Raw genomic sequence first — 69409 nt, 5'->3', positions numbered from 1 at the left:
GTTCCTAAATTTGGAGGCAATTAAATCATTTGAAGAAAAGTACAACGCTTTTTTAATTTAAAGGCACGTTTCGGCCGTTACAACAGCCATCGCCATTAACGAAATAAGTAATAAAGTTGAATTTGAGACAAATATATAACATATATATTTTACTTATAACTTGTTTTCGTCAATGTGAAGCACAAAACCCAAAATTTAACCGTGAAGCCTGGACATGTGTGATTCTTTTTTCTTGATGAGGTCAAAAAACAATTGTCAATAAATCAAAAAAGTGTGGGATAATTATATATCGTTAACGTTTGGAACCATTCTCAAAGAACCAATGAGTAGATTGGAAACGTTACACAGTTAGGGTTGTTGCAATGAAATAAATAAAGCAACGTGTTGGTAAACGTAATAGTGGTTATTATTTTGTTCTCGTAGTAAATCACGGCTCAAATATAACAAAAATGCGGGCAACAGAATTCTGCTTGCAAAAGCTAAACCAAAAACATGGGAAATGACAGAGCCATTCAGTTGATGTTATACGTACCATTAGCATTTTGTTTTCCATTTCAAGCAAGTTGCCAGGATTGGAATGAATCACTACCTATGGATCATTTCTTTGTGAACCCCAGAATTGCAAACAGTTTTAGGGCAAAAATATCAGGAGAAATTATATCAGGCATGTCTAACTCCGGGAGCTGAACGGATGCGAATGACTCAGACTGGTATGACTTCGGATCTGCAGTCTCCATACAAGTAACTTCTGTTTACATGAAACCACTCAGAACAATCAGAGTTTTTATTGTATTAGAGTCATCAGATAGTGATAAGCATATGTTAATAAGGCAAAAAGTGTAAACAAAGATTCGCCTATACTTTCACACCATGCCACACTCATGGCTAATACGACAGATTGGCTGGAACGTCCTAATCGAGAAAACGGTACCTTTTTAAAAAGTGAAAATGAAATTCCGTTTCTCCTGGAAATTTTTCACTTGGAAGACTCATTTTTTTTGTTTTTATTGTTGTTGTTGTTGTTGTTTTGTAAATGGTAAGCAACCGCAAACTTGCCCTAACCTGTCTGACAGGTACCGCCCCATGTGAGGTCATACCTGTGTCATTTAATCAGGGCTTTTTTACAACGTTTAGAATTTTGGCCGAGTGATACATAGTACGTGTACATGAAGGCCGCGAATTTTTGCGCCAGAGAGGAGGAATATCTGAAACACTTCCACGAGCCGCGCTTGTAAAGGTCCCATGAAGAAGCACCTCGTCAATTATCCGCGTGTCACACGTTGTAGCTTGACAAGTAAAGAAATGTCTTTCATGGAAGGGTAGATTGGCAACTTGAAACGTTCCGCCATTTTCAGGGCAATCTGTTAAGCTAGCCTGGAGACGTGAATACGCTGATTCTTATGCCCTAGGCAGACGAAATTTAATTTCTAGTTCTAGTCTATTTCTTATCTATCCTTATCCTACATTTTTAAACCAGATGGGTTGATTTCCTCATTAGGTGGGTGTGCATATAAGGTTAGTGTTGAATAAAAGTTATCAAGATGCTGATGAATGCAGATGTTACGTTCGTGACAGTTTTTGTTTCCGGTTTTTGTCATTTGGCACACCATATTGAACATAAAGTTAAGAGAAATTTTTACTGTCTTTCAGGTAGGGATCTTGGTGGAACTTAACAGGAATACTCCAAGCGATTATATATTTTTTTCTCTTTGTGCATGGTTCCTTTTATGGTTTAACTCCTCTTGACAGCAAACTCGCTTTGCAAATAAAACATCCTTACTGGGTTTATAAAGAAATTTTATTGCTCCTTCTCTAAAGAAATAAAACAACTTTACATAAGATGTTGATAACACAGAGGCATATTTTCTGCATGGGATGTGATATACCAAAAATAATTCCTTCAGCTTTTAATAGCACCTAAATTTCCTATCCAATTAAATGAAGAGAATTAAACTGCTATTAATTTCACATGCCTTTTTGTTTTTAAATGGTTTTGTTTCGTAACTCCCCAATTTTGGTAACCAAGTCGCCATACCTCCCCCTGCCCCCTCAACATCCCCCTTCGCCAATAATAGTAATCTTAGTGCTGCACAGTGTAGTCTGATAAAGGAGAGTAGGGTGTATATCCTTTCAAAACAAAGGGTCAGTTTTCTCACATACAAGCAAGAAAATGCGTATTATTGAATTTACTTCAAAATTGGATGTCATTAGTGTTATTGTCAACATGACCTGTTGTTACACTAACAGAGCTTTTTTAAAAACTCTCATGATCAATGCCTTTTCTGTGACCTAGTAAAATTTGTTTCTTTCTTGATCTAACCCATTTTCGGGTTAGGTGTTCTCTTTTCCGGTATCAGGCGTTATCAACCAATAAACTTCCTTTTTATTTATTTCAACAGGGTAAATCATCGCCTGAAAATTTCGAATATAGTTGGTGAAAACCTCACGTTTTCTACGGCAAAATGACAGCTCAAAATTTCGTAACACGAGAAAACTAAAAAAAAAATCAGGTATCATTTTTGAAAGCCAACAGCAGCTCGCAAATTTGGGAAATAATATTCCATCCCCTCAACCTTTCTGTAACAAATTTTCAGCTTAAGCATTCGAACAGATCAAACCCCATTAGCTGGCACAAATATGTCTTCAAAAGGGCACAAAACAATTCGAGCAACAGACAAGACACAATTTTTAATATTTTTCTTTAATGTTCTCATTGGGTGATATTGACTACCCGCCTAAAAGGGTTTATTTACGAAGACCTATATGTACTACATTCAAACAGCTTATGCTTTCAGCAAGGCTATACACGAACAACACACTAAGCTATTTAAAAAATATAGTTACTTTATTAGGAAACTCATACACACTCCCCAGCGGTTTCCTGAATTCTTCTGGGCTAAAAGGTAAAAAAAAATGCGATTGTAAAGGATTTGTTCATTAATACATATTAATAATTCAGCGCGGAAAACAACACACGCATGTTGGACTTTTTCTTCCTGCTCGTCTGGTAGATTGTCTATCTTCAACATGTTACTCATCTGTAACTGAACGGGTCAGCTTATAATTTAGACGGGCAATTCGCCTGATTTTATCAGCCTTCTTGTATGTCTATTTACATGTATCTCAGGACAATTTATCCCTCTAAGAGCAAGGACTCTGCAACAACAGTGTCCAATCTCTTACCCAGAGTCCTCAGGCTCTTTGACCAGCGGTTATTAGCCAGGAAAGACTCTGGAGAATTCGGGATTACGTTTTGATTGGCTGCATCATAACGGCTTGCATTGTTTTACCGCAGAAATCCTGCGTTAATGAAATTGGAGTTCCCCAGTCTCTCTCCTGGTGACCAAGCGCTGACCAAAAAAACCTGAGGATTGTGGGTACGAAATTGCCAAGTGCCTTGTTCACACTTAGAGGGATAATTTTTCGGACGGATTATTACTGCAGAGAAGTTATCATGCGAAAGCAGTCATTGAAGAGAGCAAAGGTAGGGAAAAGCATGAAGATAGTCTACAACTGGGCGAGTCTTGCCTCGCTTACAATCCTTCTTTCAATTTGGCGATGTCCGACCTTGCTCTCTAGAAGTTCAATGCCTGGAATAGAGCGTTTTTCAATTGAGTGTCGAAAATGATTTCGCGTTTTCTTAGGTTTTGCTCAGTATCACGCTCTGTGATTTGTAAGAAAAACTTGCGTCACTTTTTCAACCAATGAGAAGCAAAACCAAACCAATCATTCCTTACTCGCACGCGTTTTCCCGCGCTTGGTGTCGGTTACAAGCATTTGCATCGAATTCCGATTAGTTCATTGCACTGTTCACGTGTTTTGTGACTGGCCATGGAAATTGCTTTGTTTTTCGTTTTACGACACTCAATCGAAAAACGCTCTAACTTAACATTTTAAGGCCTAAAAGTGATCAGCATCAAATGTATCCTTGTAATATCAATGCTTTTTCAACCCCTGAGGTCATGAGAATTAAGGATATGATCACCCAAGGTGAATTTTCTTGATATTTTAATAACGTCTCCCCAGTACTTTTATAAGAAAAGTATGGAAACAAGATAGGACAATTTGTTCTTTGATAGAAGGGGTTAAAGGGTTAATGGAATCTTCATTACTACTACTTAGTTTGCGTACAAGTCCAATTAGACGACGAACTCGTCTCAAATGTATTCGGGCTTTCAGCATTGTGTTCCACGAACCACGAGTCTTAAAGCCGAACCGGCCATTTTTACGAAAACACCATTTTACAACATGTTACAACAAGTTCAAAAATTCATGTTATTAAATTTCAATTTGGTAAACCAAATCTTTAAAATTTTAACATCATAACAAGGATGTACGAAAACGCAATTAATGCTTGTTAAAAAAGGGAAATTCTAAAAGCACCTCTCAGTTGATTTTATCATTCGATGAATTTATGACAAAAAAGGGAAAATAAATCTGTGAATTTGTAACCTTTAGTTTACCAAATTCCTGCCAGACGGGAAATCCGTCATGAGACGATTTTTTCATCTCTTATATAAATTCAGCAATGAAATCCCTACTTTTTCTAATCTACCTCCTTGCAAACTTAACTGTTACAACTATTAATTCATAATACACTCTATTATGGACAAACTCGAAGCTGCTCTTTGTGCCTTGCCAGAGCCAGTGCCTATTTTACCTCTATCAATTTGTTTTTCACTTATCATGGAAAACTAAACGTGAACTGGGGCGAGTAAAAAAAGAAGCCACTTTAACTCGCCCCAACCCTCCTTCTGTTTTCTGAAACCGATAATAAAGATGGCGGAGGAACGCATTCCCAGTGTAGTCTGCTGTCGAACAGTACACCAGATATCAATATTTCAATATAAAAATATAAAATATAAGCTGAAATTCAATACCAAAATGGAACCCCACTTTACGGCCATCAAATTGTGAAGCCAATGACACAAGATTGTCGTACGAATGCTGAGCAGTGTATTATGAGATGTTGCTTGTTGAAAACAGGCTATTCAACATGTTGCACTTTGTTAAAGTGATGTATCAAATATATCAACGAGTTGTGCGTTGTTAAACAAAATAGAACCTGGCTCTATTTGGTTCAACAACGTGCACGTGCAATTTTGCTCCTATTGGGAGAACTAAGATTCACTTTCTTTTCTTTCCCGCACGCCTGTGTCACTGACTGAAACATACATCTATCAATGTGCAATGTGTTGAGTGGCCAATGAAAACAATTGTCAATTTATAATGGAGCCAACAAGTCCAGACATCTCTTTAGTTGGGAGATCTCGGATTTCCTATCTTCCGAAAATGCCTGTGTCACAGACTGAAAACATACATGTATCAAGGTGCGACATGTTGAGCGGCGGCTATAACATACATCAGGGAATTCACGATGGACCCAACAAGTTTCGCCATCGCTCAACAATTGTTGAGCAACGCTTGATAATGATGTCCTGGTCTAAGAAAATATATCTGAACCAACGAAGTCAAAAACATTGGAAGTGGAACCCAGTACGGAATGTCATATACTATTCCAAAATGAACACAAATCTCTTGCCTGAAAGAGCACACGCCTTTTCCGTCTTTTATCCCGAGGCATGTGCTCTTGCAGACTATTATAAAACCACGGGAAGAGATGTCGGGGAGGGGAAGGTGTCATTTATATTAGTGACGGGAAGGGGCGAGGCCCATTTGGGGGTTTAATAAGAGATCATGAACTTTTTGGGGTAAGAAATTTTCTGGAGGGCTTTTATTGCTTGGGGAAGGGAGGGTGGAACACATTTTGGCAAGAACTTTTCTAAGGGTTTTTATGCCATCAACATACTTCTGGGGGGAGGGGGGTTGGGTCGCTGGACGTTTTTGGCGTTAGCTTTCAGTTTTCGCCTAATGAGACTTTGTTGTGTCCAACATCCGGGCCTACTAATAAAACCCCTTGCTTGACTTTTATACTCTGAGAACCCTGCTGCCCCTACCCCCCTCACCCCTTCCCTCCCACCTGGGTATAAAATTCCAATCACTCAGAGTGCGAATGGGTAGAGGGAGAAGTCAATATATCTATTGATAATTGATAGCTGGAGAGTTATACGCCAACCGTCAGGAATGTACTTCTTGCTCCAAATTGTCTGTTCTCTGGCCAATCTTGGCTAGACGGTCATGCTCCTGTAAGAAAAGCACAGAGGAATGGAATACGACTTATCCATGTCTGATGTTTACGCAATAGGAGGTCTATCAAAACAAGGCGAAAAAAGGGTTTTCATTTACAAATAGCGGGAAAACTCTCTCGTTCGTTGATTTATCGCCAGTGTATCCAGCATTACGGGATTACAAAGACAGGATGACTTTTCGCCTTGTCACGTATTCTAAGTGCCATTCACACCAGCAAAACATGTTTAAGTAAATCAGGTTTAACACAATGAAAATTGGTATCAGAAATCTGAACCATTGTCTTTGACATAGGATTCAAGTAAACTTTAACTTAAGATTTCATTGGTGTTAAATCGGCAGTCGACAAAAATACGAAAGGAACTTTTATGAAGAAAACAATTTTAAACTGTGTTTAACTAAACAGCTTTTAAACGTGTTTAGCCTTGGTGTGAACGGGACATTAGTTGAGGAAAAGAGGATTTATTGTTGTGTGCGCGCGGTATTGCGGAGTTACGGCAAATAAAAGTATTTGCAAAAATGCATAAAGCTTGGCGCACGAATTTCACTGAGGGAGGTTACGTTCCTGTTATTGAGAGATTTGGCCAAAAAAATACGTTTTGTATGCATACGTTAATGAACTAGAGTGAGATCACATTGGGAAAATATTGGTCGATTTATTTTTTTTTTCTTTCAAAGCTAAACTTGCAAAAACAAAAACAAAACGGACAAACAAAAAACAACAACGAAAACAAAGGACGAGACCAGTATTGTCCCATAAAGACCGAACGAACTATTTCACGAAGGTTTTTTATTATAAAGGCGTTCTCCTTGCTGCTTTCAAGTCCACGTGAAACTTGTTTGCGTTGTTCGTCTGGATAATAAAATGCATCAATCTCATATTAAAACTCCGACTCAATGGTTTGAATAGTTCCTACTTAATAAGCTTAATTTAAAACATTTTTGCTTTGTTTTTGTCAAAATTTGAAACATTTTCTTCTTTCAGACCTACGTTGTAACGCGGGCAGTCCATCTTAGCGGTCCGGATAGGAAAATTCGGACGGCTCAGGGAGCCAATCAGAATGCTCCTTTTCAGAGCGGACCAGTTAGCAGTATGTTTTTATTGTTCTGGGATCGTTCTTCTGCACTACGCACCTGAAAACGCAACACTACAAATTCAATACGCTAAGAAAACAAATTACAGAACAATTCCTGACCAGAAATGAAAGTATTAAATTCATACCACCACTAAACCGTTTAACTACGATTTTTTTTAAAAGCTGAAACATCAATCTGGGAAATATGCTTTTGTAGGCGAAAGGATTATGGCGACCATACTCAGGTTGCGTAGCCGAGATGTCACCGGAAAATAGAACGTTTGGGTGCTTTGGGTGTACCTAGAAGCTCGGCGCACAAAGCCAAAGAGTTTGTTGGCTTTCACAGACTGTTCAGTCACTCGTTCGGTGTTTGTCATTCACACCAAAAGTATTTTCTAATCAATTTAAAAAAAAGGGAAAAGGAAAGGGAAAGAAACATTAAAAAATGTATGTTCTTTAATGTTTCGATGAAAACTTTGAAAAGTTTGCGATACGATTTCTGTTTCTCCGAATTCGCAAATAGCGTTTTTAGCTTAAAAATTAAAATTTGTAGACCCAAATTGTTTTTGGAAGATTTAAGAATTCATTTTAGGACGCCTGTTTACCATCAACCAACCAAGCCAATTTTTGCAGGAGACTTTGACAGTATTTTAGTATCTCGCATCAGCCACCAGTTTTAGCTAAATCTCTTCTGAGCTTGTTAAAAGTCCTTTCATGATTTGAAAAGTTTCGTTCTCCATATTTCTGGAATGTCGAGGAACTAACAACAGTGTATGCATTCCTCATAGTCTTTGTTGTTGTCGGCCTATCGTTATAGATTTTTGCTATCATCTTGTGGTTGTCTAAGGTTTTTGAAAGAAATACCAAGGTCATGAGAAATTATGTCTCCCCTGTTTGTTTACTTCTGAAACTCGGGCGATTGGGGTATTCATGTACGTTATCCAAGGAAAGATGCGAGCGAAGATTTTTTTAGTTGTATAAAATTTTTAATATACCACCTCTTTAATTTTAGGAATATAAATTTTCTGGTCATCTTTTTGGGGGGTGGGGGAGGAGTGAGGGGTTAGGGTTGATTGAGGGAGGGGTAGAAATATTTTTGTACTGTTCCTAGTTAAGGTTGGATGGTGGATAAGGGGTGGGTGGGTGGCAAGGGTATATTTTCACAATCGTCGGTCGTGGTTCAACAGGGGTCTTTTTTTATCCCAAAAGAACTTATTGGGGCTAAAAATTACAGCTCTTCGTCTCTAGATAGCATAACTGATTGACTTACTGGGTTCTGAAGATTACAGTATCAACCAGCGCAATATCGAACAGGCCCATACAGAGATAAGTCAAACGGAGGGGAATAGGTAATCAATGTTAATCACCAAGCCTTGGCTGAAAGACTAAACCAGTGCACTACACGCACAGTATTGCTTAAATATTCTATCCTATCCATGCAACCAAAACTGTGAGTTTGACACAATGAAATGTCTAATATATTGAATGTATTTCTAATATTATGTCACACTCCTAAGATATCTAATTGAGCAGTCCGACATCATTGTGGTATTCCGTGTTCTGCAAGACCTGCATTTTTGAGAAAATATCAGGGGGCGGATTTAGTTGGTGGTGGGAGAGGGAATGCTCTTTATATATATTTGAAAAAGGTTTTCACCGTCTTTCGAATGGTATGAAGCAATCAATCGTTTTAATACATCCTCTTAAAGTCTGTTTACCGAACGTTTGGTCTTTTAGGTTCTCCAAAGGTCACACAAACAATTGCAAACATCCGTAGTGTTACAAAACGATCAACTAAAGTAACAACAGTTGAGATTCAGTTCGTGACCAAGGGTTAAACTACAAAAAGGAACCGCTATTTCTTGCACTGCAATATTTTCAATAACCTAGGCTTGCAATAGTTTGATTCACCCATGTCATGGCGCTATCTGATCCATCACACCATAGTTTCCGCTCAGACTGTCTCCTTTTAAGATGAGGAACCAAAGGGCACCCAGTCGATAGGCAGCTACAACAACAATCACGTCCCCTTCGGTCTCAAGCAATCCACCCTCATACAATGTAGTGTCTCCACTAATAAAACCTCCACCATGAATACACAGCATAACCGCAAACGCTGAGCTGTTGCATTTGCAGGGATGAACACGTTAAGCTGTAGACAGTCCTCACTTATCAGAGGGCGTTTGTTCAGCCGGCCGGTGGGCCTACAATTTGAGGGCAGATCTTGTTAGTTTCGTTTGTTTGTAGCGTTGAAGTCCACTTGTTCGGTGGTCAGCTGGGAATTTAGAATCGTTCCGCCTTGGCAAATGGGATTCCTACGTAGCTTTTAACAGTCTTGTTCCATGGCTGGCAAGTTAGTTATTGACCCACTGACTGGACCATAAGTTGTTTTAACTATTGAAGTGATCGTGGAATATGTGCGCAAAACAAGGAGTGAGTAAACTATCGCTTGAAAATAAAATGTGGTCATCATCTGACGGTGGATCTAAGCTATTATGATTCAGCAAGCTACACTGCACTCCCCGCTTGAATCGGTATGCTTGATGTTGCGTGACTGTTAAGTGACATAACGTGCGTGACGCCTCCAGTAGTTTGGCTACGGAACCAAACTACAATCGTCGCCAAAACTCTTGGGAAGATTCAATGCTATGTTTTACCTTGCCTTCACGTTCCTCCCCTCTCCAGTATCAATCTTGAGTTTCAACTGTGAATCTTTAGGCATTATTCTTGCATTATTTATCGTGGGGAATTCGGATCGAAAAACGAAAACGGAAAAGCAAATAAACATGATTTACCGGGCTTGTTTTTTTAAATTTTTCCACTGAAGAGAAACTGTTTGCAGTTCTTTTGCTTCCTCCAAAATTCGACTCGCTACAGATTAAAGAATGGTACAGACTGTACGTATCTTTATTTCTCCCAGCTCACGAAAAGCAAATACTATGTTGTAGAAAGAAGCAGAGATCGATACAACGTAGAATTACGGTTTAAAGGTTATTATATTTCGGCTGGCCAAATCAGCCTTCTTCAGGTACAATGAAAATTTACATTGGGGCATACGCTTATATAACAAATATAACAAATATAACAAATATAACACATATTTGTTATATAAACGTATGTCCCAATGTAAATTTTCATTATCAGTACCTGAAGAAAGCTGGTTTGGCCAGCCGAAATATGGTAACCTTTAAACCGTAATTCTACGTTGTATCGGTCTCTGCTTCTTTTATCATTTGTATTTGTTAAGCCGATGAGATCAACAATTGATCCAACGTATACCAGCAGAATTATCGTCCACAGTTGTTGCTTAGATATTACTATGTTTTAGAGTTCAGTTCTCCGCATCCGAGTGAATTCCTCCCGAGGGGGTGGGGGGTACTTTACCCATTTTTGGGTATCAGGGTGCCGCTGGGGGTTTGCAACCCTGGCCCTGTTTAGGACGAAATTAACCTTAAATACCCACCCTGTGTAGGACAATGTCCTCTACTTTGAGACCCTATTTAGGACAAAGGACAACATCTAGCTCTTGTGTCACACAAGTGTTTATTGGCATTAAAGGCCCACTGTCACTTACCGGACGTGATGTTCCACGCATTGAAACACAAATACCAATCACAACAGATAAAATAATACACTACCTAGAAGTGATGACGAAAAATCCCAAAATTTCGCATTAGCAGCAGTGAACCATAAGTGGAAACTCAATCGACGTGAAGCATTGCTCGCTAAAATAAATACAGACTAACGTCTCTGATTTCGGATTGCCAAATACTTGACGACAGTCTTGCAACTATACCCTGTCTAGGACGGGTCCAGGGCAGACTTGTTTGAAATTATATACACTGTTCAGGACAGAGAGGCCAAAAACCATACCCTATCCAATGGCACGTCCCCGTATAGCCCATATAAGGGAGTACCCCCCCCGCCGGGTGAGGAGGGTACTTACTTATAGGAGGCTTATGGGGATGTGCCACTGGATAGGGTCGCATTTTCACGACTGGATTGACTATAATGGGGTTGCTTTTTCAATAGAGTTACTAGAATGGGGTCGCACATTTTCGGATTTTTGGGGTAAGAAAATTATATTACGTAGGGATTCAAAATGGTCTCGGTTAAAAAGGTCAGAAAGTTGTTGGTTATTAAATGTAACAATCACCTCGCATTACGTTCTTTTCTTGAAACCAAAGCTTCAATATCAACCAGTTACACATTAGCACAAAACCACTCGTCCAGAACAAAATAGATGCGTAAATAGAAAGTGACTTAGTTGGGATCGCGAAAATTACATTTTTCCAACAGCGACTAAGATGGGGTCTATAACTGGCCACAAAAATGCTTTAATGGGGCAGGGGCTCTGAGAGGCCAGCGGCAGATACACAGCAAAACTGAACCCAAGTATCCCACCCCCCCCCCCCCCCGGGTGAATTCCAAACACCGTAGAACACGGAAACATTCAGTTGAAAGTGTACTGTGTGTATATTTCAATAATTCCGAACTCCAGAGTGAAGAAACAGGACGACAACAACACTAAAGGCAAAATTATCTTCAGGTAAGTTCACGAGACATGTTGATGTCTAATAGTCATTACTGGCGTGTGTGTGTTTAGGTTTTATATCAGTATAATAATAATAACAACCTTATTTATCCACGGAATCCTTATCACTAAAAAGTGGTCTTCTAAAGAGCCGTGCGCATTAAACCTAGTGCTAAAAAGCTAAGGCATTAAAATTAACAAACACAATTGAAAAATCCTATAATAGGTGCTAAAACTAAGTTAGAAAAATTCTAAAATACAATAGCGGAATAGAAACTATTTAAGGTGGCTTACTACAGTTTTTCCGAGACTTAGTAGCGCGCGCTATGATAGCCCGCCACACGTCAGTAATTGTCGCGCGTGCAAAAATGACGCAAGTAACCTCAAGAAGTAACAAAAACCACTTCAGCACTTGAAAGGCGTCAAATCTCTTTGGTATGTGTAGCGATAGTTTCAAAACTCCGTTCAAACATGTAATCAAGCCTAAAGCCGAAAAAATATGGCAAAAAAGTTTGATAAACATTCGGTAAAAGAGCTATAAATTTACTGTACCTTTCTCGCAGGCGATACGTGGCGTTACATGAGCGCGAGCTTAAATAAAGGGCATGCGCAATTCAATTCTCGTCCGAGGTTGTAAAAACCTGTCTTTGATCGAAGATTGCTCGAAAACTTACCGTACAACTTATGATGAAATTTTCACGGTTGATTTGTTCGGGTGAATCACGTTTGGAGCCAAAATTTTTGAAAAATCTGTAAGACAGATTTTGAGCTATTTTTGATTTCACATTCTCTTAGTTTGCACAAAAATTGTCTCACAGATTTTTATTTTACTTTGCATGAATGTTAAATCAGACCCAATTTCTTATTCTTGAAATTTTCAGGTGGGGTCATACGGGTAGAATTTGAGAAAAACGTGACTTAACCTACTAATGCCCAGTCTCTCATTGGGTACTCGGTCGCTCGTTTTGGCTATTTGTTGACGTTTAATTGTTCAAATTTCACATAGAATCGTAAAAGACTTAAGCAAACAGTAAATAGTGAAGGGAAAAACAGCTTGGAACCTTTTTTAAAAGAGTTAAAAGTTGTGCCCTTATACTCCATTAAAACTGTAGTAAACCACCTTAAAGTAGTGGCTTGCTTAGCCTCCGCTGACAGACTGTTCCATGTTACTGCGCCCCTATAACGAAAACTTTTCTTGAGGGCCTCAGTGTTCGGTCGCGGAATAAACAAGTTATGTTGTACACCTCGCAGATTATGTCTATGAATGGTATTAACGCTAGCGAATTTATCAGACAGGTATTCGGGTACGAGGTTATTTACAATTTTTAACATTAAAGATTTCAGTTGTTTTGCACGTCTGTCAGCGAGGCTATTCCATATAAGAGCATTGAGAATCAAGGCCGATCTGTCGTCCCAACTAGACACTGTTATTATGCGTGCAGCCCTGTTTTGTAATTTCTCTTGTTTTTGGCTGAGGCCATTACCGATAGAGCCCCAGACAGCGCTGCAATAATCGAGATGCGGAAGAATCAATGACTTGTAAATCGTGACAAGGGTACTCTGGGGACATATCGATCTTAGCCTCCTCTGGGCAGCAAGTACTTTAGCAACTTTACTGACGACTTCGGAGATGTGAGCCTCCGACGAGAGTGTTTCATCAACCTGAACGCCCGGGCATTTGTAACTATTGTCTCTTTCAATTGAATGCTCATCAAGGCATATGTGAGGTTCACTAGGGAGCAAAGAGACTCTCTGGAACTGGCTTGTGCCTGTAAACAGACATTTAGTCTTGAGGACATTAAGACTTAGACGGTTAGAGTCAACCATTGTTTCAGATTTCCTAGATCGTGAGTCAGGGATGAAAACAGCTCTTCAGGATCTTTGGAGGCAAACGTGAGTGAGATTAGTTTCATCGGCGTACATTCTCACATCTGACAGAAGATTACGTTTACAGTTTGGGAGATCATTTATGTACAGTAAGAATACCAGGGGGCCAAGAATTGAACCTTGAGGCACCCCACAACCAATAAAGTTAGTTTCAGAATTATCGTTGTTTATAACTGTAACTTGAGTACTATCAGAGAGGTAGTCTCAAAAAAGATTGAGACTTGCACCTTTAAACCCATACAGCTTCAATTTTGATAGGAGGATCTCATGGTCAATAGTATCAAATGCCTTTTCTAAGTCAATAAACAATGGCATTTGTCAAACCGTCGTCGATGTTACAATACCAATTATCTGTGATATCAATAAGAGCTGTAAGAGTAGAGTGCATAGGTCTAAAGCCAGACTGAAATTTCGAAAGTAGCTAATTGTCATTTAAATATGCATATACCTGATTAAAGATGGCTTTTTCAAGGAGTTTGGCAATTACATAAAGTACAGAAATTGACCTGTAATTAGCCGGGTCAACCCTCGAGTGAGCTTTGAAAATTGGAGTTACTCTAGCACTCTTCCAGTCTTTGGGAATGATTCCAGTGGAAATAACTAAATTGAAAATATGTGTCAGGGAAGACGCAATAAGTGTAAACGATAACTTTAGGAGGCAAGTTGGAATACCATCGAAGCCATCAGCCTTGCCCACAGGAATATCGTTCACAAGTTTGCGCAATCCATCAATGGTCAGAGTAGTTCAAGCTCGAAGGTGCTGTCACAGGATTCTACAAAATCACGAAAATTGACTCGAGGAGGATTTATGTTAGCCGCTAAGTTAGGGCCAACATCAGTGAAATGCCTGTTAAAAGCGTTGCTTAGCTCATGAGGATCAGTTATCACCGTGTCACCAATAATCAATTTTGACGCTGGTGACGGTTGCGATTCGCTTTATTCTGCCTCTTTCCCATATCAATCTTTTGATTTCACGGGTGAGCCAAGGAGCCTCCGAGTTTCTAACTCTCCTTTTCTTAACAGGTGCATGAAGGTTGGCTACTGCTAAAATTGATTGTTTCCACATCTCCCATGCTCTAGTAGGATTATCAATTTGCTCTATTATGTCCCAAGGAATCAGCGCTATGTCATTCATAAAGTCATCGGGCACAAAATTTTTATATTGTCTCCATTCAATTATTAGCGGGAGCGACCTAGGGCATGTTAATTTTCTAGAGACATAGATTAAGTTGTGATCGCTGCAACCAATCTGAGACACACCTGATGTAACAAATTTGTCTGGCTCATTGGTATGAAATAAGTCGACAAGTGATTTGGAACTTGATGTAGCGCGAGAAGGCTCCCTGATCAATTGAGCACATTGATACGATTCACCGAGTTCAATAAGGTGTCTAGCCTCATTAGCTGGGGTAATTGCCATCATGTCACAGTTGATATCACCTAGTATATTTGATTCAAGATTTTCCGCTTCAATCTTTCTCAGAAGGACCTCGAACCTATCAAATATCTCAATTGGTGAGTTCGGAGGTCTGTACCAGTTTGAAAGAAGAAATGGCTTAGCCTTGGGTTTTTGATTACTCTCTAGTTTTTTTCATTACTCTCTAGTAATCATGTGAAATTTATGGTAAAATGATAGAAAATAACGCGATTTTACCTCAACGTTTTTGCTCGACTTCGCAAGGGAGTCCCGTGGCTTGTTATGTGCCCGACTTCAGAAGATCACTGCACGCACAGCAAAATAGACGACGCCGAGTTCAAGGAATTTTAATATGAAGGTTACCCGCGGTGTAATCTAATTTTATTCTTACAGCTAATAAACTTAACCCTTACAATACAAAATATCCCATAATACACAGCTGTGGTAAAAAGAAAGGAAACAAACTCATCCTCACCAATAAACCTAACCCTGACAATAGTCCATAAAGCAAAAAAAAAAAAAAAAAAAAAAAAAAAAACCAATAAATTATATTGCACTGGAGATGAGCCGACTATGAAGTTGTATATATCGAGCTGTATGAAATGCTAATGCTTGCACTCGCACCGATGTATATTGATCAAGTTAGGGCTAGGGTTTGTAGCGTTCACTGAAGTCGCCAATAGGTGGATATGCAACATTTGAAGTACTATATGGCCAGCATTTTTAAAAGTCTGCTAAGGCAGTAGATCAGCGATTCCCAGGAATTACTTTGCACGAACTAGGCTGAAGCGGAAACGTTGTTGTTTTAGAGTCCAGTTCTCCGCATCCGAGTGAATTCCATAGAACACGTAGAACACGGAAACATTCAGTTGAAAGTGTACTGTGTGTATATTTCAATAATGCCGAACTCCAGAGTGAAGAAACAGGACGACAACAACACTAAAGGCAAAATTATCTTCAGTTCACGAGACATGTTAATGTCTAAATGAACGATTATGTAGTCATTAGTCAGTGGCGTGTTTGTTTTTAGGTTTTATATCAGTATTGCATTACTCTCTATTAATCATGTCGAATTTATGGTAAAATGGTAGAAAATAACGCGATTTTACCTTAACGTTTTTGCTCGACTTCGCAAGGGAGTCCCGTGGCATGTTATGTGCACGACTTCAGAAGATCACTGCACGCAGAGCAAAGTAGACGACAGCGAGCTCAAGGAATATTAATATGAGGGTGATCCGCGGTGCTATATTAAATTTATTCGTTTACTTTCAATCTTTGTTTTTTATGGACTATTGTCACGGTTAGGTTTATTGGTGAGGATGTTTTTATTTTATTTTATTATTTTTTTTTTCATTTCTTTTATCGAAGCTGTGTTTAATGGGCTTTTTTGTATTGTCAGGGTTAGGTTTATTAGCTGTGAGGAAGAAATTATATTACACCGGAGATGAGCCGACTATGAAGTTGTATATATCGATGGTATGAAATGCTATAAATGCTTGCACTCGCACCGATGGTATATTGATCTAGTTAGGTCTAGGGTTTGTAGCGTTCACTGAAGTCGCAAATACGTGGATGTGCAACATTTGAAATACAATGTAGAAAAATTATAAAAGCCTGCTAAGGCAGATGGACCATCGATCCGCCGGAATTAATAAGATATTGCAGGTCACGCGAACTAGGCTGAATCGGAACGTTGTTGTTGTTGAATTTTCTTATCATTTCTTCGCAACGATAATTAATTAGCTATCGACTTACCAAGTTGTATCGCACTCACTATTTTCAAAACTTTAGAAAATTCATTGTCTAGCCAGGAAAACATTCGTTCGAGAGTCAGCCTTTTTGAAAAAATAATGATGCCGATTGTTGACCACCACGCTTATTTGAACAATAGTTGCGTGACTTTTTAATCTATAATCAACATGTCTTGTTATGTGCATTTAAAATCCATCGTAAGAAAGCAGCGAATCACATACAGCAAGCACATCGAAAAACAAATACTTTAAGTGCTGAATCGTTAAACAGGAGCCGAAAAGGGCGCTTCTTTGGCAGTCATTAAGAAATTGTTATGGGTTGCGTGAAGTGCGATGTTCGTAGTGATTTAATTGATTACTAGATGCGAAGAGCTGTCATCTTGCTCTGTCTTAAATATTTAAACACGCTGGTCAATACTGGTGCAAATAATATTAAAATTTATAATATATTATGTAGCGCAAAGTGATGATTAAGTGCGCAGAGGACCGTGAACGAAATCCGTAGAAGTTAGTGACAGCTCTAATCAGCCAAAAATAGAAACGAAGACAATAAGGAAGGCTGCAGCCATGTGGAACTGACTAACGCGATAGCCGGCTTAAATTCAAACGCTTGCCAATCGGTCATTTCCACAACGCCTGACAATGGCTTAACAAGTAAGAATCTGAAATATCATGTCGCTGTCGCATATCGAATGCTGTTCCTTTTCTCACTTGCATACTCATCAAGAGTTTTTTGCGTAGCAAATAGCGAAATTGTAAGGTTTGTATGAGGAAAAAAGGGATCTAGTGTCTTAGGGAGTGTTCATTATTTATAGGGAGGAGGGCTGGCAAATGGGAGGGGGGCAAGCGAAGTTTACTTCCCTATTTGGGGGAGGGGGGTCAGAAAGGTTTTACTCTGGATCTGGGGAAGAGGGGGGGGGGGGGAGGACAAAAAAGTTTGAAGGTTGATATCATTAGTTTTGGGTTTTTTTAAATTCTTCAAAACGGCATGACATTTAATGTACTTGTACCACAGTAAATCAAACCATAATCTCACTCCAATAGTTTACACAGCAAATGGGTTCCATTCAATGGATTTGCTAGTTAGATATGTTTGGATTTCACTGGCTGCACCAACAGATAGGCCGCCCTCAGAAATAAGTTAATCTATGCCTTTCACTAGAACGGTTGGGTGAATACTGTCAGTGTTTTGCAGACAGATCATGTCATCTGACAGTGGCAATATAACTTCTTCTGCACTTTGCCCAGTTAAGGACTCCACAACTGCAGCTTGGCACAGTCTTTTTTCTCTTTCCTTTCCTCTGTTTTGCCTTTCTCTTGGCCTCTTTCCGCCTCCTACTCACTGCATTTTTTTTAAGTGTCTGCCAGTTGTACAAACACCCTCTTTAGCTGCCTTGTGGTATTTTCCAGACTAGTGATTACACTCTGTATCACTCCAACCTTTACATTAACATACGTAATAGTTTCTTCCACTTCTAGCGTAGCAAGCAAAAGGCAGGCGAGTAAAGCGCTAAGTGGAGGATGAGAGTATGGTTTGATAATAGATGCACCATTGGGAGGGGAGGTGGTGAAAAACGTTTACATGTTCTAGCTGGGATGGGGGGAGTTATTCTTCATCACAGAGGGGGGGGGGGGGGGAAGTTCCAAGCGTTCCGTTTCCCCATTTGCCAGCCCCCCCCCCCTCCCCCCCTCCCCATAAATAATGAACACACCCTTGTAGGGGTATCCACCGATGTAGCGGTCGACATCTCGGAAGACTCTCGGTCGATTTATCGAGCAGGTAGCGGTCGAGTTTCCGTCGAGTATCAGTCAAGTATTGGCCATGTATCGACTGATGTGTAAGCGACAGTCGGCCGCTTCACGCTATCGATGTTAGGTCGTTACTTCGCCTGCAGATCACCGACATATCACCGAGAGACCACCGACAAATCATCGAAAGTTGATCGACGTCGGATGTTGTTTCTTACAAGGGGTGTTGACCGAAGCAGCCGACACCGCGATACACGAGTAACGATGAAAGACACCAAAAGTCAATTTAAAAATAAGGGAAGAAGGGAGAAAATTAATTACGTAATTAACCAGAGCTGACCATGTGACTGGGAAGTATCTGTCAAGTCTCAGCGTTCGCAATTATACAATGGATGAATAATATAGTACACCCAAACTCTCAAGTGACGTAAGACAACGAAAGCAAAAGGTGCATTCCTTAGTAAACCAATAGTGTCCGAGGCAAGATAAAGTGAAAAGTAAGTAAGTGAATGAATGATTTAGTAACAAATGCAAAAAGAAACACGCCCAGAATCATACGTCTGGACTTACAATTTCATAAAGCTAACTACTATAAAAAAAGAACTAATCACAAACTATTGACAAACCTGCAAAGACATATAAAATTGAAAAGGCATCTATTCACAAAACAGCGTTTATGACGTTCAGTTATGACACGTGGCAGCCTTTTCCTAAGTCTTCTTGATTTCTGGGCTGGAAGCAGTTCATGAAGGGGATGAGTATTATCAGCAGTTATCTTATCCCATAGTATCTTTGATAGTAATTAGATCAGTTATAGGTGTATATGTGCTGGTATAGGCATAACGTAGAGCCCGCTTGCAAAACCTATCAATTTGGGAAAAATATTTACTATAGTGGGCACAAGCCCACACCTCAATCGCATAGGTGAAAAGGGACATTACCAGGCTGTCAAACAGTAGTGTGAGCTCTTGTAGTGAGTAGCCGTAGTATTTACAAACTCTAAGAATGCAAAGTCTAGAACTCGGTTTGCTTAGCATATTTTCTAATTGAGTGTCCCAATTACATGGATATTCATTGACTCTAACTCCTAACAGCTTTAGTTCACTGTTCCTAGCTATTCCATCAATGGACTCTGGGAGGGGCATCCTGGTTTCACATTCATTATATATCCCAAGGTATACCCCCAACACCAGATCATGGATCAAGGCGAAGTGAAGAATTATTTTTAAACAACAATGACTCGCATTTTCGGCCGATATTTGAGTCCAAGAAGATGGACAAGGCTATCAATAATTCTCTGGTTTGTTTTGATGGCTGCCATTGCCAGTCTCCACCTTGCTGTGTTACCATCTGTCAGTGGGGGATATAACGACGAATGCTTCCTACCTGATGAGAAGCAACAAATGCTTAGAATCATGGTGCAGAATATTTCCCGGGCGTTTGACAAGTTTGGTGTTGTGTACTGGCTTGACTATGGTAAGTTTTAGTCCATGCTTTGGAAGGGAAGTGGAAGAATGTCCCCAGAGGTGGAAGAATGGATTTGGAAAATTACTTTATAATAATTATTAACAATAACACTCTTATAATCACAAGCTGCTCATGGCGTTTTACGAAACAAAATGAAACAAAGGAAAAAAAAATTGAAATACAAGGTTGAAAACTAGGAAGAGACTATTCTTGGGACTGTTTTAAGGTGGATTTCGACTGTCGCGTAATACTATATGCCTGGTAATCAAATGATAGCTGTAGTTTTCACATATCTTTCACATACATCTATTCCAATTAACGTCGTGGGATCAAAGTATAAGGCTATAAAGATTCTTTGTTTTTTTTTTGTTTTTATGAATAAGTTTATCAAAATCAGCTGTGCCTCGTCCGTCCAGTGAAGATATTCGATGGTGACCCATTTGGATGAAAGAAATGTTAGGTTAGCCTCTTTGAAGATACCTTAAAGCTTTAAGCTTTGATCTGACTACGCCAATTGAAAAAGCTGTATGTAGCTCATCAACATTCAAATCCTAGCAGTGATCAGATAATATTTTATTAAAAAAAAAAAGCGTTCTCTGGTTAAAATTTAGAAAAGGTTAAAAAGAGCTTTTGATTGCCAGTCTGCAATCTTTGACAAGTGATGAATAAAAAGCGCGAACATGAAATATATACCAGAAAAAGTGTGAAAAAGCAAAATTATAATACAAACAATAAAAATTCTTAGGGGGAATATAATGTTAAACTGAAGTTCGTAGTAAAAGTTTAGCATTTTATTTCCACTAAGAATTTCTATGGTCTTTATTATAATCTTGCTTTTCACACTTTTTGCAGTATACATTTCATGTTCGCGCTTTTTACTCATCACTTGTCAAAGTTTGCAGACTGTCAATCAAAAGCTCTTTTTAACCTTTTCTAAATTTTAACCAGAGAACGCTTTGGAAAAAAAAAAAATATCTGTTACCCTGGTTACTCGTCCATTTTTAAAAGTATTCAGGATGTTTGTCACACGAACCTAAGAGCTGAACTCGAGGCTACTGCAGCCGGAATTTAAGTCTGGTCACATAACAAAACATAATAGCAAAACAACATCACAACAAAACAAACAAAAACAAATACACACAAAGTGATTAACATGTTTGCCGTGCAGGAGTTCGAGGAGGACATTAAGAAATTTATCTTGTCGTTAAACTTTTTAAAGCTGGTCTGACGTTAGCCGGTAGACTATTCAACAAACGAGCTCCACTGCAGGAGAAGTTGCGTTTTATAAAAATCCGTGCGGAGCTTAGTCAGACCAAATTTGTTTCCTTTGTTTCTGAGCTCATAATCAGTGCTGAATGGCCTGAACAAGTCTTGCTAGTTCTCTGGGGTTTGACTTTTTGGTTTTACTCGTCTGGTGCATGATATAAAGGCCATCCCACGCAAGTCTGTTACGGAGCTTGGAGGCACTTGTGTAGAATTCAGACCTACAGTAGTTATAATCCTAACAGCTCGATTGTGTAGTTTAACTTGTCGGCCAAGTCGTTACTTAGACCCTCCCACACAGGAGAGAAGTAGTTGAAATGCGGTTTAATAAGAACTCGATGTAGCAGTATGGTCTTTTCTTCAGAAATGAATGGCCTGAACCCTCTTAACAGCTCCTATATCAGAAGTAATAATTTTAGCAATCTCATCCATATGTTTAGACCATGATAAATTCTAGTCAATGAAGGTCCCCACCTATCTCGTCAGAGCGGTACTTGAATCCGGCTGGGACCTCTGAATTTTAAATATGGTGCCTTAACCACTACGCTACACTACAAAAGAGCCGAGAGTTCAGAATGGAAGGACTCGCTTTCTAATTAAAAAAAAAAAAAAAAGCGGGGAAGCGGTCAAGATTTAACCCTCGGAAATATCTCATCAGCAGAGCACGTGACCGATAAATTTTGTGTAGGATAAAACGTTACGTTGGCAATTCATTTTACTTGAAGGAAATGGATTAGGGTATCTAAGGCTTCTCTCTGAATCCAATGGATCTAGCAATACGGGCAAAGGGATCAAGTCGGTGTCGAGAACAGCGATCGCAGTTACCAGTTTTTAGTCGGTCGTGCCTCGATACCACAGTCTAGTCGTTATGCAAAGAATCTGAAGTTTGGCTGCCCCCTCATCGCTAGCGATCACCGACGGTCATGGAAGTTAGAAAAAGCTATCAAGGTGTCATCTTCGAACGTAGGGAAACAAGGCTATACAACTTTCTTCGGTGTATTCCATCGCGTTGTCACTAAATCGCACGTTTCGCATTTTTACGTGATCGTCTTTTGTAGTGATCTTATGTGGAAACCATGAGCTATTTATTTTCGTTTAACTAATGACGTTTGTTTACGTTTGTCCTAATTAGGTTTTAACTGGTCAAACAGACGGATAAACTTAGCGACGCAAAAGCTGACCTCATTGCTTAGCCTCGGGAGTAGGTCTCTTCAACTTTACAAAGCGGGAAGAATTAATAACCCATTTTTTTTCCTTTTACTTTCTAATTTCAGGGACATTGCTCGGTGCTTATCGCTCGGGTGATATTATTCCTCACGATCATGACGCAGATATTTCGTTTCTCTTGAGTTCAAACCCTTCACAAGCCTTCCGTGAATTAGCTGTGTCTGGTATCAATGCAAATGGACTAGCGGCGACATATGAGAAAGTGTCTCTTGACTTCGTTAGGTGGAAAGCTCAGAACAGAACAGCTGGTGAGAAAGCGGAAGTAATGCTTCAAAAATTTTACCCAGCTTCCATAAGGGACAATTATCTGGTGAGATGGCATCACACATTGGAGACCTTTCCACTGTCGTGGGCTCTACCCACTGCGAGAATAAACTTCCACGGAGTCGATATCGCTATTCCTAATTCGCCGAAGCGGTTACTAGCATTCAGATATCCGTGGACTTACAGAACGTTCGGATTCCAGTTCCCCTATAAGTGGAAGTGTTGGATGCCCTGTTTGTTAAGATCAAGCAATGGGTGCTAAAATTGAAGCGTATACCTCTGGCTAACAACGAGCAGTGGTTATCGATTTAACGTTAGTGGCTGTTCTCCTAGCGGACATTTTTCAATTGCAGGTCGTTGCAACTGAAGGTGGCCGGATGGAGCAACAGTTGCCTTTTGGTGGCTTCGTACCCTGTCCTCAACCCTATGCCACGATTTGTCTACCGTAGAACGATCGTTTTAGTTCTTCACTCCTATTCGCTTCATGATGCCGATTGATTTAACCTGTCATTTTCAAATTGTTATTGGATTATTATTGGGGGAAGCTGGGATGGTGCAGTGGTGAGAGCACTCGCCTTCCACCTCTGTGGCTGGGTTTGATTCCCAGACTCGGCGCACATGTGGGTTGGGTTTGTTGTTGGTTCTTGTCCTTGCTCCAAGAGGTTTTTCTCCGGGTTCTCTGATTTTCACCTCTCCTCAACAACCAACACTTTTAATTCAAGTTCGATCGGTGAAGTGTCCCCATTTAGTGTTCAGCGATAAATACATTGACACTTAAATAAAGCGATTTATTTCGTTTGTAAATATTCACCATAGTGGAGGTGGATAGTGGTGAGGGCCTTCAACTGTTCACAGAAACTTACCTGAATTATTCTTTTGATGTACTTTAAGCCAGTAGATAACCTATTACAAATTGTCACTTAATTTATGTCAAAATGACCAAAAAGCAAACAAACAAAACAAAACAAAACTTGCATGAACTTCAGAATAGCGGCTGGAAGGTCAAACCGACTACCGTCCGGACTTTCTAAGCAGCCAATCAGCATGCAGAAAAAACCTTATCCACTGGCTTGGTGTATATGGTAATTACGTAAACGATGTTTTGTTGTTGTTGTTGTTGTTGTTGTTGTTTGTTTCGTTCGAAAGACTATCAGCTGACAGTTGCTCGGAGAAAATTTCGCCACTAAATTTTCTTTCGAACCAAGCAGAGCTTTTCTTTCTGGCAAGTTTTTTGATGTACGAAGTCATTCGCGTCTCTGGTATTTCGTGTAGTTGGCTTGTTTAGCGTCCCAATTTTTTCTCTCGGGGACGCTAAACAAGTAAACTACGCGAAATACCTGAGACGCAAATGACTTCGTACATGCTACACAAAGACTAGCTTGCCATGAAGAAACGTTCTGCTAGTAGGGCACACAAAACTTAGATTCCCTGATGTCAGAATACTTAGGGTATTATTGGTGTTCATACTTGTGTATTACTGAACGAAACTTCAAAGCCGAAAGAATGAATGTCTAGCAATATATTTAGAAGTCTTGATTGCTGCGGACAATACCCCTTTTTTGGGCAAGGAAGCGCCAGTTCCGAAATCTCAGATATCAGTTAACTGAAACTTTGGCCATGTGTTAGTTGTCAGTAAAACATTTGGCCAGTTGTAAGATGTTCGTTGAATTTTATATCGCATTTACTTGAATGAATTTGACTTTATGTCACTATTGCGTAGAACTATCTTGAATAGTTCCTTTCAGAAAGATTCCTTAAGGAAATAAGGACGTTAGTTACACATATAGCAAGTTAAAGGCACAGCCTCGTTCCCAGTGAGGCGAAGAGAAGGGACCCTGGAACGAGGTTGATTAAAAACAATTCGTTTTGTATGTACTTTGAAAAACTTATTGAGTCGATACAACGTCTCCTTATAATTACGCATTTGATATCAGACTAGATGGAAATTTCTGTTTTTTTTTTTCTATGAGCATATGGAATATGGCCTTTTCTTATTTCATCGTTTAACTTTTACACGGGATAAAACTTCCAGTTTTAAGGCTTATTCAGAACTACCGATTAATCTGGTCGATTTAGGTCAATTTGAGGAAGAAAATGAGTGAAAGGACGAAAGTCGATATCACTATTCTTTGTACATTTTTTTATAACACTATCTAGAACGTCTTTTGATTTGAAAAGATTTTATCTTAAATGATTATTTTGTTTAGTTTCCTAACCGCCATGTTTATCAAGTAATACTGTAAGGTTACATTTAGTTAAACAACTAATGATAAAAATAAGCGAAAGAAGACGCCATGTCATCATTTATGACGCCATGTCATCATTCAGTGAAAAGAAAAGAAATTGACAACTTAATATAAATAAATAGCAATTTCAGTGGAATCCACGGAGTGGCTCTTCTCCCCACTGTTTCCAGGTCGAATTGGAATTTGGAAATGTTGTTTTTTGTGGAGGAAGGAAAACCGGAGTACCCGGAGAAAAACCCTCGGAGCAGGGACGAGAACCAACAACAAACTCAACCCAGATATGACACCGAGCCCGGGAATCATCCCGGGCCACATTGGTGGGAGGCGAGTTCTCTCACTATTGCGCCATCCCTGCTCCCACTAATATATTCTGTGCAAGGCGATAAAACGTAAAATATACATGTAAAGGTGACTAATTAAAAAAATAGTTTTGCGTGTATGGAGTCTGATTGTGTGTTCAAGCATGGCCTTTTCTTCTTTATGAATAACATTTCATAAATAAGACACTCCAGTTTTCCTTTGCACTTCTTTAAAACGGAAAAGTTGTTGGTAAGGTCGCCGATGGTTTCCAGACCGTGGTCGTTCTTTAAGTGATTGCCGATTGCCGAATAACGGCGTTCGTCAATACGTTGGTGTAAATGTCGGCTGGTGTAGCTGACATACTCTGCATCACACAGATCACATTTATAATTGTACACAACGCATTCTTGGCTAATTATATGTGGTTTTGGCTCGCACATTTCGAGGTCTTCGCATATTTTGCGACTCTTAAACACAGGTTGAAGAGTGTGATCGATTTTGTTGCTTGGATCTGATAATTGTTTCTTTATTGCGTTCGCTGACTTTTGATCTTGTAAGGCAAAACTATTCTTTACACTTGAGAATGATAACATGGAGTCATCGAGACGTGGTGTAAAACTTCTTTCGCTTATTTTTATCATTAGATGTTTGATACTCAAGTAAGGGGAGTTGAAATGCTGGTCGTCATGGATGATCTTTATGATGAAGTAATTTTGCTACAACTACTAGAATCCTTTAGGTTTTTGTGTTTCGTATGTAATGCAAGCAGTCTCTCTTTTGTTCGAAAACTCTAAGTAAGCACGACGGATTCGAGGCGCGAGCGCCGAAGCCGCGAACAGCGCGCTCGCTTTCCGGTGCCCGCGCCACTCGCGGTTTCACCGCTCGCCCCTCGAATAAAAAAGAGACCGCTTCCAGAATATTTTTTCGTCCTTTTCTAAAGCTCGGTGGGATTACCAAATTTAAATGTTAAAAAAGCGAATTATTGTACTTGTGAATAAAATGGTAATCTTGTGAAAATGACCTGTTGGGCTTATGCTTTGCGGAACACAATGCTGTTAGACCAAATTCGTTTGAGACGACTTCGTCGTTAAATTAGGCCCACGTTTGTAAACAAAGGAAACCAGTGCAGTAATAAACATTCAATTAAGTTATTCCAGGCATAACGATTGTTGAAAGCAGGGTCGGGCAGCGCGCAAATTGCAAGAAGGATTAAAAACGAGGGAAGTCTTGCTTTCTTTCAGACTTTCATGTCTTTCCGTATCTTTGCTCTCCGCAATGGCTGCCTTCACGGAGAAATAATCGGTCCGAAAAATTATCCCTCTACGAGAGAACACGACGGCACTTGGTTGTTGAAGAGCCCACACTCTTAGAAGGATAGTTTGTCCTCAAATCCATCTAAATAAACGGATAAGGGGGGCTTATAAAATCAGGCGAATTGTCCATGTAAATTATTAGCATCTCGTTCAGTTACAGACGCGTAATATGTTTAAGATGGATATTCTGTCAGACAGAAAACTGAATTTTCAGGACCTAAAAATGGCCGACACATAATGGGTGACTTTAGATAAAAAGAAACAGTCAAACAAGCGTGTGTTATTTCCGGCACTAAATTATTAATATAACAATAAATAAATTTATTGCTATTTGAAGAATGCACGTTATCTAAGCTATGCTGTAAAGAAATCGGTTTAAGTTTCACGTGCTCGCTAACCAGAGAAATAGAAAAAATAGAAAAAAAAAAACACCATAACTAACAATCAGCCAACTTAATTCGAACATCCAGCCGTTGATTGAAAGAAACCGACAGACTATGTATCAAAAATTGGTTCGCGTCTGTATTATTATTACTTATTTTAAAATTTTATTTCTCTCTATAGAGTATTATAACTGCACATTTTTCGTTTATCTAAGTACCGAAGATAAATGTGTCGTCCGACTGCTAAAGCCCACTTAAGATTAGTCCTCACTTGGGTCATGCCATACCCCGCAAAAACGCGAGCTTGTGCATATTGGGAACAGCAGTAAAATATATATTCTAAGAGATGGTTTACTCTTAGTTGTGAGACTTCTGACAAAGAAGAGTGGAAAGGCGATTCACAAAGAAACTCGGCATTCAGTCTTGCAGCACTGCCGATAACAATTATGTGGAATATAAGTCTGCGCAAACAGACTCGCAAAAAAAAAAAAAAAAATTAAGCCGCAGACGAGCAAATTGGATCGACAAAAAGTCACTCGGTCGTTCATTTTAGTTTTATAGAACAAAATCTTTTCGTGGCTACAGTACCACTTTTCTCGACGCCCGTACAAAGGACTGAATAACAGCCACATACCAAACAGGAAGTAAAAACGTTTTTGCGATAAGGCGCTTACTGGCCTGTGTAACAGTGAAAACGAACAAAATCCATCAGATGTAACGCAATTGACTACTCTTTTATTTAACAGCCAATTGAAAACAGTATGAAACTAAGGTTGCTTTTTTAGTGCGACAATCAATACGATAAAAAGGTTTGTGGGGCTTTTTGTTTTCATATTGAACAAGGGAAAATATTCCCTTTAGTTAAACAAGAAAATTTGTCAAAATGGCGGAATTAGTCGTGACCCGATGATACTTGAAGTGGATTTCAAAATTATACTGCGGGGCAGACCATTTAGATGAAATTATTGAAATTATTAAAAAGAACCGTGATTTACAACAGTGTTAATTCTGGGCTGCATTTAGTTTGTTGCAAGTCTCAATTTAGTTTAAACGTTTACTGTTATTGTTATACTAACTAGAAGATTACAAGCTCTCTCTAAGCATATCAATAATTATTGGTCTATTACTGAGTACGCTATTTTGCCCCCCCCCCCTCCCCCCAAAGGGATTTGAAGGAGGGGAAGGGAGGGTAGCAATCCCTCAGATAAGCAATGGGTTTGTGAATTTTCTTTTCGAGAAATGATATGGATCGTAAAATGATATGGATCCTAAAAGGTCTGGACTGAATTGAAAGCGAACTGAATTTTAGAAGCCAGGTTGAAAAGGGGAGCCATTCTTAATTTCTTATCAGTCACGGGGGGCATAGAAATTCCATGGAATCCCCCTCCTCCCCAGCTAACCCTGGGAGAGAGAGAGCTGAAGCCATTGCCTTCCTCGTAGACTATCGACCCGATAATTAACGTCATTATGCATAAAAATGTAACACGGCAATTCTACAGTAAGCTAAAGTAGCCAGCTATGTTATAAACAACAGGAAACGTAAAATTATCAGTCTGGTGAAAATTGCTGAACTGTTGTCAGTTAAAAGAGCTGAGTTGATCACTGCTTTATCAAAAGGGACAAGAGAATAACCAGAAGCTGATCGATTTATACGTGATTTTAAACAATAGGCACTCCTCTAACAATAACACACTCGGCATCTTCATTCCTTAGGTACCACGACAACGTGTGCAAAGTGTATTCTGTCTATTACGTTTAGAGCTAAGATGTTTGCATCCTCTTAATTTTCGCAGTAAAGGTCTCCCAAAACGAGATTAATAAGGGTTTATTGAAGGAATGCACTCATCCGCTTACTCAATGGCCTTCGGGTCGACCAGTAAAGTTGCGAAACAGCAAAGGTTTTACAAACAAACTGAGAGAAAGCTCTCTATGAGGAATAAGTCAACAAAACCCACCTGGGGATTGGTATATCAGAGGAAAATGTCCATGCAAGGCTAAAAGATTGACCAAGAAATAAACAGTTGACCGAGACAAAAACCTCCGAGCCAACTGTGAAACTTTGAGGGTAATCTTTAAGGCGAGGGCATTATCTCCTGCTGGATGTACCAGCAATCACGAAAGGGCTTCCTTTACAGATTCATTACTCTACTTTAGAAAAGACAAAACAGCTAGTGATGGCCTCCTCTTTGTGATTGCAGCCAAATAAATACAAGCTAATTAGTTTCCTGTCGTTTCTTTGTTTTCCGGATCAAAAATTTTGCGCCACTGTTATCAAATCGGACGACTGTTATTAACCGTCTCATTACCGAGGTCCTATACTGTATCATGTGCCGTGTTTGTCCAATGACACTTCGAGTAATTAATCAGTGGGTTATATCTCCACTTTTCCTTGTTAATTATAAACATAACAATAGTATAGTTGTCCAAACAGCCTCTGTATGCTTTCTTGTAATATTCAATTACGTGGCCGTTTTGCTCTTTTTTTAGAAAGAGAATGGAAGAGGTCGTCACTTGCTGATCAAATGTTTCCACAGCTGCGTTTTGTCAAAAATATAAAATATAAATTTTACTTTCCCTTTTGTCCTTCAAGGGGGTCAAAACAAAACATTACAAAGCCATTGTTTATTTCTTGTCCAAAGACACTCTAGCGACGATCAAGTTCACAATTCTTGGAAACCTTAACATGTCAGTGAAGGCTAGAGTGAGTGTCCTGATTGGAACAATGTTCATTTAAAGCCATCAACTGAGGGGGTACAACCATATTCTACTTTCACCTATTTTAAGAGCGGAATCGACATGAAATTAATCAAATGGAAAAGGACATGCGACCAGGAAAAAAAATCAATAAACAAAGGATTAAACGGCTCAACACTTGGTCGAGCACGAAAGCTTTTTTCCGTCACGGTGCATGGGAGGGGAGGGAAACGAGGGGAAGGGGGTGATCTAAGGGAAACTGTTTGTATGAGGAAGCAAGATAATCGATGCGAAAAATATATACTGGGATATTAGTGTGAACTTGTGACGTTAAATACTTTAGTTAAGTCATACTTTATTTTAAGATTTAGGCGCGCGAAGCCAATAATAAGTTTTCGGGACTCAGTTTATTTAGTTCCTTTATTCTAAGTTTGCGCGGGAAACGCTCCCACCTGTTATACCTGTTCTTCTGATTGTTTTCTGTTTCCGCTAAAGACACTTACAACTCATGCTAGTTATAATAGAAATTACATTAGATCAGACCCTTTAGTGAGATTTCACGGCTTCCAAATCTGTCCCCTCTCCTAGCTAATTACCTTTTCTTCCTCTGTACCAATAGAACTAAACAACGCCTCCTAAATTATTACTTAACTTTTGCTGAGTCACATGTAATAGTTCTCATTGGCTTCGTTGCATAGGATTCACACTTGAGGGGTAGGTTGTAGCCTAGTTTAGTTTGATTTGATAGGTTTAAATAACCTCTTGTGAGTTAGCTTACAAAAAGGATGCGTTGAACATGAAACGAATTGGAACTTGTAGAGAGAACTTGTAGTTGTTGTTGCCTATGTTCAAGATCCCATATACTTGCGGTACCGCTTGAAAGAAGCCAGTTGCTCTGCTGTTCCCCGTGCCAGTACAAACTAAAAGGAACTACTTTTAGAAAGGATTAAAAGGATTAGATCAAGTGATTAAACGCCTTAGCACTTGATCGAGCACAGAAGGTTCTTTTTTTTTTTTTTTTTTTTTTTTTCCGGAGGACAAACAATTCCAATGAATTCACCTACCCCTCCACTAGCCTGTGAAAGCTTACACCATTGCTGAGTCTCTCGTAGGCTATTGCCTTGTTCGTTTCCGCCATAATGAATTAAAAGTCGAGCAAAAACTTTGCATTCTCGGTTAAGCTATTGCAAAATGAGATTTATAAGGGTCTCTGGAAAGAATGCACTTATCCACTCACTGCATGGCCTTCGAGTCGACCTGCAAATTTGGGAAGTAGAAGTGGTTTTATAAACAAACTTCGAGAAAGCTGTGCGTAATAATTTTTTTTAAAAAACAAACCACTTCAGGCGACTGGTATATCGAAGGAAAACCACCAAGTCTGAAAGATTGGCCGAAAATTAAACCCTTGGCCGAGAAGCAAACTTCTGAGTGCAGCTATTAAAGTTTGATGATAATCTTTAAGGCGAGGGCATTATCTCCTGTCGGATATGTCAGCAATACCGAAAGGGCTTCTTTTGCAGAATCATTGCTTTACTTTGGAAAAGACAAAACAGCTACTGATGGCTACTGCGTGAATGCAGCTAACTAAATGCAAGCTGATTAATTTACTAGTTGTTTATTTGTTTTACGGATCAAAAAGTTTAGTCCACTGTTATCAAATCGGACGACTGTTATTAACCGTCTGATTACCAAAGGCCCATACTTTATCACGTGCCGTATTTAATGACAACGCGCGTAATTAATCAGTGGGTTATATGCCCACTTTTCCTTGTTATAGACATAACAATAGCAGAATTATCCAAACAGCTTCTACTTTCTTGTAATATTCACTTACGTGGCCTTTTTTGCTTTTTTTTTTAGAAAGTGAACGGAAGAAATCGTCACTTGCTGATCAAATGTTTTCACAGCTGCGTATTATCAAAAATGATTTTACTTTCCCTTTCGTCCTTCATGAGGGGTTACTTATTTAACATCGTTTATTCCGTGTCCAATAAAACTCTAGCGACGACCAAGTTCACAATCCTTGGAAGCCTTAAAATACCGGTGAAGGTTAGAGTGAGCGCCATTGACTGAGAAGACACAATCATATTCTGCTTCTGTCAATATTTTGAGACCGGAAAGGAGGGAGGGGAGGGGAGGGGAGGGAGGGAAGGGGTTATCAAGAGGAAACTCTTTAAATGAGAAATTAGGACCTCTGATTCTCAATGTGAATAATACTGAGACATAAGACTGAACTTAAAGGGAACTGAATTTTAAAAGTCAGGTTGAAAAGGGGGCCATTTTAGATATCATATTCAGGAGGACATTCCGAGCAATCCCCCTAGCCCGTCGCTGGCCTGCCAGAGCTGACGCCATTGCTGTCTCTCGTAAGCTATCGCCCCGTTCGTTGCCGTTATCATGCATGAAAATAAAATCGACATAAAAAAGCACGTGCCCTAATAATAACACATTAAAGATCTTTATCTATTACGTACTATGCCGACGTGTGCACAATGTATCCTGTCTACTAAGTTTAGAGCAAAAAAAATCTTAATTTTTGCGGTTGAATTCTCCCAAAACGAGATTAATAAGGGTCTCGTGAAGGAATGCACTTATCCGCTCACTGCATGGCCTTTGAGTCGACCTGTGAAGTTGGGAAAAAGCAATAGTTTTTCAAACAAACTGAGGGAAAGCTCATTATATAAATAAGCTAACAAACACAATCAGGAAACTGGGTTATCAGTGGAAAATGCCCAAGGCTGAAAGATTGTCCGAAAAATTAACATTTGGTAGATAGGAAAACCTCCGATGGCAACTGTGATTTTTTGAGGATGACCTTTAAACGAATGGCATTATCTCCCGCCGGATATGCGTCCAATCTCGAAAAGACCCGCAATACTGAATCACTACTTTACTGTGGAAAAGACAAAACAGCAAGTAATGGCCTCTGGGTATTGGCAGCCAAATAAACCAGCAAGCTAACTAGTTTACTAGTTGTTTCTTTGTTTTTCTCGTCGAAAACTTTATAGCGACTGTTATCAAATCGGACGACCGGTTATCGTCTAATAGCCAAAATCCCATTGGGTACCATGTGACGTATTTTGTACAACAGAGCGCACGGAGGCTGATTGGTGGGTTATAACTCCAGCAAAAAGCATTTGTCCTCGCTATAAAAATTACGTACGGAGAGTTTCCAAAAATACACCTACTTTCTTTTAATATTCACTTACATAGCCCTTTTACTTTTGCTTTGAAAAATACAGGTCAAAGTTGTCACTTGCCGATAGGTTTTCTCACAGCTGCGTTTTAGTAATCAAAACTGATTTCACTTTCCTTTTCGTCCTTCAATGATGTTAACATAACCAAGCAGTCGTTTTTTCCGTGTCCCCAAAAAAAAACCCTAGCGATGATCGTTCGTAAATACAAGTTCTTCATTGTTGCTAGCTGTGACATATCGGATAAGGTTAGAGTAAGCGTCATAATAATGGAACAATATTCATTTAAAGCCGTCAGCTGAGAAGACACAACCATAGTCTACTTTCACCTATTTTAAGCACAAGAAAATGCAATTAATCAAACAACAAAGAACAAACGACCGCAAAAAGTCAACAAATTACAGATTAAATGGCTTAACACAAGGACCAGCACGCAAGCTTGCAAAAGCATGCATGCTTTTCATCACAACAGAGGGAGGGGGGGGGATGGGAGGAGAAGTGGGGTAATCTAAGGGAAACTGTTTGTATGAAAAATTGAAGACCTTTGATTCTGAATGTTAAAAATCCCGGAACAAAAGGAAATCTTTCAATGAAAAAAAATGAATTGTTTGGCTTTTAAAATTTATCGATAAGTCTTCTAATATACGGTTGCAATATTACAAAACAAATACTTAAAGCGCTCAGTCCCATCTAACATGATTCATTAGAAATTTCACACGATGACCTTCATTGGATATGAACGCCAAAAGTGGATGTCCAGATGTTCTTTCAATTTTAAGTTATGATTAGCAGTCATTCACTGCTGGGCCTTATAGGCTTAAAAAGACATCTTTATTTTCCATCTAACTACTTCCTCTAGCCGAAAACATTCTCCCCAACAATAATTTATCTAATTACATTCTTTTCTTTTAGGTAATTGTAGTTTCCTTTAGCTTATTTATTTCCACTGAAAATAATAACTTAACTATTATTTAACTAAATTGCACAGCAATAATTTTTGGGCAAATGATGATCGTTCTAAGATGATTAATTGCTTGAATTTCGATAATATAAGTGCAGCTCAGAATTTCCTTCAAATATCAAAATTCGGTTAACTAATAAAAATCAATAAATAAATGAATGAATAATTGCGATGTTGGAGGGGAAGGTGGGGAAATACCTCATCCCCAATGAACGTCCGAGGGTTAAACAGGAATTTAAAAAAATATATTAAGCTAAAAGAAGCCTTTTAAATCAGACGTGTAAGGGTTACATCTTAACCTCTAAATAAGGGATTTCCACTGGAAAAACACTGTAAATGGAGCCAGTATAATACATTCGTGAGCAGATAAATATGATGATCACGAAAACGTGTTGCATTTAACATTGCTGCACGAAGGTTCTCCTTCAGCTGAGGCAAGATGTCTGACGAGCGCCATCGCCCACTGCACCTGTGCTTTGTGTTATTTACAGTTGTGCTGCTAATACAAGGCAATGAAGGTAACTTGAAAAAATCAATTTGCTTTAATTTTAACATTTTCCTAGTATATTTCGTTATTTTGTCCCTTGATTATAGCTGAAAGAGTAAAAAAAAAATGGGGGTGGGGCGGAAGTAGATCGCTGCGAGAGTAACCAGATAAATAGAAACTTTTCGGAGGTAGTTTAAGGTCTTTAAACCTTTTTTAGAAAGCACTTATTGCACTTTTACAATTAATAGTAGTAATAATAGCTTCTTGACGTCTTGAATGAATTTGAACAGCAATTGTTGGTTGGGTGCTCATGGATGGGCTATACGGTCAAGCAAAATAGTTTTGTGGATTAATTTAATGACGAAAAAAGAGTCTGCAGTCTAAGCCAGTCTTTGCTTATTTTCTCCTTTCATAGGCACCAGTTTTAAGGCCGGAAAAGACAACGTAACGACATCCAGTTCAGGATTGTTCGCTTGCAAGAAAATATCGTTTTCTCAACCTTTCAATGGCGGAAAGAAAGTGAAAGTGTTTGCCTCATTTGGTCATTCGGTGGAAAGAAGCCCAACTCGTGGTAACGGTGCAGCTATTTGGGTTGAATCAGAAGATCAAAATCAATTCACCACCTGTGTTTCTGAATACAGTGAAGGTTCTAATGGAACAGCGGAGGTGAATTGGATCGCTGTCCAATCCGTTCCTTCTGGGGCTCAAATAGGAACTGCTGACTTAGATTCTTGGACTACAGGGACACAATGCAAAAGGATCGACTTCCCACAGGTTAGCATAATTAGTATTTATACTAGTATTTATTTCATGAAATTTAGATTAGCAAAAAAGAAATAGAAAAACCTCTTTCTGTTGGCTTAATTTGTAATCAGAGTTATAGGTTAAAAATAGGATCTTAAAAGTAACATCCTTTTGCTTCTGTTATCAAATTAAACCAGCTTTAGCAAAAGAAACCGTCTGTCAATTCAGACAATTTTTTCCTTGCGAAAAGTTAGACGGACAGTATTTTCAACTTATTTGCCAAAACCATCCATCGCTTACGGGACATCAATTTTAACGTAAGCAGTCAAGACTTTTTTAAATCAAAATTGATTTGTCCTTTCAATTATCGATATTTTGTTTAACTGATGCTTCAGAAATTATTAAAGCTTAGGCTCGGTATAAACTTAATTAACCATTGTGGTTTATTGAGGTCTATGCAAAAGTTCTAAATCATAGTTTTTGTTTTTCTCACTTTTCTAAAACATAAGCACCCAGACAGACAGAGGTCTAATAGTTCATAAGCTACTAATCTACTTTTCAGACAATGCTGGCACAAAATTAATCAAAGGTCAGGATTTTAAGTGCGTAAGTGGGTGAGTGAGTGAGTGAGTGAGTGAGTGAGTGAGTGAGTGAGTGAGTGAGTGAGTGAGTGAGTGAGTGAGTGAGTGAGTGAGTGAGTGAACTTTTGGACTTATATTTTAAATGGTGATAGCAAGTACTGTTGGATTATTATTTTTTTAATTTTGTCTTATTTTATATTTGATTTTTTTAGCGTTTTATGACTCCACCAACTATTCTAGTAACCCCTTCTCACAAGTTAGCCAAAAGACCCCAGGATGCCATGGCGCGGTGGGTTCAACATCCGAGTGTGGATAGTTTTAATCTTTGTCTCCGTGAAACCAAGCTTTTTGATGGCCTGCACCAAAACATAAAAATTGTGAGTAATTACTTTTTATTATTATTATTTTTTTAAAAAAATTGCTTCTGTCTTCTGTAGCGTAATTCTTTATCTTTTAAAGAAATAACATAGCCCTTTTCCAGGGTGAGTTGGACGGGAGGAGAAAGGCCCTAACTTGTGTTTGAACATTCGTTCCTATTGAAGTGAACATAGGAATAAGCACACTTTCTGAATTTTCCTAAAATTAATCTAATGACACTTTGGTTTTGAAACCTTTATTGTGAAACGAATCTCTTAGAAATAAATAGACAAACGATTTTGACAACGATGTTGCTTCTTCCTCTAAAATGTCTTTGTCTTTTGATTATAAAACATTACGTTTATGGTACTTTTCTCCTTTTAAATTTTGTTAGTTTTATCAGGGGCTATAGGAAACAGGGTTTCGACTAAATAATGATTACAGTTTATCTTAAATTAAGTTGAATTACTCACAATGAAGGGGTCTTTTGTCTTTTCTTATCGTTGCTCCGCATTTATGTCAAGTAGAATAGCCCTAAAAACCCTGTGTTCGATTCAGAAATATCCTGCAAGGGTTCGTTAAGTCTTGGTAACCGCGCGTCGTACTCCTATCTCAGGCGCGGGCGCTAGCCCTTGTGAGTTAATTCACTGGCAAAAAATGTCTCGTGGGCAGTTTTCATCAAAGAGCCATCACGTGATAATTTGCACAGCGCCTGCGCAGACATTTTTCGCCAGTGAAGTGAGTTAACACTCGCGTTCTGAATCATAATGGCGCGTTGTTGGGGCTATTCTAAAAAAAATGAATGAGGAGAAAAGACCAGTAAAAACAAAAGAATACTTAATTGTGAGTAATTCTACTTTATTTGAGATAAAATGTTATCTTCTTTTAGTCGAAACCCTAGTTTTCTGTAGCCCATGTTTTATTTATTGTTAGGTCTATTCTTGGATGTATTGATGATGTGCTGGAAAACCTGAAAAATCCAAATGAGATAGTGAGTCCAGAAAGGCGGCACTTAAGATTAATGGCTTAAATCCCAGGCCATTTCAGTCCATTGTCCCGTTTTCAAAACGTAAAATAAGAGACAGTTTTGGACTTAATGCATTAATCCAGATAAAAAAAGGCGTGGGCCAAGAAGAGAAAGGTAAAAGGGGAATAGGACAGTACAAACAACAGCAGAGCTGAAAAGAAACACCAACGTAGCATGTCCAAACTGGTTAAGGAGCCTGTCAGACAGTCTGGTCAAATACCCAAAAGATCTTAAAAACTGAAATAAGAGGGTTATATTCGATTAAAGAAAAGGTTGACTTGAGCATTCATTTCTTTTGCTTTCTTGCAGAACTGGTTGGCATTTACTAACCTCAATCTGGACAATTTTACCCTGACGAACAGTCTGTTGTTTGCAAACATTACCTCACCATCTCACAGAGATAACTATGCTTTCTGTCAGGTAAGGAAAGTAAATAAGCAAGATTACTAACTTTCATCATAGTCCTATACGTTTATGCATATTTATTTATTTATTTATTGATCTATTTATTTATTTTCTCTTATAGAAAATCAACTTTACAGACCCATTCTTTGTTCCTCCTGTGGTAGTGGTGACGCCTAAACGCAGTTATAACAACTCGCGTCTGTCTGCTGGATCTGGATGTGACGCAATTGTCAGCTGGGTTGAGGTATTTTCTTTAACTTTGCTATGTTTATCGTTGATCCAATAAGCAATTGGTTTAGACAATGTAAGTAAGCACCATTTTACATTATCTCCTGAGAATACAAACAAGTCCATATATCTAATATCCACTTGCTTCAAATTTTATCACAACACTGGATGTTTTTGTTGTTTTATGCTGGATTTTGTGGCACTGTGAGAAGAAATCCACCCTTACTGGATACTTAACTTACTCAAGCAGTCTAGGGTCTGGGTTTAAAGTATGTTCGAAAAATATAACTCGTCCACAAATTTTTGACATCTAAAGCCTAGAACGGGATGAAATTTTGCCTTATTTTAAAAGTAATTTTCGAACAAGGTCTTTCTTGGATCTCTCAGTAAGTAGTTTTTGGTCGGCAGGCTTAAAAATCAATCAAAATGGTTTCAAAAAACAAAGAAACTCAACCAAGATATAAAAATGCGAACTTTAAATTGGCAAAAAAGATGCAACTCTAGCACTGATATAGTCTGCCAAGACGGAAGTCTTTTAGCGCCATCTCGATCGGTCACATAACTAAGAGACTTGGAAAACATATACAAAACGTATCCTTTGACCTATATAAAAAAAAAAAAAAATAAGAAGAAAATAACATGTACAAAATACAAAATACAAAATGTATGCTTTGAAATCCGCAATGGACAGAGATAAACGTTCAAAGTCAGCGCGTGTAGAATACCTTCCCCATCGATTGATATCGGCCTATATAGCCTAAAGTTATGATAACTACAGATAAATAAAATACCAGGGATGTTTAAATTTTGTTAAATGCCAGCTATTTGTTTGCGATAAGTCACAAAATGAAGTGGTTTCTGCTTAAATATTATATCAAAAAGACTTAATTGCAATTTACATCACTGCTATCTCAATCTGACCCTTAAAATGAAACAATTCTGTTCAATTTTAGCACACATCCAAAATGGAAACAGAAATTTGTGTGAAACATTATAACAATGATGTCAACAATAAAGACGCCATCCAAGTTGATTACGTGGTTATTGGAGGTACGTAAAATCAGTTGTAAATGAAGACCAAGCAACAATTTATGTTTATTGTCCTTGCCGACAACTGTTTCTCTGGACTTTTCTTTACCTAAAATTAAGGACAAAGTCTTTGGACGAATTCTCGTTGACGTATTCTTTTTTTGCGGACTGTAGAAATATGTATGCACGAATGAAAGATTACCAGTTCTCCAACCCACACTTACAGTGTTGAGCCCGTGTACCGAAATAGGTCAGTTGTCTTCTGGAGAAACTGGTGGGAAAGTACTATGTGATTGACAGTGGATAGCATGGCTTCTAGGTCAGATCATGATACACTGGAAATTATATATATATTGAAATATTTTTCCCAATCCCCTTTGTCTACCATTCCAGGTACATTCATAGCAGATATGACGCTAATACAAAGACGCTTGTACACGTCTCCATGTTGACTCAGAGGGGATTGAGAAGAATGTATTTTTCCTTTGAGCGTTTCCGGTTTTGATAACTGCCATAATACTAAGCCAAATACATGGGAATTTTTATATTCATCCTCCCTGAACCCAATTTCAAATCCACACGCTCTCCTCTTGCCTCCAACCGGATGTTCTACTTTCTCGTAACATTCCTTCCTTTGCACATGTTCCTAGACTTGGATCCATGTTTAGACGTCATGTGCGATTACCACTGTCTTTGTAAGGCTTTTGGGCCTTCCGATGCTCGCTGTGTCAGTGTTGAGAACTGTCCCTCGTTTCAAGAACCAATCTGTTCCTCAAATGGTACGACTTATGACAACAAGTGCCTGTTTGAACAGGAAATGTGTTTGCTGCAACTGAATTTTACAGTGCAACATCCTGGCAGCTGTGAAGGTATGATTACTTAGATATAGGTTGAATTCTAGATACGTCTCTGAAGACTTCTGGCGTGCACATTATGCAAACCAAGAATAGGCAATTGTAACAATGTCTGCAGCATTACGCTCTTGTAAAAGATGCCGAGCGGGGAACTAATATTACGAAAACGTGTTTCATGTTTGAGAGGAAAGATGTTATACTTCGAGACATTCACAACTCTGGAGTTCTAAGCTAAAGGCTGTCTTGAATTAAGTCCAAAAAAAAAAATTCAAACTTAAAATTTCAAACTCCCACAAACTTAAGAATTCAACGTCATTTTACTTTATAGTCGAAGGTGATCTGAACGGAGGTTTGGCGGAATGCGGGATCTGGCTTATTTTGGGACCGTTAACCCATGTGCGAGTAGAGTAGGGATGCATTATCATTAAACCGGAGTGGGTGAGGGATTCTATGTTTGTTAAGGGGTCGAGATACGGGTATCGGGAGGGATAATAGGAGAATACGGGGTTACAATTTGACATGACGTTATGTATTGACCACGCATTTCATAATTCATTTGGTAAAAGGAGGATTGCCCTGTCATTCATCCATATTGCAATAGGCCATTTTACAGTTGCCTTTAGTGACGTGGCCTTGGATTGGCGAGGCTGGCGGTGACCTTGTTTTGATACAAACCTCACTGTTTTTCATATGTAAATGCAAACTACAGTCGAACCTGTATTAAGCGGTCACCCTCGGGGAATGGCTAAGTGACCGCTTAATACAAGTTGACCGCTTAATACAGGTTGTACAGAATACATCACTTACTTGGTTAAGAAAGTTCGACGATAAAATGGTATGACAAAGGAGAGCATGGTATTGAAACGGACTAGTAAAACATTAACGCCACGATTGTGCAGCTCATTAGAAACTCGATTGCCTGGCACGCTATTTGTTACCATATTTAAGTGGTTTCCTTTTACAAAGTGACCGTTTAAAACAGGTCAAGACAATAGAAATAAGCTCGTTGGGACTTAGTTTGGGAGACCGCGACCGCTTGATAGAGGTGACTCTTTAATACAGGTCAGGATTACAATAAATAAGGGAAGTAATTTTCGGGACTTTGACAACTGACCGCTTAATAGAGGGTGACCGCTTAATACGGTGCCGCTTAATACAGGTTCGACTGTAGTTAGCAAAAGAACATCTTGATCTATATATGAAAGCAGTGAGGTCTGTAAAAAAAGTGACTAAACACACAACTGTAAAATGGTCTATTCTCTATAAATTCAGAAACCAAATTTAACGATTTGGCTTGATCGGAATTTAGACGGAAAGAAGGGCGTGATGGCGAAAAAAAAACGGGCGTAAAGTCGAGATCTGAAGAGCTCATTGGGGAAACGCCTACGAAGTATGCGTTTGACAAAACCTGTAAATCTTAGAAAATTACTTTTTTTTTCTTTTAATTTGAAGTATAAAAGGCATTTTGTCCTCCAATGAAGCATTCCAAAAGCCCCACTTGTGTTTACATGGCAACGCGCAATTACACCCTTGTCTGTCTCATATTTCATTTTTTTATTTCCCGTCATTTGGTCTGATATATTTTCTTTTACTATAATAACATTTTTCCAGTCACTTGTGCTGATTAACGTTTTGTATTATTATATCAGGATTTCCATTTCAACGCGGTCGTCGTCACATGCCACACATTCCATCTCTGGGGTACTCCCATTGTGAAGTAATTCGTTTCCAACCTTACGTTTTCTATCCTGACAAACCCATTGATGTGCAGATTACTGTCATTCACATTGACACCAGTGACAAGTCCTTTGTGCATGATGCCACAGTTTCTTGGGTTGAACACGTAAATTACCATCAATTTACTGCCTGTGTGATGGCAGCCGGTTTCAACGAACGCAAATATAGTGCTAACGTGACCGTTGACTGGATGGGTTATCAGGGAGCTCCAGTTGGTGGTGTCAGTGGAGAGGTGCGCATATCACAGTGGTGGACTGGGACGACTTGTGAGACTGTGAATTTTCCCTCGGTAAGTGATTTGTTTGTTTCGTTTCTTTTAGTTTGTTTTTTCCTTACTATGGGGTGGGGGTTGCTGTTTTTAAGTTTTTTCCTAAGCTCAGAAGTGCTCATTTAACCATATCTAGACCTGGCTTTCCTTTGTTTTCAGTGGGCAGAGGGAGGGTCTGGGCGGATTCCGCGCCCGCCTTATTAGAGCTACGACAGTGACACTTGGAAGGTAGATAGTTCGTCATAAGATGTTTCATTTAAGGTCCACAACGTTAATTGACGACGTCATATGACGTGTTAATTTTGTTTTGATTTCCAGTGAATGTATTAACTAAAACTTCCGAAAAGCGCCGAAATTGAAATAAAAAGGTTGTCAAAACTAACACAGGAACACCATTATGAGCTATAAATCCAAAAACAAATACAGTAGGTAAGAAAAAAGAATTTTACTTCATCTTAAAACTGAAATGTTTATTTTTACAAAAACAAACAAAACAAAAACAACAACAACAACAAAAACGTCTGACTTGGTTACCAAGGTATTGTCAAAGTGAATAAACACTTACCTACCACGTCAGATGTTTTCCAGATAAATTTCTGATTAATTCCACAAGAGCAAGGGCGTTTGCTCAAACACTATTAAAAAATTATTTGACATCAAATTTGCCGTGAGTAGAATCCCCACCTCCAAGCCAGTCTAGATAGTTTAATGCCAGAGTCACACGATAGATTTCTTAAATTATATTTTCAAAACTGAGACTTTCGCATGCGACATTAATTAGCCTGGCTCGAGTATTTAGACTACTGGTGTGAGTTCTGTTGATACGATGCACTAAAAACTATAAAGGTCTTTTGCGTTAAGGTAGCATCGGTATGACTAAGCCGCATAATTATTATTCTAACTTTTTTTTTTTATTTACTTTAATCTACAGGGTAAGTTTTCAAAGAAACCTTCAGTTTTTGTTACCGCGGCACACCACCATGCTGGGCTAAAAAGGGATGCTGCAGTGTTTGGTTGGAGGACCTCTCCCAATCTTCACTGAAAATATGTCTGAGGGAACTGCAAAATTACGCAGGCTCTCATGAAGATATTTTCGTGGTAAGCACATACAAATTTCTGTTGTTTTGCCCTGCTTTTATGTTTTGATTTAACCCAATTCAAGGATGCCACATGCGGCATCCTTACCGACTGCACAGAAGGTAAGGAAAGAATTGGTTTCAGTCAAAGGTCTTTTTTTCTTTTTTGAGTTTTCATAAGATTACCTGAAAAATCCCTTTCAAAAACACAATAGGACTTTAATAAGCTAAAACGCATCGAAAACATGTACAAAAACTGAATTGTCACTTAATTACTCTATGTGGATTTTTCAAAACTTCCCATGCATCATTTTAAATTGAAAATATCATATTTAAGTGATGTGGCGTAAACATATTAAGCTTTCTTGGATTCTCCCATTTTTTACATTTACCATTTACAAAACCAAATCAGCCATGGTCTACTTCTCTTAAGTCTACAGTTAAGTCAGCCTTAACCCTGACTGTCATTGTATATGGTAGGGTCACGCGCCCAGTGACATGATAGTGTTGCCTACTCTTCGTTTACCTATTTTCTCTAGAGCTGGTTGGCGTTTTCTTCTCTCCACAAGCCTCTCTTCTCGGAACACAGCTCAGTTTATTTTGCAAACTCTCAGCCTCCTCCTGCTGATTTCAATAATGCCTTCTGCAAGGTCAGTGCACTTCGTTTTTAGTTTAAACTGCAACGTTTTGCTGGAGAGAAAAGAGTATGTTTTCTTTTTGGACGTATATATCCTTGACATCCGCAGGATCGCCAACTTCAAAGTGAATTATATTGATTAGTTTGAAGGTGAATGTAATCCCGTTCTAACCACTACGACTTTTTCATAGGACATACACTTCACTAAAGCATATCAAAATGCTCCGAGCGTTTTCGTCTCATCAAACCATTCCTCAAGTGGTGGAAATCAAGATCCTATGTACAATTCCATAACAACTTGGGTGGAGGTAGGTCAGCCATTTCAATCGATACTAGATATGTTCACCTCACCTGTTTGAGATATCATTAGCTGTTATAAATCCACTTAAAAATGGAGAGAATGGAGGTCTATTATTCATGAACACATTTTACAATGCAACATGAGTTTTATAGGCTTTGATGATAATCAACATTTCAAGCTTTTGCAGCGGTCTATGTTGCCGCTTCCGGACAACAATGGACAATCAAGTAGAAGGGCCATTACTATAAAATTTAATTATCATTTTTTTAACAGCGTAAGAATGCTTACGTGGCATGGTGGATAAAGATTCAATGATGCACTTTTTGAAATACAAAAGTAACTCTGTGCTGAAAAATAGTATAGGAATCTGTGAGTCAACTATCTAAATAATATACCATTCAAAGAGCTCCGGTCTAACTCTCTAAAACCAAACATCATGTCACGGCATGATGTTATTTATGTTGATACACCGACCAATTGTAGTCTAGGCACATATTTGTTAATCCGATGGTGGTCTGTCATGTGACATAACAGCCAATCATGTAGGAGAGCCTAATTTGTCCGCTAGTATAAAGGACTGATCGTATTGGCAAGAATTCTCTCTTGCTTTCACCATCACAGCGAGTATATTGCCTGGCGAAAACAATTTAACTATTGGCATTGGGAACAATTCACTTTTATTTGAGTTTCAATTAAAACCGCCACAGTATTTAAATGGCCAAGAAATGCCAAATCTGGACTTGTTCATTTGTTGTACATCATATCATCTTCAGCAAACTTGTGCGTCCCCGCACAGAGTACCCGAATTCCGTTCAGTACATTGTATCGGCATAAATAACGTTATTTGTTGTTTTCGTTTATTTAAACTGCATCCGTAGCACCAATTATATCTTAGATAATTACGAACGATCATAAATCTCTAAGTTTTAGTCGCACAAATAACGCAGGTACGAGGTTGTGATAGAAAAGGCGAAAACAAGAAAAGCATACAACAGTTCATATGAGTTTGTCTTATTTTACAGTATATCAACACCACAGGAGCTCGAGTATGTGTAAAGGAACTGTATGTGTCAAAGTATGACCCGCTCTCCATATCATACACTGTCCTGTCAGGTAAGAGTGCAAAAACTTTTTTTGTTTTGTTTTACGTACAATTAATCAATTATTTCACGAAAGAAGGCAAAAAAATTGTTCAATGAATAAATCAATGGAAATGAGCAATGTACAAATATACAGATTAATAAAGAAGTAAAACCTAAACATTGGATTTACAACCAAATTGGGCTAACCAATGTAAAAAGGTATATTTAATTACTCTTGTTTAAGGACAGTATGGAGTGGCGGAAGGAGGGGTGGGGAGGAGTTCTGTTAGGGTGTTCTCTGATTTTTTCAAGGCTATCCGTAGATTTTTCTTTATTAGAACTATTTTGGTTTAATTTGGTAACTATTTGTTTCCATCAGCACGATATATATTGTAATAAAGGCCGAGACAACAACTTTTAACCAACAATGCCATCTGTGGTTTTAATGTCTGCCGGAAACCTATCAAAAAGCAGCAAAGTATTTAAGTAGATGACATTCTGCACGTTGAAAATTCAGGATTTGTAATTTGCAGAGGTTTTTTTATATGCAAAGTTGAGTTTTGAGCACCATTCAAGATGACGCACATTTTTGCCACCACTTCGGATGCCGTTATAGTCCCTGCATTTGCACTTCCCGGACGCACATCCTAGCAGTGCCATAACCCGATAATTCAACCCTTTCCTTGCAGAGTAGGTCATAAGCTGTACATCAACCGAGTAGGACGAGTTTGTTTGTTTGTGTAAAACTTTAGAATCATCTTATTTCAAATTATAAATGGCTAGCTAAGGTATCTAATAAGTAACACGGCTGAATGGTAGGTAGCAGAAAAATTTCTTAAGGAGAAACTACCACTGAATATATTTTTTTTTATGTCTTCTGTTAAACAGACATATGCCGACCAGGCTGGAGTTACTTTGGTGGTTACTGCTACTTTACGAGCCGTGCATGCGCCTCATGGCTGACCGCTGAATCAAACTGTTCAACAATGTACTCTGATCTAGTGACCGTTCACAATCAAGAGGAAAATGTCTACATCCAGCATCGCAATAACGGCGGACGAAGTTGGATCGGTTTGAATGACAGAAGTGTTGAAGGATCGTTTGTGTGGACCAACAAAGAAGTGAGCAGCTTTAGGTTCTGGGCGCCGAGACAACCAAACAACTGGAGGAATGAAGACTGTGTGCATACTTTGGGTGCAAAACATGATTATACTTGGAATGATGTGTCATGCGATAATTGCAACAACTTTACTTGTTTTAGAGGTACAGGGAGAACGACTTTATTAGGCATTTCTTCTGAGTAGCATCGTGGAGATATATTTGATAGCGCTCTTTAAAACTATAGCATGGCGAGCCGCATGCCTTAGCAACCGATTTTGCCATCCAAATTTTTCCTCGATCACTACAGGAGGCCTATTGTTTACGGGAGTGCTGTTGACACTTTAAAACCACATTTTCGGTGCGATACGAGCCCCAGTGCGTTGTAAAAAGTTTACAGCAATCAACATTCACTCACTGCGTGCAGTCGAATATTTCCGGTTCAGTCAAAAACCCGGAGGAAAATAAATTTATCGTCGATGTGCAGCGAGTATTAAACACGGCAAAGCAAAGGCGACACACCCGATTGCTCGTCCTTATCAGGCGACTCACCCGAGATAAGAACGGCCGAGTTCAAAATCTTTCTGTGAAGAAATTTCTAATATTATTATCGGCGTTAGCTCACGAGGCAAAGGCGACGCACCCGATTGCTTATTGTTCTCAGGCGACACACCCGAGAGAACAACTGTGACCTAACTATGTCTTTTACCTTTACACAATAAAACCGTAAATATTTAGCCGGTATTTTTGGACACTTTTGTCGCACTCAGCGTGGTGAACATTGATTGCCAGTATCTATCATCTATTTTGTTCTTACCGCCTGAAATACTAACAGTAACACGGTACTGCAACAATATCATCATAAAAGGCATTTTAAAAATATATTTTGTATTGACTCTGATTCTAAGAGTTCCTACACACGTGGAAAATGGAAGCTGGTGATCGACGCCGTTACACTTTTTCCCAAATCACGAATTCGCGAGTGCTGATCAAATATATAACGTAAACATAAAAATCGCACTTACCTTTGCGGACCACTGGAGGATGACGATTGACTTTATATTTCATTCAATTATTGGGAAATGATGTAGAAAATTAGCTTGCCGAAAAATAAACTCTAAATTTGCATCGTAGAGACCATGGGCGAACAAATCATTCATGTTATGGTTCGTCGATTTAGGACCATTTAGCGCGCCAATTAGATTGGCGGGAAAACGAAAACCTTTAGCAAAACTTGTCATTTTTCCGTTTCCGACAGTCGATGTGTAGTCAGACTTCTGGACAGATCGGAGGAGTTTTCGTTTCCAGTTAACTGTGCGTTTCCACCGAAGCCAAGCTTTCTAGTCACAAAGACTTCATTGCTTTGCGGCAAGCTCGATCCAGACATTACACGCGACTGAAAAAGATTCCTTACTATACTGTTGATAGATTGCTGCTTTCGAACAGGAATTCGATCATAGCAACCGTCACTCAACCTAATTAGTTTTAACACCTCTACGCGGCTCCTCATGTAGTTAAAATCAAAACATCCACCTGGGAACTAATTATTGCCTCAGGTGAGCATTTCTCAGAGTATTAACGCTTCGCGTTAAAGTTTAGAAAGAGAAATCAGCCATTTATCTGCGAATAATTGACGTTGTGGGACATATCAGCTGTCATTTAAACTTTAAACGTCGTTGAGTATATAGCGTAGCCCCGCCGATCACTTCATACGAACAGCATACAACCCACAATACCTTTATTCGCTCTGACAAAGGGCTAACAGTAGACGTCAGTATCAAATTACTTTATCAACTCTGTTCACAAAACCGACCATTTTTCTACACTTCCGACCGACCACAATTCTTTGTAAACCAACTCCTTTATTCAGTGAACTCTAGTCTACCATTCCAAATATTTACCTGTGAATTGCTAGAGCAAAAAGTCCATAAAGTTTTGTTTCGTTTGCAATACGTAAAAAAAAAAAACTTATAAGCCCTGAAAGTAGGCTCTAGCAGATTCTATCCCCCCCCCTCCCCCCCGCTGTCCCCATGTTTGCATGGAGGTTAACGTTGTTGTCTTTTTGTTGTAATCTTCCAGACCTAGACGAATGTACTACAAACTCCTTTGATTGTGACCCCAATGCTGCTTGTCAAAACACAGAGGGCTCGTACACATGTGGTTGTAAATCCGGTTATACAGGAAATGGCAAGATTTGCAATGGTAATAAATTGATGATGATAACACAGAAAAAAAGTTGTAAAATTAAATTTTCGTTCGCATCCACATGTTTTCATCGAGAAGATAAGAGCTACGAAGGTAAAATAACGAGGACGAGACTGAAAAAAAATTGATAACTGAGTTATGATGGAGAGCTAGAGGATGATGATATAAACAAAACGATGTGCAGTGAAAGCACATTATTGCAATATTGTAGTCGTACACGTAGACTAACGTTGTTCCAGATCATTCCCGGCTGCAAGTAACAGGGACAACTAAATATTCTGAGTTTTCTTTTATATGTCACCAATCCAATTGAGTGGGTGTTTTAAGTTGTTGCCTAACGGCCAAATCAAGAACAAAACAGGGCGAGAAAACAAAACAAAACAAAACAACGAGGCTTTTAGAGACTTTCCCATATAAAAGTGAAAGGACTTGTCTGATGTAGCCTACGACAGTTTTCATATGCAACGTTTGCTCTCATCACACTTTCGCAGATATAGATGAATGTGTCACCAGCTGCGATGTTAATGCTTCGTGCAGTAATACCGACGGATCGTACACATGTGTATGTAAATCTGGATATTCAGGCGATGGAAAGATTTGTACTGGTAAGCTACTTTAATTTTCGCTTCACTCATTTTGGGTATTTAATTTCATTATATAATTGAACCTGCGTTCATGGGTGTAAAACTAGTGTGACGAATATGTACTTAAACAGGAGCCTCTTAAATTAAAGCAAATCAAAGTACCCTCGCTGCATAGTACACGAGAAATTGAAGACAAGATGGATTGTATATCAGGTTTGCATGCCTATTTTGTTTCTTTCTTTCTTTCTTTCTTTCTTTCTTTCTTTCTTTCTTTCTTTCTTTCTTTCTTTCTTTATTTATTTATTTATTTAAAAGAGTGCAGCTTACAAAAAATTCAACAGGAATTAATGACAGTCATTGAGTCTTTCTCTCAATACATTTTCGTAGATATAGACGAGTGTTCTACCAACACTCACAACTGTACTGATGTCAACGCTGTGTGCAACAACACTGACGGATATTACACGTGTGCATGTAATTCTTGATATTTGGGCAAAACATGTACTGATAAGCTACGTCAACTGTGTACTATACTAACGAAGTAGTATTGTTTACATTTCCATAACCAAAGCTTTCTTAATCTCTCGCTAAACGAAAACATAAAGACAAAAGGGCCTTTAAGCCAGCTCATAAACACTAGGCTTAGTGTAGAACCTTGGTGTCGGTTAAAAACTGGTCTGGGAGCAAATTTCAGAAACATAAAATTGAATTATTTATTAATTACTTTATTTATTGCTTAGCCACATATACTGTTACTCACGTGTTTAGTCAAAAGTAAGATGACTAACCTATAACAACCTTAACGGGTTAAGCAAGAGGCACTGGTTATGCGTCAGTAATGAGTGTGTTGATACACTAAATCATTCTCATTCACAGATATTGATGAGTGTTCCAGCGGCATCCACGACTGCCACAATTTTTCTTCATGTACGAACACTCTGGGATCTTACAGCTGCTTATGTAACCATCCCTATGTAGGAAGCGGGAAAAACTGCACGCATCCTGTTCCAGGTGAGTTAAAATTAATTGATATATTTAATTTTTTAAAGACATGAAAAAAGGAAAAGTCAGCAAACAAACACACACACTTAAATGTGGAGAGGAGGCGCGGGTTTACTCGTTTTTGTCATGTATTGGGATCCTCCTGTATAGGCAGAGACACTTTGTTTTAGTATATGCTAAAGTAGTTGTAGCGTTGTTGGCGCGCTCTGGTTGGCTACTGAAACTCGGGATAGCACCTCTAAGCAACTCGCAAAGCTCGCATCCCTGTTTGTTATCGTAACAAACGATTTTTTTTTTAATAAACGGATAAGCTGTTCCCGCTAACACGAAGAAGCCGTCGAAATTCAGTTTGGCAACTTTCACAGTTAAAGCTTTATCTTTTCAACCCCAAATTAATCGATGAAAACGGTGAAAAAAAAAAAAAGTTGGTCACAAATGCAAATTTTATGAAAAGTGTAACCGTTGGCAGGAATAAACGATTAAAAAACATCACCATTTTCGTACTGTTTTAGCCTACTGATATAGTAAAGCAGCTATTCACCCCAGTGTCAGTGTACAGTGGTAAAAGTCCTCCATTAGTATATACCACACAAGTGAAAAGTGTCATTCGCGCGCGCTGATTGGCTAGCTCGGAGGTGATTAGCCAAGTATTATTCACCTCCAAGCAGCCGAAGAGAAACAAGATGGCTTCCCGTTTCCCCTTTCGGCATTTAAAAGGATTTTATTTTGAGACGGCTTTTACAAAATATACAAAAATGGTAACAAAGTTTAGTTTGACGGCATTTTATGGTAAGTTATTTAATCTTTCCAACCTCAAATTCTAAGGCAAAAAATGAAAATACAATACCTTGTTTACGAAAACTGCCGAGCACTATAATTACAATGCAAACCGCAATGAAACATCTAATGTTTTGCATCATGGTTTCAACTAAACAACGAGACGAATTTCACACAACAATTGAAGAAATAACACCTTAGCAGCTAAACAAGTGCTTTTAAAAGTTTCATTTGTTCGCAAGAAAGTGAGACGGAACTTTCTACAATAAGAAGTCGCTTACTCCCGGGCTTACCGCGCGGCGCGCGAGATTTTAAAATTTCCAACCATTGTCGGTATACCGTCAAAAAGGAAGGAATTTTTTGGTCCGCTAGTTATTCAGCTTGTGTGGTATATCTTAGAACAACTATTCACCTTGATGTTGGTTAAAGTGATGGATATTTACTAAGCCGCGTAGCGGCGAGGTAAATATCCATTCCTTTTCACCTCCACTTTGGTGAATAACTGTTAACTATAGCCACCTACCTTTCGGTGAAAAAAATGCGGTTCAATAAAGCACGAAGGCGCTCTGGGACTGTGTTATAAACGCAACTAGAACATGTTGATTTTAAGCTTTCGTCTGTATAAACAGTCCATAAAGAAAGGATGATACAGGTTAAAATAATGATCGTAATAACGATAAAGAAAAAAAAACCGTTAAGAGAAAACCTTAATAGCCAGTGTTTTTTTTTTTTTTAAGTTTGTCCATATATATTTTAACGGGAAGAAGCAAATTATGGTTAAACTTAATGGCAAAGTAACTGTTTCTCAAAGAAATTCGTCGGTCAGGTAGTAAATGCTTTGAAGAATTAAAGAAGTGCAGGCAATGTACCAAACATGTAAAATATACCAAAGTATTGGCTCAACCCTTAAATCTCAATCATAAGGGCCCACGCAGGTTGAGTCTACTATATATGTGATCGTTTGTATTTCCAAAATGTTATGAATTGTTTCTGTAACGAAACATTCAAATCAACTTTGCAATAATCCCACGAATGTTTACACTAATATAAGTTAAATTAAAATCATATTAAATTTGCTCCGGCCATTGCGTTTTTTTTTTTTAATCTTTTGGCTCAAAACGGAGAACATTGGTGTGTAGAATGATGTGATGCTATCCATTACTGTAAGCACTGAAAAACAATCAACAAGCAAACAAATAAACAAACACGCACAGAAAAAAAAAGAAAAAATAACCTTTACTTACTTGATATTAGCTACATCGTATAACACAATGGCCTCCAGTTAGGCAAAGTGTAGTTTAAAATATCTCAATTAGACATTCTAAACCTTTAATAAACGTTAACCCATAGCACGGTTATGCAAGTGTGCGATTTTTAGGTGTGTGTATCTTTGAGGAAGGGGGCTATCTAGGTTCGTCCTCAAAAGACAAAATACACATCTGTTCTTCGTATTTTTATCTTTCAATCAGACGTAACGCCACCTGCGTCTGCATGATAGACCTAGCGTCTTTCATGTGTCGTCATATGTCATGCGTCTTTCATGCGTCTGTATATAATTGAAATCTGCCATTGAAAGGTCTTTCATACAGGAACGCTGCAAAACAACCCACTTGGTAGGGCGCATGAGAAGTAAACTTATTCTTCTCCGCTCGTTTTCATGATTTATTCCCGTTCCGTACAAGTAAACCTGCCATCCACTTGCTTAAATGCTATTTCGTTCAGATGTTTTGAGGGAAAGTGAACGATCAATGATTTGTAATTCTTTGGTATGCATTGGAAGGTCTTTTCAGTCTTCCACGTTTACTTTCATCTTCCGTTTGTGTTTCTCTGAACGAAAAACAACCCACTGCCCACTATATCTCCACCATACCAAATAGCACAAAGTAATCAAGAAAAAAGAATAGAGAAATTTGGCGAACGTTGTTAGTCACATAAAGTCCATCAAGAATTCATTTTACTCGTTCTACTTCCCTCTCAAAAATGTAGGAATAAATATATGGAATATTCAAATTGCGTAAGCCGTTAAAAGGAAACGGCCAGCACACTATTTGGATGCGAATGGGCAAGATAAAAGCTCTTGTTATCAAAAGACTGAAGATTTGCCAAACCGGACAGATTTTAGTGATATAAAATCCGTCAGTGGTATAACACAAGATCACATTACGATTTCGGTGCATAGATGTCAGCCATCGAAAATTCATCTGACAAAAATTTATTGCCCATCTCCGTCACATTCTATAGTTCTTTAAAACAAGGGGTGTTTGATTTTACTAATTTGTATACATCATATCTGTGGAGTGCTCCGAGCTAAGTCAAAATATCTTGATACACCAACTATTGGCCCCCACACCGTTTTCATTTGAATCTCAAGGGATTGGATGCATACTCTTCGTGCAGTATATTTCTTCGGTTTTTATAAACTGCAATCGGATTAGGCCATGCATCAACCATTTTTATTTGGTAGGTTATATCTCGATGCCTTTCGGTTCTAGGTTGGTATTTTAAGAATTTAGCCAAGTTCGGCAATCTCCTTTGTGTTCTTGCGGTCTGAATTCCCTTCTTGGACTCTTTTATACTTCCAATGAATTCCCGGCACTTTTGGATTTTTGGGTTCTAATTTTAAATGCAAAGAAAAAATTAATCTCAACGGGTATCCTTCTGAGGAAAAACAGATGTGTTAATTGAACATTGAAGCTGGAGGGAGGTCTGTTATCCCTGGAAGACTAGCGCGTTGTATTTCCGCCGTCCTATTTGGCTGGAATTTAGCGAAGCAAAAATATGGTTTGTAATAATCTAAAATTGCAAATAATAAAAACACTTTGCTGTGTGTCATTTACATTATTTCCTACAAAAACGGGTGAGAGCCCTTTTCTAACAAAATTCAAGTACTTACATCAATTTGCTAATTGTATTTTGGATACATCCTCTAATTTTCAACAAAGGTCTACATAATTGACACTAACGGATACTATTCTGCGAAAAGAACATGAAATATAGAGATAGCACCCAAGAAGTATTAGTTGTTGTTGCTTGTCACTAAAAATTTAATTTCCTTTCTGCTTTGTTTATGTTCAGTGTTTACAACAATATTTCTGAAGTCCTACAGATGTGAAGAGAGATGGCGCGCTTATGTTCTCGAGTTACTAGGTCCATATCATTATCAATATTGTAACCAGTGACGTGATTGCGTCATACGTGTACATTGCTTAACTTAACTGCATGTGCACGTGGTTATTGCTCTCGGTAAGTTCAATGTTTTCGATGCCTCTTAACTTCAATGATATTACCTGTTGAAAGTGCATGTCCTATGCCAAATTCGATCTAAAGATAAGATTGCGTAAATTCCTTTCTCTAAAGCCTGGTTTTCACTAGCGACGCAAGCACAAGCGCAAGCGTAAGAATACTTATTTCACCATGAAAGCGGCCTCGACGCAAGCATAAGCACAAGCGCAAGCACAAACAAAAGGATCATTCATTTTTTTTGCTTGTGCTTGCGTCGCGTTCTTTTTCACTTGACATAAAGCTCTTATGCTTGTGCTTGCGCCTGTGTTTGCGTCGCTTAATTGAGACATGCGTTAGAGTTCGCCAACGTATAATCAAACCTACGGATATACTGGAACGTGAGAGGTTGAAAGACGTTGGCTAGGTTGAATTGTAAGGATATTTTCCCCTCACTCACAAGCTCTTGTTATTTCTCTATAATTTCTGTTCGGACTTTTTACACTACTATGGCAACTTATCACGCCAATTGAACACTAAATTACTATCAATATTGCGACTTAATTTTAATGCTCGGGCTGATAAGAGAGGAAAAGGGGATGACATTCCTTCCCGTGACATTTCTTTTTTCAACATTTCACTTGGGACGACAATTCGTCGGCACAGGCCGTTTTTCAGCAAATGTTCGCCTATTTTCATAACAGCAATTTGGGTGAAAAACGGCCCGGGTTCGTTGTCAAGATCGAAAAATTACGCCCACTGCCGGAACCAATCAGATTGCCTGATGTACAGAAGTCCTCCCGCTCGCGCACTGAGAAATAGAAAATAATAAAAAAGCTTATTATCAGTGTTTAAAAGGAAAAGAGACAAACGCCTGTCCTTCACATTTGCAAAACCAATGAGGATCTTACCAGTGTCAACCTCCATATGTTTATAATATGAATAAATGGAAGAGAGTAAATATGACCTTTTTGCACCTGCCATCCAAAAAGCGGCGACATTTCTGGGATATGTTAGCAATTAACCGTGACTTGTGCGTGAGAAGCCTCTATTACCATTAGATGCACAGATTACACTGTATAACACTTTGATTAGTCCCCTTTTTGACTATGCTGATGTTATCTGGGGTGACAAAGATAACTCTACACTTATGGGCGATTTGCAGATTCTGCAAAATAAGGTAGCAAAAGTTATCCTTGATTTGCCTGGCTATGCTTCATCCACCGATGCACTCAAGTCACTTGGCTGGCCAACCTTGTCCCAACGTCGCCTTGTAAACAGATACATGATCACTTTTAAGTATATTCATGGACTAGTAGCTTATAATTTTAATATTCTTAAGAACAGCGACATCCATTCCTATAATACCCGGAGAAAGAATGATTTCCGTCTTCCACGAGTACGAACAAACTACGGAAAGAAGACACTCCTTTACCAGGGTATTAAGGAATGGAACCTTTTAGAACAGTCTTTCAAAGACATAAATTCTTTTTTAATTTTTAAGCAACGTATCAAAGAGCGTGTCTTTAGCTAGTTTTTAATTTTTATTTCTAATTTTTTCTTCTTATCAGGGTGTCTTTGTATTTTCTACTTTTAAATAATTGTGATTTTTAAAAAATTTGTAAGTTTTTAAGAGCGGTTGTCTGAGTAACTTTCGAGAATCCGGCGACAGAAGCAAAATTTCGAATTTTTTTTTATTTGCCCCAAAAGACCCTTTTGGTGAACTATTTTCAAAAATAATATTCAAAAGTTCCAGCGAATTTTTATTTTGGCAAAAATTGGGAAAGTTCGAAATCGGCCAAAACGTGGCCGATGGCCCGATTGAAATTATGCAAATTAGTACATTTTTAAAACTCTCGTTCAAGACAAGGCAGCGTTTTCTCGAGTTGACACTTTCACAATCGTTTTTACATCTCTTGTGCTTGCTTCCAAACTATATTTTATCTCCAGTTGAACATTCTTTCATTTAAAGTTGCCCACGTAAAGAATACAATGTTTGCTATTCCTTAGATAGAGTGATTTTTGCCATATTTCAGATGACCATATCATCAAGGGTATACAAATATACTGGTAATGAAATAACTATTTTGAACGGGCAATTGTTCTTATTTATCATGTTAAAATATTTAGTTTGGCCCGTGAAAAGCGAGCGCGCTAGGTCGAGATGTGTGGAATGCACTTTGACACAATTCGCCATTTCAGTACTTCATGTTCCTCCTGTTACTTTGCACTTATCAATACACTTCACGGAAGCTTTTAGATAAAAGCCAAGGTCTCTGTGCTCATTTCATGCTTTTATACACGTAAATAACTAGCTTCAAACTTGAGTGCACCCCATATTAGCTTTAGGTTATCAAATGATTTCTTTTAGGTGAAATTTTCTAGTTTATATTGAGCCGTTCAAGCGAGATGAAAGAGCCGTTCCCAGGGAAATAACTTGAAATCAGTGAAAATGATACCCTGTCTCTCATATCATGCTACACTTTCAAACTACCGTTATTTTTAAGCTAGAAAGTGTAAATGCTCTCTTTTTACGTGACCTAAAACAGAATTTGCCTAAAATATTACGAATAAAGTCCACCGCAAGAAAACACTGAAAAAATCGCGCACCGCCGTAAATGTAAACATCAGCCGTTTCTCAACTTGCCACATGAATGAAACGCGTCCGTTATTTGACGTCTGATACATTTATGACCAAAAAGTAGAAACAAAAAATCTTCTCTATGCCCATCTGTATAAATACACTTGCCAACCAAGCTTTTGTTTTTCTGTGTGTTTGTCGAAAATACTGAAGAATATTTCAACATTGTTACTGACTACCGTGACTCATTCAATCACAACCGGATAACACGACTGGAAACTAGATATTAAGAAATGCTCTTACTTGTCTGCAATCGTTACTCAGATTATACCTGGCGATATCACATCCCCGAGGCAAGGCTGAAAATTGTCTCAAAATCCGCATATTAGAGATTCAAAGTTTTGAACAACGCGAATGACTTTCATTGCGTGACAAGTGAAATGTGATCCACAAGTGCGCGAAAAGCACAGGAATAAACAATGTCAAGATTCGCCCTGGCCTTGTGATGACAGTGCGAATATATTTTTTGAAATTACAAGAAGAAATTGAGGCAAGTCAAGGTCTGCAAGGTATATTTAATGGACTGAAACTGCAATAATCATGTAATTTTCCTCTTCTGAGATTCACTCTGTAATGCCTGTGCCGGATTCTCATCAATAACATTACAGGAAAAGTAAAACCGAAATTAATTTAAATCAAGTCAACAAATTAAGACCTTTTGAAGACCTTTGAAACCTCAATGCAGTATTTCAATACTATCCTCAAACAAAAAGCTAATATATTTAGGAGAGTAAAGTTTGTCTTTCGCCATGGATCAACGCGCAAAAGTTGTGGATCAAGCTCAAAAGGTGCGCAAGATTTGCAATGTGTTATACGGTTAATCAATGCAATAAGGACGTTCACCATGAATGGAACAAAAAAAAAATATCTTTTTAGGTTAACTTGTTAAACCTAGCTTTAATGTCTGTTTGAGATGAGTCACTGATGGTGACAAAATGTTAACTGGAAATACACAACATTATTCTACATTATTGCTGACGGAAGGGCTGATCAAATTTTAAGATAAGAGTTTATTTTCTAGCGCGCGCACTAGTGTCAAAGGATGAGGGGCACGACTGGTATTTCTCAGATTTTCGTGTTCGGTCTAAAAGACGGTGTTATCTCTTACGGGCCGTCACTGTGTAAGTCTGACGTTGTCATTGTTAAATCCTTCTAGCGTCCTCCAGTCAGTATCCACCACACGAACAGCCTTTGATCTGACAAGCTAGGCCAGTGAGAGTACCTTTCGAACCTGTGTGCCATAGTCCAGTGATTATTCAATTTATAGTGGTTATTATATCGCATGGTTGAAGGTATAACTTAATTCCGAGTTCCACTTGGATTGGGTTAACCTACAGTACATGCATTGACAATGACAACGATTCTTTGCAGTTCATTCCTCGGTCCGGCCTTCGTCGTTAAAGGTTTCTGATTTTTTCATTTCACACAAAGGCCTTACTTCTCTCGGTGGTGAGAGCATATAAAGACAAATGGAAAGTCTCAGTCGTAAATCATAATTCCTGGAATAAAGTCAAGTAATGCATGGCAGTGGATTTCTGTTTAAAAAAATAAGGAAAGTCAGAAAAGGAAATAAAATGTTCTTTCATGCTCTCAGTTTCACTCAAATGAAAACACTTTAACTGCCCTAGCAACAATACTATTTCGTCCAGAATTTCTTTATACAGTAGGCCCGATCTTTTGTGCCTTTATAGGTGCGAGCTAACGTCCTTTTTGCATTGATTAAGCGTAACACTTTACAAATCTTGCGCAATTTTTGAGCCGCACGGAGAGGTGCCATGGTGAAAGAAAACTTCACTCTCCTAAATAGATTAGCTCTTTGTTTCAGGATTAAGTATTGAAATACCGCATTGAGGTTTCGAAAGCTCTTGATTTGTTTACTTGCATTGTAGTTAATTTCGGCTTCATTTTGAAGAAAATTAAGGTTGTTGTTGTTGTTGATGATGATGAGAATTCGGTACAATCCCCGGAGGAGGCAAGAGGGGGGAGGGGGAACATGATTGCCGTTTCAATCCAGCAATCAAATATACCTTGACTTGCCTCAATTTTTTCTTGTAATTTCAAAAATTATTTTCGCACTGCACAAGGGCGAATCTTGACATTGTTTATTCCTGTGCTTTTCGCGCGCTTGTGTATCACATTTCACTTGTCACGCAATGAAAGTTATTCGCGTTGTTCAAAACTTTGAATCTCTAATATGCGGATTTTGAGACATTTTTCAGCCTTGCCTCGGGGATGTGATATCACCGGATATAAGGTGAGTAACGATTGCAGACAAGTAAGAGCATTTCTTTATATCTACTTTTCGGTCGTGTTATCAGGTTGTGATTGAATGAGTCAAGTAGTCAGTAACAATATTGCACTATTCTTCAAGCCTGATTGGCGAGTGCATTTATACAGATGGGCATAGTGAAGATTTTTTGTTTCTACTTTCTGATCATAAATGTATACAACAGGTAAAACAACGGACGCGTTTCATCCATGTAGCAAGTCGAGAAACGGCTGATGTTTACATTTACGGCGGTGCGCGATTTTTTCAGTGTTTTTTTGCGGTTGGCTTTATTCGTAATATTTTAGGCAAATTCTGTTTTAGGTCACGTAAAAAGGGAGCATTTACACTTTCTAGCTTAATAATAACGGTAGTTTGAAAGTGTAGCATGATATGAGAGACAGCGTATTATTTTCACTGATTTCAAGTTATTTCCCTGGGAACGGCTCAATATATACTCGAAAATTTCACCTAAAAGGAATCATTTGATAACCTAAAGCTAATATGGGGTGCACTCAAGTTTGAAGCTAGTTATTTACGTGTATAAAAGCATGAAATGAGCACAGAGACCTTGGCTTTTATCTAAAAGCTTCCGTGAAGTGTATTGATAAGTGCAAAGTAACAGGAGGAACATGAAGTACTGAAATGGCGAATTGTGTCAAAGTGCATTCCACACATCTCGACCTAGCGCGCTCGCTTTTCACGGGCCAAACTAAATATTTTAACATGATAAATAAGAACAATTGCCCGTTCAAAATAGTTATTTCATTACCAGTATATTTGTATACCCTTGATGATATGGTCATCTGAAATATGGCAAAAATCACTCTATCTAAGGAATAGCAGACATTGTATTCTTTACGTGGGCAAGGATGTTGAGGCAACCTCCTACCAAAGCGCGCGAAACCTAATGTGATCACATGACACGCGAGGCGCTTTGCAAACGGAGTTGAATGAAAAATCGAAAGCGAAGAAAATCGGACACAGTCGGACATCTAAAATTCAAGAAATGTTTAAATGTACGAATTATAACCTTTCTGACACTAGCATTCAAGTGCTTTTGAAGTTCCAGCTCATCGAGAAGCGTAATAGTTGTGCACATTTGAGCAAATGTTCTGCTGTTTGGTGCCGAGCGAACGAAGAGATCAGGGCAAGGACGGCTTTTTTCATGCTGAACTGAATTCCTCGGGGACGATTTAAAATACGTCAGGCAAGTCCAGGTGTACGAGGTACAACCTCACTGAGACAAGCATTCAGTGCAAGTTTTTAAACTTCAAGCTTATTTGAGAAGCGTAAGAGCTGTGCACATTAGTGCAAAATGTTTTGCTGACTGGTGCTGAGCGACGGAAACGAACATTATGGCCGCCGCTCGTACGGATTTCATAGATGAACCTTCTGAGGTCCTCGTAAGTTAGTAAAAACATAAAGGCAGGCATGAAGCTCTTTCTGAGAAATTTCTTTGATTGGCTTTAAACTCTTACTGCCAGGATTTGCAAGCCATCCTGAAATGTTTGAAGGTAACCGGTTGTTATTGTTGTTGTTATGTGATCTAAAAAATCGTAAAATCTTGCAATTTTGAAGATTTTGAGGAAACTTCAGAGATACGTACCATTAAATAGTGTCATACCGAACTTTGTGGCTTTTATTGTTGTTATATTGAGATGGCATTGTTTGGTATTTCTTTCTTTTCCTTTTTTTTTCTACATTTTTCCGAAGAAACGTTTGCTTCCCGCCGAAAAAAAAAATGAACTTAGCGACACCTGGGGCTTTCGTTTTCCATATAAGGTCAAACTACGGTATATGAGCTGATAACCGAGATTTAGTGAACCAATCAGAACGCTGGAAATTCAATATCCGAGAATTTAATAAAGATTATTATTATTATTATTATTATTATTATTATTATTATTATTATTATTATTATTATCGCGTACGATCCGGGGCGGGGCAGAAGACTCCTCAAATTTTCGTATCAGAATCATCCAACAAAAGTTGACGTCACATCCGGTCAAATTGGCGCCCAGCAGCCTGTCTCGGCGAAGGCGAATTATGGCGTTCGGGTCAGGCATGATTTCTTCGGATTTTTGAGCCATCAGTATCAGGAATTGTGAACTGTGGATATGAAAGATGTTGTAAAGATATTGCTTCGACTTCATGAGCAAGGGTTTTCCAAAGAAGTGATTTTTTTCTATTGTTTTGACGGAAAATACGAGACAGCTAAGCGTCGTGTCATGGCGAAAATTTCACACTCTCAAAACGAGTGGCGTTCAGACTTTTGGCTCTTGTGGCTTCTGATCGTTCGAAAGCTGAAATTTTAATAGCCTATCCCGTGTGTAACATAATGGAGGAGACATCGTCAGTCATCGTTTGCAGTGTTAACATCGGGAACCTAATTATCACTCGACGTGAAGTGTTGGAAGCCTGTATCATTGAAGCTGTTCCAATTGTCTTCGTTGTAAGGGACTCGTAATCTTCGAGGTGAGTAAATGTAGTTATCTTCATTTCCAGTTCTTTTCTGCCGACGTGGGTACCTTTACATGTGGGCTTTAGAGTAATAAGTCGGTTTTGTGCTTCGTAGTTCTTTAATAAAGACGCAAGTGACGTTTAATTAATAAATAGTTCATATCATGTTGTCCTGCAAGTGCAGGCTTGAGGAGGGGCTTGAGTCAGAAAAATTAATGTATCTGCGTGGCCTGGTTCATATTGCTAGTGTGAGACAGTTGTTAAAGTTATTGATGTCAAGCCATCTTAAACAATAAATTAAATAGCATTATTGCGAATGACATTATTTCTCAAGTATTGAAAGAAACAACCCCTTCACTTCATCTGCACTCTCACCACTTGGGTGCTCATGGCTTAAGGCTTTTTATACATTTGTACTATACTGATTATGCACATGTGACATCAAACTGTGGTAAGAACAAACAGTATGCCACAAGCCACAAGCTAGCCACAGACAAGTGGCATGACCGATGTTCTTACCTTGTTTTGATGTCATCTTTGGGTTATCAAAGGACACATGGAAGGCCAAATGGACTTTGAAAACTCTTTATGGCTGACAATGTCATTTGTACATCATATAATTATTTACCAGTTATTTCAGTTATGTTAGTTGGTGCTAAATATTTAAGGGTGGGGAATTGTCTTTTTCTCTGTGTCCAAGGTTGGGAAAGAGAACATAAAGTAAAAAAGATATTGCAAATTTCTGGAGGTTATCTAGCAGCAGAAATTGACACATACATTAAGTTCTAATAACATTGTCTCCTTTGAACCAATGAAATTCAAAGTTCATTTTGACAAGGAATTTTGAGTTCTGTTCAGTTCAATGAAAAATCAAAAGTTCAATAACCACACAATCGGTTCCAAAACCACACATCAGTTCATTGACAGTAGACCTCAATATTGTTTGAATAACTATAGGTGAAAGGTTTTTTTTTATTCCATTGGGGCAGATAAGAGGAGAGGGGAGGGGAGAGGGTTTTACGGTAGTGTGGTCCATACAATTCAATGAAAAAACAAAAATTCAATAACCACACAATCAATTCAAAAACCCACATTCGTTCAGTGACAGTAGGCAATTGTAAGAATAACTATATAGGTGAAATGTTTTCTATTTCAATGGGACAGGTAGGAGGAGAGGGGAGGGGAGAGGGTTCTACGGGAGCGTGGTCCATATTTGAGAGTAGGCAAAAAGTACAAGTGACACTAACAAGTATCTATGTATTACAAATAATGTTAACAGGCTCACACTTAAAAATCTATTGCCCACTTATCCATCACCCATTGTTTGTCTTTGTAATTATATTTGGCAACAGCTGCCCAATAATGTAGCTTTCTCTTGTACATAGTTCTACTTCCTTCTTGTTAATGATGCAGATTAGTGGCCCGTTGGTAAATTTGTAAAAATCTAGAAGTCCTATGGTTCATTGAAAATTAAAAAGTCAAATAACCATAGCAACAGTTCAAAAAACACACATCAGTTCAGTGACAGTAGACCTTAAATGTAAGAAAAACTATAGGCGATGTGTTTTCAACTTTCTCTCCCTCATGCTTGTCAAGGATGCAAATGAGAGGCCTGCTTGTAAATTTCATATTAATTCAATTCAAAGAAGGGTTAAAAATTCAGAAAGGGGGATTATATAAATGTGTATATATTTATTAACCACCTGGCCCCAGTTGTTCAAAGAGTGGATAACTTTATCTACTGGAGAAGTCACTATCCAGCAGAGTAAATGTCCTCCAATCAATGCTTTTGGCAAGTTTTCCACACAATCCCATTCTTAAATTTGACATATGCTTCTACTCTATTCACAAATTATAGGACTAGCATGAAAATCTTACACACATTTTATCTGCTGGATAGCAAACTATCCAGTGGATAAAATTATCCGCCCTTTGAACAACTGGGACCTTGGTGATCGCAGACCTCCAAATTAAGAAAATTTACTGGTGTGGGTGTTTTTATTTCAATGGGTCTTGCAGGGGGAAGGGAAGGGAAGTGGACAAATATGTTTTCATTATATTAATAGGTTTAAACATTATATTACCATGGTTTAGAATTTTCCTTACCTAAATGAAATTTTTAGGGATTTAATGTTTTTAATTTTTCATTTAAATTCTTTTATTTTTAGAGATTTAAACAAAAACTCAAAAGGAAAGAGACCCGCAAATCCCCCCAGACATGGCAAGAAAGGAAACAGACAGCGAAAGGAAGAAAGCAACAAGACCGGAAGTTAAACTATTTTAACACACCCCATTCTTATCCTTTGTACCTCGCTCTTCCTGTCCCCCTCCCCTCACACACACACACACACCCCCACACAAACACCAAAAAAATGGGGTGTGTTAAAATACTGTAACATTCAGCCTGTTTTTTAGTAATTATAATATTATAGTCTAAAATGTACTGTTTTTGCTCGTTACGTTGTTGAAATAAAATAACCCTTAAAAGAAATTTGCAACAAAAAAAATTAAAAAAAAAAACCAAGACCGGAAGAAACTGCGATGACATGCAGTTAGCAGAAGACAAGGAGGAGCTTGCATAAAGGGAAACAGGGATTGTGGCACTTGCGAGAAGAGTCAAGAGACAAGAAGAGTCAGTTAAAAAGTAAACCGAAAAAATTAAAAAAGAAAAACAGTAATGGAGGCAAAGCAGGTGGCTGCCCAGCTAAGGCTTATGGCAGGTCAGCTTGACTGACCAGATTTTGGATCATACGAATATGTCAATGTAATCAAATACGATGCTGTACACCAATCACCGCAATGTGAAAATTATTGTCAGCAGACATTTATTAGACTTTCACACATAGTAAATTATAATAAATCATATACACTGTAGCTAAGTGGCCATTGCAGTTACTCCCGGTCTTGTCGCATTCTTCCTTTCCATGTCTGTTTCCTTTCTTGCCGTCTCAGGGGGGATTTGCCGGTCTCTTTCCTTTTGAGTTTTTGTTTAAATCTCTAAAAATAAAATAATTAAAACGAAAAATTAAAAACATTAAATCCCTAAAAATTTTATCTAGGTGAGGAAAATTCTAAACCATGGTAATATAACAAATAAACCCTATTAATATAATGCAAACATATTTGTCCACTTCCTTCCCTTTCCCTACCTCCAAGACCCATTGAACTAAAAACACCCACACCAGTAAATTTTCTTAATTTTGAGGTCTGCTATCACTCAGGGCCAAGTTGTTCAAAGGCTGGATAACTTTATCCAGTGGATAAGTCACTATCCGTCAGTTTCAATCTGTGCAAAGATTTCAGTATTTCCTCTTGTACAAGCGAATATGCACACTCTAACTACAGTTAAGTTTGGGAGTGTACGAAAACTTTGGACAACGTTTAACGTGAAGTATATTTAAGACCCTGAATAGTGCCTTATCCAGCGGATAAAGTTATCCGAAAGCAACTGGGGCCAGGTGGTTAATAAATATATATACATTTATATAATCCCCTTTTTGGGGGGAGGGGTGGCAAGTTTGTTGTTTTGGTGTGGTGATTGAATTTTTAAGCCTTGTTTGAATTGAACTAATATGAAATTTACAAACAAGCCTCTCATTTGTATCCTTGAAAAGCATGAGGGAGAGAAAGTTGAAAACACATCGCCTATAGTTTTTCTTACATTTAAGGTCTACTGTCACTGAACTGATGTGTGTTTTTGAACTGTTCCTATAGTTATTTGACTTTTTAATTTTCAACGAACCATAGGACTTCTAGATTTTTACAAATTTACCAACGGGCCACTAATCTGCATCATTAACAAGAAGGAAGTAGAACTATGTACAAGAGAAAGCTACATTATTGGGCAGCTGTTGCCAAATATAATTACAAAGACAAACAATGGGTGATGGATAAGTGGGCAATAGATTTTTAAGTGTGAGCCTGTTACCATTATTTGTAATACATAGATACTTGTTAGTGTCACTTGTACTTTTTGCCTACTCTCAAATATGGACCACGCTCCCGTAGAACCCTCTCCCCTCCCCTCTCCTCTTATCTGCCCCAATGGAATAAAAAAAACCTTTCACCTATAGTTATTCAAACAATATTGAGGTCTACTGTCAATGAACTGATGTGTGGTTTTGGAACCGATTGTGTGGTTATTGAACTTTTGATTTTTCATTGAACTGAACAGAACTCAAAATTCCTTGTCAAAATGAACTTTGAATTTCATTGGTTCAAAGGAGACAATGTTATTAGAACTTAATGTATGTGTCAATTTCTGCTGCTAGATAACCTCCAGAAATTTGCAATATCTTTTTTACTTTATGTTCTCTTTCCCAACCTTGGACACAGAGAAAAAGACAATTCCCCACCCTTAAATATTTAGCACCAACTAACATAACTGAAATAACTGGTAAATAATTATATGATGTACAAATGACATTGTCAGCCATAAAGAGTTTTCAAAGTCCATTTGGCCTTCCATGTGTCCTTTGATAACCCAAAGATGACATCAAAACAAGGTAAGAACATCGGTCATGCCACTTGTCTGTGGCTAGCTTGTGGCTTGTGGCATACTGTTTGTTCTTACCACAGGTTTGATGTCACATGTGCATAATCAGTATAGTACAAATGTATAAAAAGCCTTAAGCCATGAGCACCCAAGTGGTGAGAGTGCAGATGAAGTGAAGGGGTTGTTTCTTTCAATACTTGAGAAATAATGTCATTCGCAATAATGCTATTTAATTTATTGTTTAAGATGGCTTGACATCAATAACTTTAACAACTGTCTCACACTAGCAATATGAACCAGGCCACGCAGATACATTAATTTTTCTGACTCAAGCCCCTCCTCAAGCCTGCACTTGCAGGACAACATGATATGAACTATTTTATTAATTAAACGTCACTTGCGTCTTTATTAACGAACTACGAAGCACAAAACCGACTTATTACTCTAAAGCCCACATGTAAAGGTACCCACGTCGGCAGAAAAGAACTGGAAATGAAGATAACTACATTTACTCACCTCGAAGATTACGAGTCCCTTACAACGAAGACAATTGGAACAGCTTCAATGATACAGGCTTCCAACACTTCACGTCGAGTGATAATTAGGTTCCCGATGTTAACACTGCAAACGATGACTGACGATGTCTCCTCCATTATGTTGCACACGGGATAGGCTATTAAAATTTCAGCTTTCGAACGATCAGAAGCCACAAGAGCCAAAAGTCTGAAACGCCACTCGTTTTGAGAGTGTGAAATTTTCGCCATGACACGACGCTTAGCTGTCTCGTATTTTCCGTCAAAACAATAGAAAAAAATCACTTCTTTGGAAAACCCTTGCTCATGAAGTCGAAGCAATATCTTTACAACATCTTTCATATCCACAGTTCACAATTCCTGATACTGATGGCTCAAAAATCCGAAGAAATCATGCCTGACCCGGACGCATAATTCGACTTCGCCGAGACAGGCTGCTGGCGCCAATTGACCGGATGTGACGTCAACTTTTGTTGGATGATTCAGATACAAAAAAGTGCCAGGCGCAATGGAGTGTTCTCCCTCGCCCCTGCGTACGATACAATGTATTACTATTTGAAAATCCAGGATTGAAAACTTACTTTGTCTTGCTAAATTCAGCGAACTTCAGTGAATTTTTTTTTTAATCCCCAAGATTTATTTCTTATTTTATGTTATTTATTGTTTATAATGTTAATTTTCAGTTTGTATGCTCTCAAGTGTACGTGCGTGCGCATATGCGTGTATGGCAAGCTACGCCCCTGTTTTCCCTAGTAGCGCAATGCATTACCCAGCTGGAATGGTCTGGCTGAAATTATTTTAAATTATGATTATACTAATTATGATAATTTTAATGCTTAGAAATATTATCCACTGGTAATAAGGATCTGGGATGATACAGCGAATTGAAACTTGCTTTAGTCTGATTTGCGATGAATATCTATGTGTTATTTTTATAACTGTTTCTCTTCAGAATGCCAGAACTATAACAGTCTGAACAGTGCTGACAGAAAGATAACTTATACCACTTATCACCGTTATTGTGACGGCGGAATGACTCATGGATGGTATCGGTTTGAGGGAGCTGCAGGAAGGCGAATGGCTTCTTCATGCCCACCCACTTGGAGGTGTAGCACTCACGCAACAGGATGGTTAACAGGAGGGCACCCTAATGTTGCTGATGGTCAAGTTAGCAGAACGGTGTGTTTTCATTGGTCTAGTGGATGCTGCGACTGGTCAACTACCATCCAAGTGAGGAACTGCGGTTCTTTCTACGTGTATTACCTCACTGGCACACCTACCTGCCAGCTCCGCTTCTGTGGTAGTGACTAGAGAAGACTGAGACTGTTCTATTTTCAGCAAACCATACAGTTTACATATATGGGTTATTGTTTAAGAACAGAGTTTTTTTTTCCTATCCTGGGACTGATCAGTACAATAACATTTTCCAATTTAATTATTTTGCTTTCGGAAAATTATTCGAGTCTGAAATACTTTAATGCTTAAATTCGAGTTTAGTTGTGTTCAAGAGTAGGAAAATAGGTTACTTTGACTATAATACTCCCACTTCCAAGATTAAGCCGAGAGCCAAGAAAATCTAATACTGGAATTTGCATTGAAAATAATTTGCTTGCGCTATAGGTATATTTGCACTTTTAACGCCAGTTTTTAAGTGAAAACTACTATAAGACCAGCTAAGGCAACCTACTGAATAGTTTTTTGTTTTCGGTGCCTTGAGCTGAGGCTAACAAAGCGCTTACACTTTCAGCTGCAAAAAAATATCATGGTATAACAATCGACCACAGCCCACGTGGAATAGTCGCAGTGTTGTCTCTCAGAGTTTGTAGTTTTAATATTTTGATGAACTAGGAAAAATACCATTGCTTTTAGTAGTTTTTTCAGATAAAATGTATCTCATCAGGTTCACATATTACTGATGCTAGTACGTGTTCCCGGATGTAGAGGCAATTAAATCATTTGGAAGAAAAGTACAACATCTTTCGGCCGTTACAACAGCCATCGGCCAGTTATGAAATAAGTAAATAAAAAAATAATTTGAGATAAATATATAACATAAATATTTTACCTATAACTTGTTTACTGCTATCAAGACCTTTAGCAAAATTCATCAATGTGAAACACCAAACCCGAAATTTAAATGTGGAGCCTGGACATGATTGATTCTTTTTATCTTGTTGAGGTAGAAACAAAAAAATGTTAATAAATTAAAATGTAAGGGATAACTATATATCTCTAACTTTTGGGACCATTCTCAAAGAACCAATGAGTAGATTGGAAACGTTACACAGTTAGGATTGTCGCAATGAAAAAAATAAAGCAACGTGTTGTTAAACGTAATTTTGCTGTCATAGTTATTAAGAGGGGGATGAATAGAGGTATGTAAATCCGCCGATCAGCTAAAATTAATGGCTGAATCCGTCGATCCGCTCAAAAAATCAACTAAATCCGAATCCGCAAATTGTTTGCCGCGTTGGATGATACGCGAGATACAAAGCGACTTCAGTTGTTGGAGTTGCCTTGCGGATATTGTGTTTTAGCGTTGAGGATGACTATCAACGAAATATTTATGTAACCAACGTCTGTATCGAAACAAAACCTTGCAGATACGAGAAAAACAAGTTACATAAATCACGACTCAAAATAAAACAAAAATCTGGGCAACAGAAATCTACTTGCCAAACCTAAAACAAAAACAATGGGAAATGACAGAACCATTTAATTGATGTTTTCCAGTTCAAGCAAGTTGCCAGGATTGGAAGAATCACCACCTATGCATGCTTTCTTCGTGAACCGCAGAATTACAAACACTAGTGTTTAGGGCAAAATATCAGGAAAATCATGTCAGACATGTCTGACTCAATTCAGCAGCGGAACGTTGTTTCTCTTATTTATTTTCTGTTGGTTCTTTTGTTTTGTTTTGTTTCTTTCTTTTTTGCTCGCTTTCGGATGATTTCATCTTTAGTTATAAGGAATAAACAACCACGAAATTTAATATTTTAGGACATGGTGGACAGAGCAACCATCCGCTAGCTATTTAACATTTGGGTGCATGACAAACATCTTATGTTGGTCTGAAATCGTAACGATTTGGTGGGTGGGGGGAGAGGGGGATTTGAGATAGTGCTGGTGTCATGTAACGGCTCATACTTTCTCACCATGCCCACACACATTGGTAATACGACAGATGTAAATGGAACGTCCTAACCGGGAGGACGGGACTACCTTAACTTTTTTCAAATGAAAATCAAATATCGCTTCTCCTGGAAATTTTCCACTGGTAAGAGCCATATGTATATATATATATATATATATATATATAATATATATATATATATATAATTTAGGCCGTTGATCACCGGTGAAGCCAATAGAGTGCTCTACAAGAAAGGAGCGGTTATAGAAGTAGCTGGACTACTCAATTTGAGCACATATGGATCATA

At 38.4% G+C, this 69409-nt stretch overlaps 1 protein-coding gene, 1 long non-coding RNA gene and 2 pseudogenes across 3 annotated transcripts; 2 read left to right on the top strand and 2 right to left on the bottom strand.

The window, feature by feature from the left end:
• Positions 1-9101: 9101 nt before the first annotated feature.
• On the bottom strand, positions 9102-9693 carry LOC146449178 (carboxylesterase 1E-like; annotated as a pseudogene).
• Positions 9694-19762: 10069 nt separating this feature from the next.
• On the top strand, positions 19763-23044 carry LOC146449177 (ribitol 5-phosphate transferase FKRP-like). Its single transcript, XM_085101940.1, has 2 exons — positions 19763-20037; positions 22566-23044. The coding sequence occupies exons 1-2, from the start codon at positions 19797-19799 to the stop codon at positions 23042-23044; spliced, it is 720 nt and encodes a 239-aa protein (XP_084958066.1). The 5' UTR covers positions 19763-19796.
• An 11010-nt stretch (positions 23045-34054) lies between these two features.
• Positions 34055-68306, top strand: LOC146449175 (uncharacterized; annotated as a pseudogene). Its single transcript, XR_014860718.1, has 18 exons — positions 34055-34391; positions 34776-35134; positions 35898-36062; positions 37379-37489; positions 37596-37718; positions 38656-38752; positions 39382-39600; positions 41235-41611; positions 42522-42688; positions 43206-43316; positions 43495-43611; positions 44627-44717; positions 45575-45949; positions 47864-47986; positions 48481-48594; positions 48961-49089; positions 49450-49584; positions 66922-68306. The product of XR_014860718.1 is annotated as an uncharacterized LOC146449175 (transcript).
• Positions 63744-66381, bottom strand: LOC146449176 (uncharacterized). Its single transcript, XR_014860719.1, has 2 exons — positions 65953-66381; positions 63744-63938 (listed from the first exon to the last, which is right to left on the bottom strand). It is a non-coding gene; the product is annotated as an uncharacterized LOC146449176 (long non-coding RNA).
• Positions 68307-69409: the final 1103 nt, after the last annotated feature.

Source organism: Pavona decussata, unplaced genomic scaffold (genome assembly GCF_977016875.1).
Source record: "Pavona decussata unplaced genomic scaffold, jaPavDecu1.1 SCAFFOLD_609, whole genome shotgun sequence".
Lineage (NCBI taxonomy): Eukaryota > Metazoa > Cnidaria > Anthozoa > Scleractinia > Agariciidae > Pavona > Pavona decussata.
This window is presented reverse-complemented; position numbering and strand designations above follow the sequence as displayed.

Excerpts from the sequence above, each read along its gene's own strand:
- LOC146449177 (XM_085101940.1), top strand. The coding sequence starts at position 19,797 with ATGACTCGCATTTTCGGCCGATATTTGAGTCCAAGAAGATGGACAAGG. Across the intron at positions 20,038-22,565 it reads TGTGTACTGGCTTGACTATG|GGACATTGCTCGGTGCTTAT; the intron begins GTAAGTTTTAGT and ends TTCTAATTTCAG.